The following is a 68,610-nucleotide window of genomic DNA, read 5'->3' as shown; positions in this document are numbered from 1 at the left end:
AGAAGCGGCAAGCAGGAAGGGGCCTTGGGGCAGAGCGTGGGCAGGGCCATGTGAGGCTGTTTGGGGAGGCTTAGGGCCTGCAATACCTGTCTTCAATGTTGCAAGGAAAAACTTAACTGCATTTCTTGGTTTTCAGGCATTTGATTTTTACTCAACTCAGCACTGCAAGAGGGTGACATACCACCAAGCAACCTTAACTCTGTGTTAATTTAGATTTTTTTTGTATGTACCATGTCCCACAATTTGCATACTGAACCAGCCAACACCACCTCACACACCCATCACACACCAGCTTTGCCTCACCAGCCCTGATTCTGCACTCCTCCCCAGCTGTGCCTCTGACCCAGTCACTGAGTTCCCCCTCCACCTGGCCCCCCTCTCTACTACTTTATCCAGCCTCCACCATCCCGAGCAAGCAGGGAACATATCTCCCTGAATGCTTCACTCCATGGTATACAAACATTCTATTGCTGTTACTTTCCCTTCCACCTGACCTCCCCTCCCCTCCCCATAACCTGACTGACATGCAGTACCTGGAGCAAAGGCCAATTATGTTACAGTGGAATGGTGTTCCTGGTCATGTCCTAGAATGGGTGGGAGGGTGGAGTGTGTAGCAGAAATCACAGACAGGGTTTCTGTTCCAAAATATTGAGTGTTTTATGTTTGACAGAAAGATGCTCTGCCCCTCTCCAAGAAACAATGAGGCGTCAGAGTTTATAATGTTTCTACGGCATACAGTACACATTTTCTGGTCAGCCATGAACCTCCAGTTTCCCAATGAATGTTCTTCCAACACATATTAATAACTTTTATATTGTTGCCGTAGTAATTATTCAGATGCTCAGCCAAATAAGAGAAAACTAAAACAGCTCCTGGAGACAAATCTCTGATGCTGTTCAACTCTAACCTCATGCATCAGGAATTAGGCCCAGATCACTTCTGCCTGAGTGAATCACCACAGCGTCTGACAGATCACAAACCTCTTAAGTCACCAGTTAGAGGCTGCAGAGTGGGCAAAACATGATGCCAATGCAGGCCACCTGTCTTCATTCAAATCAACCTGTAATCAGCAGCCACCATATCATGGTGTACTCCTTGCTCTCCTGCAATCCTGTGATACAGGAATTGCCCAGCATCCACACCGTGGCAAGGTTGGCGGCACACAGATTTATTTTCCCTTAGCAGTCAAGGTACCTGCATTGTCATTCCAAACTTCTGCACTATGTGTGTTGGGATACACCACATTAATCTCCCACAAGATCAGGAAGTAGCCACTTGTCACCCCTGGCTCCCCGGGGACTAATAAAATACGGATTTTCTTGAACAATCAATCCAAGGCTCACCTGCCACCTGTCCTCATTTCCTGCCCCCTCCTTAGCTGCAACCTCCCTCCCTATCCCTGTCCTCCTCTGCCCCACAGTTCTCTGTCTCTGGCTTCTCCAGACCTGATACAACAAAGATTTTGTTTAGACTGGTTTTTGTTGGCTGCTGACTATTCTGCTGTGTTCATTGTAAACCTCCCCACAAAAACAAACAAAACAAAATAAACCCAAAACATGTTATATTATAATGGACACAACATGTAGCAAGCAACGTGAGTTATTAGATCTTTATTGCACTGGTGTACAAAGGTTCGGACTAGAAACATCAGTGGTGGGGTTTCACCAAAGGCAATGGTATTGACACATTCTCTCAAACTACCCATGCAAGCATGAAGTGGCTGCCTGGAAATCCTCTCATGGTTTTTTTCTTTACGGTGCATGTGCATTGTAATCCAGACTGCACATCTACACAAGGAAAGACATGAAAATATTGTTAAATACCCTTCTCAGTTTGGGACCCCAAAGCTTTAATGGACTATATGCACTCCCTTGAGTATAACTTGACAGATTGAGCCCATTTTGATCCACATCACTTCAATAGTTTTATCTCTAGCTCTGTACAAAAACCAAAAACAAACAAAAAAACCACCTGGAAATTTTTTGAAAGATGACAATTTTTTCAGAGTTCATATCTCCACACCCCTGGCTCATTTGACCCCAAATTTAGGTCACTGACCCTACCCTGCACCTCCCTGAGGCACACCAAATTTCAAAGAAATCTGATTCAGCATGTCAATTTTAAAGGACTTAACAAGGATTGTATTATACCTTTCTTTGCTCGATTGAAGAGCCTGTGGGAAAACAAACAAAAATTAGAGCAGCCCTGTGGCCACTTTAATGTATATCAGGGGTCAAGCAGGTTCCTGGACAGCCTCATAATATAGGGGTACAGGTGATGTAAAGCCACTTTCTCTCTTCCCCCCTCCATTACCCCTATTCTTGCATAAAGCTTAGCTCAGATAGAACATATCAGGTTTTTAGAGGTTTACATGCACTTTCCTCAGCTTTAAATGACTACCCAAGGTGCAGGGCAGCATAGAATCAGGACATGGCGTTTACACATGGAGGTCAGCTGCTCTGGAAACTTTTGCAATTGCTGAGTGTCCAGCCATAGATGCTTCTCTACAGCATATGCATATGTCAAGGCCATCTTCTGTGTGGTTACTGCTAACTTACTGAAACAGTTCATTTACTCTAATTGTGTGTAGTTGTACAGTTGCAGGAGTACAGACTCTTGATTCCAGCTTCAAAGGGAGGCAAAGATTGGGTGCTGGCATTATCAACATGGGAGAAACCTTGAGAAGATAAAACAAGACAAAAATATGCTTTTGTGAAGCACTTTATGGGAAAAAATGCTCCATCCACACTGGCATTTATGAGGACATATATTTTAAGGTGTAGCTATTGAAAACTTCTGTTGCAAAAGTGAGACTTAGTGGGTTTTCACATTTTAAATGCTTGTCAATCTGTGGACTCAATGAGAATTCTTTGAGTCCCTTTTACTGACTTGCTAAACTTGGATGGTTCCTTGGATGTAACAATACACTTATTTCTTCTATGAAGAAATTTTTACTTTTGAGTCTCTTTTTACACAGAGATAATGCCACAATTTCATAGTCATAGGATGGGACCACCTTTTTTCTCTTAAAAATGTTTCCTACGGTACATTTCTTGACTCAGGGCTGGCCCACAACATTTTGGCACCTGAGGTTGGGAGCTCAAATGATTCCCCCATGCCCCCTCGCTTGGGCCAAAACTTTGAAAGGTCTCAATTCTGCCTTCTTCCTGTTCTATTCTTCTCATGGTACTGCTCTGCTACCTACCCCAATAAAGGAGAACTAACAACTTAAAATGCCTTGTTCAAAAATTTTAAGTAACACTTAACTTTCAAACACCTGAACAGCAAATGTAACTTTTCTTGTCTGCATAGTCAACACTGGCATTTTTATCTGTTTGAATAATCAAAATGGTGTTTTCCATGCCTTCTTGGTTGCAAAGATTTGAACTGCTTCCTGCTGAAGTTCCACAGTCTGGGCCAGCTCATGCTCTGTTGATATGGTTGCAAGGCCGACCAGCCTCTCTGGTGTCATTGTGGAGTGTAGATGTGTTTTCACTAACTTCAGCTTGGAGAAGCTGCGTTCTCCACTGGCAACTGTTACAGGAAGTGTTAGAAGTATGTGCAGAGCAATAAAAGCATTTGGAAAGAAGGTGGTCATCTTATTTGTGCACATATATTCCAGAACAGCCTTTGGAGTTGATCCTGCTGAAATGTATCTTGAAAGGGCTTTCAGTTCATCACCTAAATCACTCGCATCAATATCGCACGTGTCATCATGTGTCAACACTGTTTCTACTGCCCTGCATTGCTGGTGTAGGTCTTCTTCAGGTATACTGAGGAGTTCTGGAATATCATAAAACATCCCAAATATATTGCTGTGTTCCTTGAGCTGCATGACGTTCTCTTCAACTTCTGCAATTGCACACACAAGCACTGATTTGTGTTGTTTGGGGTCTCTTATGGGATTATCCCGTGCCTTGTAATCTTCAGCAACTCTTATATTCTTGAATGGGTGGGAAAATAGCTTCAGTGTGAAGTTCCTTTGCCAACTTCTGTGCATTCTTTGAAATCCCTCATCTGATCGGTAAGACTGTAAGTATGACTTTTGCTTGTCATTGTGTTCCAGCTCTAGATATATCAAGGTCAACACCTCTTGCTCTCTTTTTTACACAAAACAGTATATTATTATATATACACACACACGACACTAAGGCACAAAGAAATTGTTTGTTCAATTTCCCTCTGCCATCGATGAGTTGATGCAGAGAAAAATACATAGATGCTTTGAATTATATTAAAAAGTTCAGCAGCCTCACTAGAAGCTGACGCTGCATCACTGACCACCAAGTTCAACAAATAAGAACTGCATGGGACAAAAAAAGCTTGAGGGTTTAACTCTTGGATCCATGTCTGCACTCCTCTGTTCTTTCCTCTCATGTTGGCGCCATTATCACAATTCCCATATCTTCCAGCTTTTTAAGAAGCACATTTGTCATACCAGCTCCTGTAGTATCATCAATGTCAATAAATTCTAGAAAATGCTCTCTGACAGTCACCATTGCAGGGACATTTTCACTAGGTTCTGTTGTTGTTACAAAACGCACCATTAAAGTCATTTGTTTCATATGGCTGATGTCAGGTGTGCAGTCCAGAATAACAGAGTAATATCTTGCTGTCTTCAGATCTGCCACAATCTTCTATTTTGACTTTTATTGCCAGTAACTGTATGATCTCATTCTGAATTGTTTTTCCAAGGTAATGGTGTGTGTACATTTCTTGAGTGGTGACTCTTCTTAGATTCTACTGGAGTACAGCATCAAACTTAGCCATCAGCTCCTCAATTTTTAGGAAGTTTCCATTGTTTGGCACATACAGCTGATCTGAAGTGCTATGCAGTGCTAGGTTTTAGGTAGCAAGCATTCTCACAATGGCAATGAGCCTTCTCAGAACATTTTGCCAGTAAAGAGACCCTGATGCAATCTTCTCTTGATGCTGCTCATCTATGGTGGCCTTTAACCTTAGTCTCATCTCAAACTCTTTCCACCTATGGAATGCTCTCTGGTGATTTGCTGCCTTCTCATGGCATGCCAGATTTCTAGCCCAATTTTTCCTTTGTTCCTGGAAGAGCTTGCAACAAAAACAGTATGCAGCATTCTGGGTTTTTGAGTACATAAGCCATGGCCTCTCCACTTCATCACCATTGGAGATTTCACGCCAGTAATGTGTTGTATGGAGACATCTATTTTCATTGTCTTTGGGGAACATGAAGTTTTTCACTTGCTGTGGCCCATGCAGTACAAGGAGGTCCCTCAGGCTACTGCTCAAGTGGGTCCACCGTCTTGGATCATCTAGACTTAAGGAACTAAACTCAGCAGCAGCTGTTCCTTGCGCCTCCACCACACTCTTCTCTGATCTACACTTTTCTTCAGGAATGTGCATGGTTACATCCATTTGAGATGGAGATATGGATGCTGCAGTAGCTGCCAGGTCACCTGCACTCTGACTAACTGGAAGATCAGGCATCTCCTCACCACTCACATCCTCACTGGGGCCGGAAGGCTCACCATGAACATTTGTGTCTATGTATCTCAGGAGAGCTCTTTCCTGCTCAGATAGAAATGCCTCCTTGACTTGATTTCTTTTTCTGAATGCTGCCCCAGAGGGGCATTTTCTTCTTTCACTCATGACTGCTGTTCTGTGCCAGCTATAGTGGCTCTCAACACTCAATTGAAGGAGACGAATAAGCAGGCTCATAGAAGCCTGAGTGAGGAAAGATAGCAGTGTTTTAAGGGCCTAATTGGCTCCTACTACTTCAGTTGACTGCCTGTTCTCCTCAAGTGGGTCCAGGGAAGCAGCAGGAAACAGGAAGCTCCCTGAGAAGCTGGTGTTAATCAGTCCAGGGTCCTGGGGGTGCTAGAGAGGTACATAAAAGGCTCCTCCTCCTCTCTCCCTGCAGCTCCTGCTGCTTTCTGTTATTCCCTCTTGTGCCCTCCTTCCTCCAGCACAGCACTCCACCATCTCTGTGCATCTAGAGCAGAGAGAATACATATGCACCAGCAGCAGACACAATTTTCTACAATCTGGGTCCTAGTGGTGCCCTCCCACAGTGTGGCACCTGAGGTGGCCGCCTCAGTTCACCTCATGGTAAGGCCAGCCCTGTCTAGACTTCTTTACACAGGTACCTTTACTTCTTTTTCAACCTTTGACTCCCATTTTGATTTCAACTTTTAAATTAATTTAGTAGTGGGGAAAGGTACTGGTTTTCACAGCTTAGGAGAAAGAAGGCTTGTCTTTACATACAAAACAGGTACAGCTTGGCCAGTGGCTGCACAACTTCCCCAGGCCAACATGCCAATGTGCCTCAGCCCTGAGCTGGCTGGAGAACAAGAATTCTGTTTCATGAAAAAAATTGAGGTTTTGACATTTGTTTCCAGTCAGATGAGGAATTAAACCAAGACCTTTTGAATTTTTTTTAATAAAAAACAAAAATAAACAAACCAAAACAGATGAAGGGAGAGTGATATGGAAAGCCACATTCAACTCCCTGATCTGCCTGATTTGGCACAGGGACTATGAACCTTCACGTCCCAAGTGAGTGCACTAACCACCAGGCTATTTGGGATGGGGCGAAGTGGAATGCGAAAAATGCACATGCGTACACACGCACATACATACCACTCCCCATAGTTAAGGTTGCCCCACATTTCCCATAAAAAGACCCTGGTTTCAGTGGCTTACTACTTTGTCAAACTTTAAGTGTTTGGGCTGAAATTTTGGATGCAGGTTGTCTACCTCAAAAACAGTTTGGCTGTTAGCAACAGGGGTTAAGGGAAAATATATAGTTTAAAAAAAAATCTTACAACCATTTCACTGAGAAGCCAGAGCACCTCCATGCTTTGGAGCAAGGACTTGAAATCTGGGTGGCCTTTGTGCAAGGGATCTTTTGTCAGTCCTGTCAAAATTTGTCCAAATCTGGCCAAGTTTAAAAAAGCCTCTTGGGGAAAAAATAATCTCTTTTCACATGCTCAGTATGGATGTAGGGTTTGGCAGCTAAATTCTGTGGTGATTCTGTCTGTCCTGAACACGCTCCATCCCCTTGTGGTTCCTGTGTGCCAACCAGACCGCTTGCGCCAGCCCCCACCCCCCAAATGACTGAGCTTGCACCAGCCCCAGGCTGCAGGGGCTGAGCAAGCCTCTCCCTGCAATTGCTCCTCACAGGAGCACTGGATACTAGAACTAAGAGCAAAGAGGTTGTTTCAGAGTTCCTAGGTGATTGTTGGCAAATTACATAAACCAAAATTTACACAGATGCCCACTATGTTCCTCATATTCTGGATACCCAACTTGAGACACCTGGACTTTGATTGCAGAAGTATTGAGCACTCATACCTACAACAGAGATCAAGGGGAGCTCTGCTCTGAACATATAAAGTATGCTAAGTACTCTGAAATATCAGGCCTTAGGCACCTCAAATTGGGCACCCAAAATTAGTGGACACTTCTGACAATTTTGGCTTTAATTCTTGTGCTTCAGTTCCCAATCTGTAAAATTGGGATAATAATATTGTCACAGTTTCAGGGTAACTGCACCTGTATTTCCCCTTTGTGGTCCCTCAAAGGCATCCACAAAAAGTTTCAGGCTCCTAGCCATCATGCCTCTTGGGCAGAGACCTGCATCTCTCCCCCTCCTGACCAGGGGTTTTCAGGCTGCACAGCCCCGCTTACCCTGCCCTGTGATATCCTCAGCAAGCCAATCTGCCTAAAGGCCAATGCTTACGTGTTGCTTTCTCCCAAGGGCTATGATCAGCATATGTCAGCAGTTACAAGTTGCCACACAGCTCTTTCTAAACAGAGTGCAATTATTCAGGGTTAAAAAGCAAGCAGAGAAAACATTAAAAAAAACAACAAAAAAACAATTGCAGGTCCTACCCACTTACTAATAACTATACCAGAAATCACCCATCTGACTTATAGCCCTTTTGACCAAAGTCATTCCATGCCCTTAGCAGAATTGTGGTCTCCACTTCTTGGACAAAATGTCTTGTCTGTTTGTTCACTCCAAATGAGGGCCCTGAATCTGTTTAAAGTCAATGTTTTTTCATATCCCACGTTCTTTCTTTGTCTCTTAGTCTCTGGAAAACCCAGTCTGAACCAGGATATGCAAACCATGGTACCTCGAGTTGTTTACAGTCTTAGTGTCACCACAATTACTCTCCCTTGTTTTTAGTTCCTGGAGGATCTGTGATAATCTTCTCCCATGGAGCAAATCACAATCATGCATAAACCATACATAAATTTTAACATATTAGTCCCTAAAGATACTGCATGAGATTGCAATGTTTGCCAGAAATACCACCTCACCTCACAGGATGGTTGTGAAGATAAATTCTTTAATATTTGTGAAGAACTTAGATAGTGTGACTGACAGCATAGCAAAAGGAAAATGAATAATTTTGTATTCAGTGCAGAGTTTGGATGATGAGGAGTAAATAATGCATGGGGCCACACTTTGAATGATAAGGATAAAAGACAGATAATGAATAGTTTCCCATTCAGTGATCACCGTCTTTCCTGTGACTGAATGAGGCAAGGGTCCCACGGAAAAAACAGTATTTGAGCATGTAATTAAAGCCTGCATCATAAGTATATACCCAAAGGGGCTGGATTAAGGTTGCATGAACAACCTTAATTCTGGCATTTTGAGTATTTGATTTTGCAACCTTAATGTTCTTAAAATATGCAATAATTATATAAATATATATATGCTTTTGTTAACATTCTGACTTCAGTAGAAGCAGGATTGGCTTCATAATGTAAGAGGGCATACTGGCTAGGCACCAGGGCTATTCCATATTTTAAGTTTTTAAAAGTGCTAATGAGGTCTTTAACATCCACCTAGACCTCTACCATAGATAAGTAGAAAGGACTTCCACACTGTTTCATCCAAACTGTCATTTTTTTATACTTTGCAATTATATTTGATAAACACAGTTATTTTTAGTATTCAACAACATGAAGAGCCAGAACTGGATTTTGTGTCCAGCAGGTTTTGATTTGAAAATTTTAGTTTTTGATTTAAATCACATACTGTGTACTATTTCCCTGTGATTGCACATAATAACAGGTTACAGTCATTCTTCTTAACAGAGAAATCACTGGGGGGAATATCATGCCTTCAGTTTTACTCCCCACTGAAAGCAATCTCGAGTCCTGCATAAAAATTGTTGGCATTAAATGGCCCCTACTGATTTACTTTCTTAATGTGATATTACGACATTGCACAATTCACTGAGCCAGCAGTGTTACTTACACATTAGAAATTTCTGAGCTGTTTGCTTACTCTTTAACATAACTCACATCTTCCTGCTTTTCTTATAGGTACAGTCCCCTGACTCCTATCCCTGATTCTGATGAGATAAATATCAGGTGACAGTTTTGTGTAGAAAGAAAGGTATTTGTTTTTGTGGAGACATGTTGGACTTCCGTGAGAAAGACAGATATGACAATGATCTTTCATAGGATCGTCTTTGATAGCTAGCACATCTAAATAATAGTCCAGTGACTGAAAGCAGAGTTCACATTAATACCTAAAATAATTATTTTTTATTAAATCATTGCAATAAATAGCACATTAATTGATGATTATACCATTAAAGTGTCCCCTTATTAATTTGGGGTAGCAAGAGTTACATTTGCTGAACAAGAAAGTGAGAGGCCAAGATCATTGAACCTTATTCATATTTCACACTGTTTTTACAGTGGTGTAACTCTAGCTCAGTGGTTCCCAAACTTTAACAGCCTGTGAACCCCTTTCACTAGCACGTCAAGTCTCGCAATCCCCCTCTTAAAAATAAATATTTCCAGGGATTTTCTCCTGTACCTGAGTATAAATTATAAAAGCAGTGATCTTGGAAATATAAAATTTGTTTTTATGACATGCTTATTACACACTATTTATTATTAATTATTTATCATTATAGTATTTTTATTACATTATGAAAACAGCAACACTCTTCCAAGATCTCACTTTTCCAAGATTTCACTCAAAAGAGTTCCTCCTACACAAACATTCAGGTCTTGAGCAGTCCAGGCAAACAGCACGTTACAAAAAAGCTTAAACTTGTTCTTCATAATAATTTTAAAAGCAATACTAGCTGCCTATTTAATTTTAAAAACAGCAAAAAATATTCACCTCCCTTTCCATTTCTTATAAGGAGTCTTGAAGGTTAAATCTCCTCAGTGTGATAGATCTGCTTGCTTTGATCTGCTTAGCTCTTGGAAGTCTAGGGGCTCCAAGCTGCTGGCCCCATGCTGCCCGGGATCCCTAGGGACAGCTCTGTCCGCCATTAGGGAATTTTTTCCCAAGAACCCCCTGTAACATTTTGCAAACCCCCAGGGGTTCACGAACCCCAGTTGGGGAACCACTGCTCTAGCTTAATTGGAGTTACTTAGTTCTGATTAACACCAGTAACACTGCATCCCTGAGCAGAAACCATTGTTAAATTATATGTTCCAGATTGGGATGATATTTTGAGGTTGACAAATACCCACATGAAATCATAAACATCCTTGTCAATGGTGACCTATGTCAGTATTTGAACTAACTCACCAGAAGTGAAAGGGTAACAATTTGTTGCAGGGTATCACCTGCTAAAAATTCTTGAAGTACATGCCATTATAAAGAGAGGTTTTACTATTTTACCAGGGTTCTTTGATCTTTTTAGGAAAAGTAAGGAATAAGAATCTGCACCAAAATATGGCAGAATGATTGCCTTAAAACATCTTTGCAAATTCTACTCACCCCGGGAGAGCTTTCGATGGACAAATAAGATGCTATTAGTTTGATCAATCACTATTGCAAAGTCAGGCAAGACTTTCTGCATGAGCTGGTATATATTTATGCCAGTTTTACAAGGCTGTTTTAGAAATAGGCTTATTTCATCTGCTGACCCTGGTCTTAGTAGGTGCTGGAAATGCCCTAAAGGTAGTGTGCTTGGCTCAACTCAGCACCTCAAGTGGGGATGATATAAAGTAGGAAGATCCTCAGGTCTCCAGTAGCAATTATGGAAGGCCAGTATGTGTTCAGTGTAAAACTAGTTGCATCAAATGGACATTCCCAGTTATAAGCGGTCACAACCCAGTAACCACATTGCCAAATCAACCTGATGTCATTTTCTGTCTGGAAAAAAAAATAGGCCTATCAGTATATATGTGAATAGGGAAAGGTAGTTCACCCCAACCCCTTCAGATGGTCAGATTATCCCTGAAGCATGAGATTTAATACCTTTTAGCTATAATTTATCTTACTTAGTGTCAGAAATTGTTAATGGTCAAAATATCAATAGCTTTTAAAAACTGTTTCGACAGCTTCCGGATGGCAGTGAATTCCACAGGCTATGTATGGCAGAAAGAAATTTTTCCTTTTATTGGTTTAGGTTTGCAGCCCTTTAGTTTTACCAAGAATTGCTTAATCTCCCTGCCTGATCTTCAAGAGGATTCCTGGATAACTTACATACATCAAAAGATGTCCTTTTATTCCCTCTTTGTGGACTTATACATACATGTCCACAGGACAATATAATCAGCTGCCTTATTCTTCCCTTGATCTAATCTACACATGGCATTTCTACCATCACTACTGGAAACTCTGAACATGGAAGTAAACAGGATGTGACCATAAATTTCAGTGGTTCATAGGACAATGACATCGTACTTGAAGATTGGATAATGTTCTATAAACTTTAATTACATTATATTCTATAAACCTTTTATATTGGTGTAGGTGTGCATTGTGCTCACTGTATGATAAAAATAAACAGTTTATCTTCCCCGGAGGATTAACAGACTAAGGGCACATGCTGAAATGTTCCAGAATAAACATTACAGTATACAGACATATACACTCCAGCACCTTGGTGAGACTCTTCAGCATTAATTGCACTGTTAACATTTTGAAAGAATTATCACATCCTCTGCCTTCTCCCCAAAATTAAAAGAGAAATTGAATAAGTGGTGAACTCTTAACATTGTGGAACACACCTGTGCTAAGAAGCTAAAGTAACATAGATATCTCAGGACATAAAAGGCAATAATTTCTGTCTTTTTCTTTCATCTTAATTAAGGTTGAGTGTTTCCAGTCTAACAGATCTGTCTCATTTGCATATAATTTCCAAAAACTTTCACTTTGGGGCTGAAATTGTCCTGCCTGGTCTCTTTTTCAGGATGCTTTTTTAAAAAAACAATAATTTAGAGCAAAAATGGGCTAGCTATTTTTCAAAGTGAAGGGTAAATATTAGGGTGACCAGATGTCCCGATTTTATAGGGACAGTCCTGATTTTTGGGTCTTTTTCCTATATAGGCTCCCATTACCCACCACCCCCATTCCAATTTTTCACATTTGCTATCTGGTCACCCTAGTAAATATATATACACTTTTCTCATGACAAGAATTGTTTGTAGACATTTTTATAAAGCTCTAGTGTGCTTCATTGCTTTGTGGTACAAACAAGAAAAATTGGCAGGAAGATAGTTCTCAGATAAGAGACACATGCCTGGTGGGGACCTGATGAAAACCCATTGTGATTTGGTCAAATTGTAATGGTTTAAAATATATTTATATTTGCAATGTTTGTTTTTTATATATAAAATAAACAATTGTTTGCCAACTGTCTCCCAACATGCCATTGGCACTGTAATGTGGCACACGTAAATATATAGGGCAATTTTCTAGTCAGTGAGTGAGCTCTCAGTGACCTGCTGACCCTTGGCATAAGGACATAAGAGAGTTTAATGGAATTTCTCAGTCAGCGTGTGGAATATGAATAAAATGAATGAAAAATTAATGAAATTCTTCACAAAATGTTTAAACCCTTCTAGTTGACACAGCTGTTTGGCAGCTTCAGGAGAGAAGCCAAGTACTGAATCGTCCATTGAGACTGAGACTTCTAGACCTTACTTCCATTGAAGTAAAGAGAAATTTTGCTACAGAATTCAGTGAGAGCAGGATTGGGCCCACAGTCCCTCCAAAAACAGAGTTGAGCCATACCAGCTGGAGCAGGGTGAGGAAATTTGCATTGTCACTGCTTGAGTGCTACTTTTTCTGTAGACTTGTCTCTGTGGCTGTTAATGGATCACCGCTCACAAACATTATCATTTTATAGTTTATAAAGCCTTTTGTGGGTAATGCTGAGACAAGAGCAAAACAAAGACCCTGTTACAGATGAGGATGAGCTTTCTGCTGTAGACAAGAAAAAATTACAGGAGGAAAATTAAGGAATAAGCCATTGACCTGATCATTCCCTCTCAAGATCCACATGCAGAGGGAAATCCCAGACATGGATTTTCCCCTCCTCTGTGGAAAGAAGGCAACACATACCTTGCTCGTCACAGGTAACATCAGGGATACTTTAACGATCCAGAGATCTGTGTGGAGGGAGAATGGGCCAAGGATGGATCTTGGCTCTCAGAACAGGGGGAAAGACTTACAAATTGTTCCCCCTCACTTGCACCAGCCCTACAGAGCTCAAAGCAGAAATGCAGTACTACTCAAAACATAACTCCTTATTTTGTGGATCCCAGAGCCAAAAGTTATTGAATTGTCCTCACAGCTTGTTCTGCAGGAACATGGAACAACTGGGGAGAAAACACCATAAGAGGAAGCCCAGAGTCTTCCTCTTTAGCTCCTATCCACCTGGGATGAGACAACTGGGCCTTAAATTATGAACACTTTCTTGGTCCTATACCACTGGAAATGTGGCAAAAGCTTTCAAGTGTTTCACAAATTTTCAATTCCAAAAAGAATGAGTATCAAAACTTGGAATTCTGTGGCAACCTTCTCCATATTATAGTTAACACAAACCAAAATGTAATTTAAAAAAAAATATTTCCATCAAACTTTTAAAGAACTTGTACCATCCAGCATCAGTGAACTGCATCAAAAAGTTCAGAAAGTTAATTTGGGTTGGTTTTTTTTGTGTTTTTTTTTAAAAAGCTGCTTGTTTTCATGTGAGTAATGTGAAGGAAGGAAAAAAAGGCTTCAGTATCTGTTTTGGGTGGAGTGTTTATTTTAATGTTTTAAATACAGGGTCACAGAAGATACAGAGGTTTTATAGCCCACTATAAAACAGCTCTTTATCTTTTTTCCACTAATTCCATGGTGTCACATTTAACAAAACTAGGAAACTGCAGATAATATGGATGTTTGCAGATTAGACATCAGGCAATAAATAACACTAATTTCACAGGCCTACAAATATAAAGGCCCCTTATCATTGTTTAAGCCTCTCACTCTTTGTAATGCTTGCTAACACTTTAACCCAGGCAAATTAAGGTATTGTTTTTGCTGCCTTCTCCCATAGACAAAGCACACAGTCATAATATCCTTTTATCAGATTTCATGGTATAAAAGGACTTCTGGTGCCTAAATTCATACTGTGGTGTTATGAACAGGGATGGTTTCAGAGTTCTTGTTTTGGAAGATGCATTTGTCTTATGTTTTACTCATTTTGTTTCCTCTTTACAATGGTCTAAGTACCACCTGCCCCAGAAGATGCAATTGTGATTCTACACAGTCAGTGCAATGCTACCGGGTTCTACAGGTACCTAGAGAGATTCCTGCTAACGCCAGGCGGCTTTACATCAGCCACAGCAAAATCAAACACCTCCAGGTAGGATAAATCCCAGTTTAAATAACTTCCATTTTCAATTTAAATCAAATGATCCATTATGTTTCTGCATGGCGGTGACTTCAAAGTCAAACCCAGTGAGAGATTTATTCTAGCTACTAATGGTTAGGTACAATTGTGCCAGGTCTGTATTTGTTTTTCCTATTCTTTACTATTACTAATTAATTATTATTATTATGTTGTTGTTGTTTCCATAACTATGGTATCTGACCCCCTGTTTGTACTGCTTGGCTGATTTGTTTATGTGATTAATAAACCAGTGATTAATTATGTTGATCTTACATATATACATTTTATAATCAATAAAAGAGAGCCAAATCTTGATCAGTTTTTAAACAGTCAAACTCCTATTGATTCAAGAGCTACCTTATATCTTCACTTAGAAGTGATGCCATTCTCTTAAATGCAATTAATTCCTTCTTTAGCTAAGTCAAGTAGCTTAACAAAATAAAAGAAGTTTCTGTGATGAATATAACTGCAGTACTTTCCTGTGAGTAGTACATCTACTATTAAAAACTGCATGGTGAGGGTTTGACTACTCAGGACCTGATCCTGCACTTCTGAAGTCAATCGGACTTTTGCATTTGATGTCAATAAAAGCAAAATTGGGCCCTAAATGATCTTATTAAACAAGAGCAATTTATAAATGAAGTTGCTACCTATTTATTATTGTGGTGGTCATAAGCAGTAAGAGGTTAAAAGAGTGTGACTCAGTTCATTCTGAGGTTCACTAGGCATCACTGATTTCCGCTAGTTCTGTACAAAAGTCAGTACCACATGATGCTTTATTGTGGCACATTCTGGAGTAGCTTCTCTTTAGTCCCACTGCAAAACTATTGCTATAATAAATCCAATTTACACGGATAGACAATAGGGAAATAAAACCATCTGCGTTATACATGCTGTATGTGCCAATTGTGTATGAATAATTTCCTAAGAAATTGTCTGTTTAAAAGAGAGACATTTTTACTGAGGTTTATATTTTGCGTTTATTCTCAGGATTCAATAAACGGGGCTAACAATTGCTTTGGAGCAATGTCTGGGATTCCTGTTGCTCAGGCTGTTAAATAATCTCTATTTTGAGAGTAATATGGCAATTTAGCCATATCATACAGTTCACTTCTGCTGTTTCCCAGCCGTTATTAATCCCCGAATTCCCCTGTCATAGATCCAATATCTAGAAGAGTCAAAGCTCACCTGCATACTTGTGGTGTAGTGATACAGCCCAGTTAATTAATTCCTTCTGCAGCCATGTCTGTTTGCTCTTTATTAAGAAATATAACAAAATACTGTCAAAGAAAACTAGTATTTACATTTCAAGACAAGTAAGAAAAATGGATTGCTCTTTATCAGTTTAATTGCCCATTTCTGTCAACTAGTATTCACTAATAGTAGCAAAGCAGACTTGGATTACGCCTTTTAAGAACACAGGTATTTTTTATGAGCCATTTAAATGTTTGCTGTGAACATGTAAGACACCCAACTATGTTGCAGTGTAATGAAATAAATGCCAGCAAATTATACCTGAAACCATCTGATAAGGCATTTTGTCATTTTATAAATTCCCTGAGCTGAACAATCAGAATGCCTTACATTTACTATTAAGTTTGCAATGAATATGGTATAAATATCTTTATTCTGTCAGGCTATAATTATCCGGGCTCTTTAATTAGGATTACTCTGAGCTATTGCACATATATTTCACTTTTCTTTCCATGTGATAAACTTTGTTTAAAATAAAACTTAGGCCCTGATTCTCTAAGCACTTATGCCCATGTGCTTAAATTTACATATGTAAAGTTACATATCTGAGTAATCCCATTTGGCGCATATGTAAGTGTTTACAGGATATGCATCTGAATTTTACAGGATATGGGTCTGAATTTCCACATTTAAAATAAATGCTTTTTTTTCTATGGCAGCTTTAAAAGAAAGCTAACATTTTTTGATTTCTTATCTTTCTCACTTTATTGAAACAAAGAATTTTTTAAAAATTGAATTTACATATAATCATTTATGCTGTTTGTTCACCTTCTGCATTTTGCTCAGTTTGAACAGTGACTGTAGACTGGTTGCTTTCATTTTAAGTATTAGACCATTTCTAATTAGATTAATTTATGGTTTGCATCTACTAGCATAATGTTGTTCTCAGCCATTACTGCCTGGACTTGTTTAAGAAGAATTTGCTTCCACTGACATAAAAGTAATAATGAAAATGTTTTTATTCAGCTAAAGCTTTGTAAATCCTTGTTTTCACAAGATCTGAATTTTTGACCTCAAACTTGTTGACAATATCACCTCAAATTAAAGAGTGCCTAGTTAAACAATAAGAAGCACCGTGTAGCAGAGGGAGCTGATATTATTTCAAATATGTCTTGGCTTATTAACTTTCATTTGTTTGGTGACTGCAAAAAAGGATACATGTGTAAGTGTCAGGAATAGAACAACAGAGAATGATACTACCAAAGCATACTAAATGGATGCAAAAGAAAATTATAATAATCCATATTAAGAACCATAATATCCTTCATCAGAGAATTAATGTGTGTGCACTGAAAAGAAATAAAAAGTACTTATTTATTTAACTCTTACTTAATAAGATGAAAATTAAGCTTCTTAGAGATCTAAAGGAATCAACTTAGCAAAAACAGGAAGAAGTTCACTTGGACCAGATATGTCAAATTTATGAAAGTTTGATCTCAGTATGAAGGGCTTCCATAAATCCTTATGACATACAAGTAGTCCTTACTCATCTGAGTAATGCCATTTATTTCAGAGGTACTCCTTTTGATTAAGAGAACAGGCTATTGTGTGGTGGTAACATACTCACTGAATTAAAATGGGGTTGATGGGAAAGGTTCCATATTTATACTTTTTCATTGACTCCATATGAAATTTGTAAGGTCAAGGAATGGCTTTGCAAGAGAGTCAGTTGGAAGCTCAATTCTAAGCAGTTAGAAGCTAGTTGACAATTTTGATGAGAATGCAGAGACGATATAAAATCTGGCTCACTCTCCGTAGCTGTATAAAGTGTCACTCTGTGTTGTTAATAGAAGTAAAACTTGGATTTTGGAGGTAAAGTAAACCAATATGACTCAAGGACACACAGGGATTAGATATATTGAGTAAAATGGTGCATGGTTACAGCCATTTTTCTGATAACTGCTTTACTTTAAGATGCACAATGAAGCTGTATGGCTGTATCGTATCCTGTCCTGGCAGGCTCAAAGAAGAGAGAGCACAGATGCTACCCAGTACATCCTCTGCAAACAATTCCTATTAGCCAAGGCAGGATTTGACAGGGAAGGCCCAGAGGGATGTGCTGTGGAACATGTTTTGCTGTTCCTCTGAGTAGGAGCAAAGTGTGCCTCTAGCTAGTGACAATGAGTCCTGTGGCACCTTAAAGACTAACAGATGTATTGGAGCATAAGCTTTCATGGCTGAATACCCACTTCATCAGATACATGTAAAACTACATCCTACATACAGATCCAGACTAACCGGTCTATCCCTCTAATACTCTAGCTAGTGAGTCATTTGGAAAAGTGGTGTGCATGTGTAGCATTAACTAGACATCTCTCCCTAGTGCTCTTGAGTACCATAGCGAGATCTCTGCTGTGTGCATGGGTGGAGCGAGGAGAAAGACAACTATCCTCATCCTTCCCCCTTGTACAATAGGGCAGGATGTAGTTCTTAGTCTGAAGGGTTTTTTGGTTAATCCCACTAAATTCATTCTGAAAAATCAAACACCTTACGTTGCATTTTAGTGTTACTCAAGCTTTTAAAGCTACTCAGCACCATTGCTTAAGTAAATCAGTGTTCTCTGAGAATTCCTGGATTCTTTTTTTCAATTGCTTCTCATATCTGCATGTTAAGGGGAACTGCCACAGTAATTTGTCTCATTAATTCAGCGTACAAAAAGAGCATTGTAAGTGAGAGATCTCCACTAAGGAAGAAAAATAATAAAACAATCATCATCCTACTTATGAAATTCACAGCCACATCTAAGCTTCATTTACCACTGATAAACATCTGTTTATTTCTGACTTATGAAAATTCAGTGGAAGTAGAGAGAAGCCTGAGCTGGAACGTTCATTTTCAAATCTAAACTCAAGTTCAGAGAGCTTGGATCTGGGGTTTTGGGTCCATCTCAAAATGTAAGTTTTATAAAATTGAGCAGCCAAAGCCCATGGTAGGGAGGTGTGAGATGAGACTTATGCTATCTCCTCCTCTGGCTTCCAGACAGCATCACTGCTCTAGGAAAGGATGCAGTATGCACTTCTATCTGCACCAGGGAGCTCTGCAGGCCAGCAAATGGGGGAGAGGAACATGGGTCCACCTTAATCCCATCCATTACAATGACTTGTGCTTATACAGATGCTAGTCATGAACATGCACTGGGCTACCCTATGCAGGAGTGCAAGGAATGCTATTTATCTCCCATTGCCCCAAACGTGCATCTGCAGAACCAGCCACAAACTGGATCTAAATAATAAAGTAGCATTCCAGAACTGCAAACAAACAGCAATTGAAATGTACCTGGCTGCAATAATATCTGTATTTATTGTCTGTTATTTTCTCTGCAGTTCATCATTAATCATATTGTAGGAATAAACATTAGCAATAGTCAGATCATATTGAAAAGTAAAAGGTAGTAAGGAGGTTCCATAAACTGGATAGTATATTATCACATTAATTTGTTCTGTTTTTTTCTTTTTTCTCTAAGATCTCTGACTTCAGTAGAATATCTTGCCTGGAAGAGCTTATCCTGTCTTGCAGTGGAACAGAATCGGTAGAAGATAACACCTTCAAAGCTCTGAGCACCTTGAAGATCCTGGAACTCTGGAAGAATAAATTAAGGCGCATACCCACTTCCCTCCCATCCAGACTTGAAGTATTAAAACTTGGTGACAATTCAATTAGTGTTCTGCATGAGTCGGATTTTGAAGGCTTAAAGAAATTAAGGGTGCTTGACATTCAAAACAACTTGATTTTGGCAGTCTCTTTCAGCACACTTTCCTCCCTTTGCAGTTTACAGAGTCTGACTTTGGATGGTAATAATATGGAATCTGTGTCTGGGCCACTTAAGCTTCCTGAACTGAAGTATCTGAGTATGCAGAATAACAAACTACATTCTTTCTCAGGCAGCTTCTTTGCACCACTCCAACATTTACAATTTCTCAGATTAACTGGCAATCTTCTGACCAAGGTCCCTCTTAACCTGCCTAAGTCCCTGCTTTCATTAAAACTAGAGAGAAACCAACTCAAAATTATAAGATTTCGAGACATGAAACACCTGGAAAACCTGTCTGAGCTTTTCCTCTCTGAAAATCAGCTCTCATCAGTTGATGGTGCCCAGCTTCTTCCTAACTTAACCACCCTGGAGCTGTCCAGGAACCACCTCCAATCCATGCCACTCAGACTATCAGCCAGACTACAGAAACTTGACTGTAGCAATAACTTCATTCAGAGAGTGACAGCCCAGGGCTTCCAGGATCTACGAGACCTCAAGCATTTGTTTCTTGACAACAACACTGTCAGCACGTTTGAGGCTGGAGCGCTTCATGCATGTGCACAACTATCTAACCTAGCACTGGAACAAAACCTGCTTATTTCTATTCCATTAAGGCAAGTGAATCTGAAGACAGCTGGTAAATGAAGGTCATCATCTCTCTCTCCGCATGCTGCCTAACCTGGCAGAAATGGGACTGCAATTGTCGAAGCTGGGGGAGCAGCAGCTGTGCTGCCTCCCCTCCACTCACTTCTCAGTTTTTGGTCTCCATCAGTATGTGGGGCTGCTCTATCATGCCATTGCTAAGCTACTGGGACTTCTTTGTTGGAGTTAGGGCTGACCCAGTGGGTGGTCTCTCTCATCATTCACCCCCTGTAGGACTCTCCTTAACTGCTCTGAAGTCCATGGCATTTCTCATTGATTTTGGGACATCCATATGTTCGCTTAATCTCTCCCCCTGCCTGCTCCACAGATGTGTGTGGGTGTGAGAAGGAAACCCTGCTCCCTAACAACTAAAAGATCTGCAGCAAACTTAATAAATCGACGTTAATAGTTGCTTGGGTCCTATGTAGGTATTTAGGCAGGGATCTGTGGATCCTTCATAACCTTTAGTTCAGCAGTCAGGGTACTCACCCTGGATGTGGGAGATCCTTGTTGAATTCCCCTCTCTGCCTGATGAGGAGAAGGAAGTTGAACAAGGATTTGTCACCTCTCAGGTGAGTGCCCTAGCCACTGGACTATGGGATAGTCTGCTGTAGGTCTCTCTCAATCTCTCATGTTGAAGCCATTCCACTTTTTATTAAGACAGTATTAGAATGACTCTGTAGTCTAGTTGTTAGGGCATTTACCTAAGTGGTAGGAAACACCTGTTCAAATCCCTTCTCTTTTTTTAAACGGGGGGGGGGTCCCCTGAACAAGGGGTCTCCTACATTCTAAGTGAGTAACCACTGGGCTAAATGTTATGAGGGAGGCATCTTCCTATGGTTTGCAGATGACTCTGGGGTTTAGGTGTCCCAATGCCTGCCTGAGTCAGCAGTGCATGTGCCAGAGGGTGAAACTTATGCAATTAGGGAACTCTGACTCTGAAAACATAGGCACCGAGTTAGGTGCCTACAGAGATAAGTGGCAGCTGAGCAGAGATTCTGTGGATCACAATGGTGCCTAATAAATGGATCTTAGGTGCCTAAAAAATGGGACTTAGGCACCTAAGTCCCCATGTAGATCTGGCCCTTTTTGCACCAGGGCACCTTCACACAGATTTTATTTTTATTTACAGCAAAATTCAGTCCCACTAGTACACATGAACGTGGTTAAAGAGACAGTAAAAGATGCAGTGAACTTTATGGAAACTTATTTTCCCCTGATGTCTGCAAAAAATTCCTATTGCCATCAGTAGTTGTTCTGTGCATGGAAAAGGCTAGCATTTAATTTATTTAAAATTTTAAGAGAACTGCCTGACTCATACTATTGGTTCTGGCTAGATTGCTTGGGAGCCTTTAATGTCCAGTCATTATCTTGAGTCACCTAGCAGTTAATAATGAAAGAGAACATTACCATCTGATAACCGTTGAGCGGGTCTCTGAAATGATTTTTTTCTCCTTCCTGTTCCTAGTAGAGAAATGTCTTTACCATTAGTCCACCGTCGTAATTGGCACTAACTGGCATCTTTGTTGGTAGTTGAAGCAAAGCAACAGAGCTGTTTTGAAAAAATTTGTGACCTCCATTGAATACATTTGTTTCTAATCTCTGGCTGCAACTGGAATAAGGGGGGAATGCTAAATATATACAAAAGAATGGCATAGCGAAGGTACAGCGATGCTCATCTTTACCCCCTCTTATAATGCAAAAGCAATGGAACGTTCCATGACACTGAAAGGCAGCAAGTTCAAAACTGATAAAAGGAAACATGTTTTGCAAACCAATATTTAACTTATCATTGCTAGAAGATAAAATTCCAAAAGCATAGCATGGTTCAAACAAAGGAATTGGCTATTTATATAGATAACAATATTGACAATAGAATTTCACTCACTCACACACACACATATATACACACGCTTCCTAAAGGTTTATAAACCCCCATGCTTCAAAAGTATAAGCCAACCTCTAATTGAAGAATTTAGGAAGGAACTGCCTTGTGGGCCCACTTTGGGGTTTTCACACATTGTTCTGAAGCATCTGGTACTAGCCATTGTCAGAGACAGGATATTGGCCTAGATGGACCATGGTCTGATCCAGTATGGCAATTCCTATTTTCTAAATACCTGTACAATACGATGTTATAAAACATACCAATGTAACTGTGTAATATCAGTTTCTTTAACACCACTAAACTACTACATTTCATTTTATATTTTATGGACAGGGCAAAGTAAACAATGTAATAAAACTTCACTTGCAGCAGATCTTTAGCATCAGATTTCTGGAAGGTACTTGGTAGGAATTTTATAATTAGTGATTTAGTGGCATGTTAATTTGTTTGATTTCAGTCTAGCTTAATAGGAACATTTATTGCTTTCTGGTTTTGTAATTGCATTCAATATTGTCTAATCCATTTTATTTTTACAACATATAGTAGAGACAATTTAGGGAGAAGAAAGAGCTCTCTATTAATCTTTTAACAATATAACTTTTTAAAGATATATTGGGGATTTTTATTTTTAACTCTGCTGTGGGCATAAATTCTAAGGGAACACTTTAAAACCACAGAAGGGGACGATGAGCCGAAGTATATTTTATGTGCTTAATTTTGTGCACCCTTCACTTGGTACCTGAGGGTATGTACAAAAAATGAAAATAAGACTGTGATGGTACTACAGTGATATGATGACAACAGCTGCCATCCTGGAAGTCTGAATATGCAGAGAGCTGGCCATAGTCCCAATCAATACTATAGCATGTGCTGAATGAAATTTAAGCAATTGCTTAAGGCCCAGCTTCACGCAGGTACTTAGGTGCGTAACTCCCATTTTTAGGTGCCACTACAATCCATAATAAGATAGGTGGCACTTGAGCAGGTAACTCCATAGGCACCTGAATTCACTTGGCAACAAAGATTTTATAGTAAAAGTTCAGTAGGGCCTATGTTTCTACCACTGGGCACATGTACTGCTGCCTCAGTCTAAGCATCTGTGGGCCAATCTTCCACCTAAGCCACACTGAGATCCACAAATCAGCAGAAGATAGACCATCCTCTATTTAACTCACATGCAGGGCTGATCAAGTAGGTGTGCTCAGGGGGCTAACTCCACACAAAATAGCCTAATAGAAGAAAGGGAAAGCAAACAGCTGCCTTTAGCATAGTGGGTAGGATACTTCCCTGGGATGTGACAGCACCCTGGCTCACAGCCCACAGCTGTCTGAGAAGAAAGGATTTGAACACAGATCAATCACCTCTCAGGTGAGTGTCCTAACCCCTTGACCATGGGATGGATAGTCTTATATGGGTCTCCCTCCATCTCTCATATTGAAGCTATTCAATTTTAATTAAATATTAATTGGGCCAGAGAGTGAGACTCACTCCATAGTCTAGTGGTTAAGACATTTACCCAAGAGGTAGCAGATCCTTTTCAAATTCCTTCTTATCAAGACAGACTTGAATTGGGGGTCTCCCATATCCCAGGTGAGTATCCAAACTACCGGGCTAAAGATCATAAGGGAGGTACCGTGCCTCTCTTACTTCCCCATAGCTATTTTGTGTTGAGTGAGGCAGATACCTAACTCATTCTCATCTAAGCTACCTGACTCCAGGAGATGGGTTCCCAGCTCTGAATAGCAAGCAGAGATAGGTATCTTCCTGCAGATCAGACTTAAGTGCCTATCTCTGTGAGAGAGGTGGGGCTTCAGACATACCCATCTCATCAGCATTTCCCATTTGCTCGCTTAGGTGGATCCCATTCTTAGGAGACTATGTCTCCCCATGCATTGTATAGGGAGCCTAGGTGCCTGACTCAGGCTTTTGTGGATTGCTATGTTGTTCTAGTGATTTAATAGGTATTTAAAAGCCAGGTGTTTCAATGCCTACATCCCTTTGTGGATCCACGTCCAAGTGCTTTTCTGAAATGGGTCACTTGAGAGCAGCGTTACTTTCATCGAGCCAGCCTCTGGGTTTCTGTCCCCTGCCTGACCAAGTCTCAAGAGTGGGGAGGGAAACTACCAGTTCATTGCTCTCTGTGATGGGTGAGGAGGAAACATGACTTTGCCCTGGACTACATGAGGGAGAAGGGAACACTCCCAACTCTCCCTAGACTCCCTGCAGATGGAGGGGGGGGGGGAAGTTAGTAAGAATAAAACTGCGCTAAGCAGCAATTGCACCCATAACATATACAACTACCTCCAGGGCTCTTGCTGCTGGTGATACAGCGCTGGATGAGGAGACCCCCACTCCCTCCGCTCTTAGAGGGAGGAGTGGGAATGCTAGAACTAGATAGTTATCACCTCCAGCTGCAGCATGGCTGTCACAGTCAGCCCTCTGATGCTGTGTGGAGCTTCTGATAGCAGTAGGATCAGCTAGATACTTGAACATAGTTACTCTTTTAAAATAAACACTACTTAAGACCAAACAATATGGCCACAAAACCTCAACCTGACTTCAATGTAACTATTTATATGCTTAAATCAAGCATGTGCTTAAATCTATGCTGGATCAGCACCTTACACTGTAATCTCTTTGGGACAGGGACCTTGAGTGAAATCCTGGTTCCACTGAAGTCAATGGCAAAACTCTCAATTGTTACAGTGGAACCAGGGTTTCACTCCACCTTATTATTATTGTATGTCAAAGCACCATGCGTATCAACTACCAGCATAAACCATGGTTTTTTTGCCAAATATTTTTATCATGGTCACACAAGCAAAAGGTAAGATCGAAGTCTTACCAGTATAAAGCATATGGAATAATCCATTATTCTATCATCTGGGTCTTTTAGTACCATAAGACCAAATTTTACAGCCTTATTCATGTAACATTCTCATAGATGTCAAGGGGAGATTTGCATCAGTATGACAGCAAGTTTTGGACCATGGTATAATATTTAGCCTCTCGCAAATAAATACTTCTACATCTGAATATCCCAATGGTACCTCCTCAGGTATTTTCAATGATATATCAGATCACTGCAGTACAATATACTATCACATTTGGTGTTAGTGGAGAGTCACTGCTCAATTATAAATCATTCCAGTTAAAATTCTTTATAATTCCCAAGGAAATGATATGTAACAGACTTCCTTTAAATCTCATATTGCCACTCCTCACCTCAGCAGGTTGGGCACCAGAATAGTAAATTGTCTTTTGGATTAACTTCAAATGGATTTAATTAAAATTGTTTTCTATGCCAAATTAACTTGCTTCTTTATTAAACAGCTTTCACCCACAGATTTGGATAAAAATAGAAGATAAAAAATGAATAGTACAGCGTTTGAAATATAAGAGCTTTAGTCATATCATATATGTATGATATGTATAAAAACAGAAATGAAACTGACCAGTCTAGTTTCATGTCCAAGGTGACTGAGTACGAAAGTAAATAAGCAATATATATGGTGAAAAGTAAATCATATTTCATTCATAGTTGTTTGCAGTGCTATTGGAGCCACCTTGGTCCCAGGATATGAGAGAGACAAGATAGATGAAGTAATATTGTTTATTGGACCAACTTCTGTTGGTGGAAGATACAACCTTGCAAGCTGCTCAGAGCTCTTCTTCAGGTTTGGGGAAGCAAAAGTGTTCTTCCCCAGACCTGAAAAGAGCTCTGTGTAGCTTAAAAGTGTGTACCTTCCACTAAGAGAAGTTGGTCCAATAAACAATATTACCTCACCTACCTTGTCTCCATAAGATTTCATTCAGCTACTCAAGTGTTTTTTAACAAAACAGGTAAGAGGCATTTCTATTTTTTTTTAAATAAAATATATTGTCATATACATGGGCAATTTCACTCGGGTTCTTCCTACCTGGTGTGCTCAATTTCTGAATCTGATGCTAACTCCCTTTCCCCCCACCCCAATTTTCTAATCCGTGCAATATATTGCACAAACTTTCAACCAAAATCATCCAAAGAAGGGCTAGGGGAGCATGTCCTTAGGCTTCTCTAGATATTTTATGTTTGGCATTATTATAAATTTGCCTTATGCATGTCTATGACATGGGACACCATGTATCTGCTTCTAACTTTATTGAAAACCCAGTTGGAATAAAATACTTTTTTTCCAAATAGGACTAAAATTGCTGTTTATTTCAATTAAATGCATTCAGTATACATCAGAACTGTAATACTTTGGGGAAAACAATTCAAAGGAAAAAAGATGGTGGACCCACAGTTTAAAATAAGAAATCATCCCAAAGTAAAAGTTCAGACAAATAAAGCCTAAAATTATGCATAAGAATGTTCCAGGGCCACACCTCTTCCGTAGTGGGTCACATTATTTACTTAATTTTTAAATGGTGGACAACAAAGGCTGATGGCCCATAATCTATGTGTGTTTCGACTAACCTTCAGCTTCCCTCCCTGCATAATCAACACCAGCAGAATCAGTAAGATAAATACATTCATCTTGTTTTGTTTTTTCCAGACTTCCAGATACTCTAGCCAGGTTGGATCTAAAAGGAAATGACATACAGGATGTTGGAGAACGAGAGCTAAAGGACTTGAAACAGCTCCAGGTTTTAAATCTACGGAACAATAAGATATCTGCCTTGGATCGAAAAGTCGTGGAAAATCTGCCTCGTCTCAGGTACCTGTATTTGGATGGAAACCCTTGGAATTGCACCTGCGACCTTCTGAGAACCAGAAGAGCTCTAATGGCCAAAGGGACAGATGTCAGAGGAGGACAGTGTGCAGCACCAGCAGAAAGCCAAGGCGAAAGTTGGATGTCTTCCAAAAAGATTCTGCAGCGGTGTGAAGACCACCTCTCTTCAACTGAACGAGGCAAAGAGGTCAGAAAAAAAATGAAGACTGATGACCTCTCCAGTGAAGGTGTAAACATGGATGATGATTATTATGATTATGAAATAGATTAATCATGTAACTATGATGAGCCTTAGAGCTATCTTTCTTAATTCAGCAATGATATTTGCAGACAAAGAGCCTGCTAGGCTACCATTGACATTTCATCTTTTATTTTATACTACAAGACTTAGTGACTTGGTGGAGATGTAAGGTGTTTTGAAAATTGTAAGATGCCTCTTTTTTAAAAAACTACTTTTTGTTTAATATTATATGTGTGTAGAAAATAAGAGTACCAGTACTAGCAGCTAGAAAAGTTTGGCACATTCAAACAAAATGGTGGCAATTAACTGGGTCTGCTAGCTCTGCATGGGGCTCAGACAAGCATGCAAATAGTTCCATGGAAGTCCTGTAAATAAAATCCACACCTACCTCACAAGGGCTTTATGATATAAACACCAGCTCTGATATATACACTAGTGCAGATCTTATTGAACAGTTCCCAAAGTGCTTGAAAACCAAACAGAACAGAAATACACAAACACTAAAAACCAGTGAATTACAAACAACAATCTAAGGGCTTTCCTGCCAGTTCATAAATCTCAGCTGAAAACTGAGCAGTGATAGCAGCAAATTACTTTCCAAAACAAACAGTCTCAATTATCCACTGTTTTCTGGTGCCATTCAGTTACTTAATAATCACTCACATTCATAAAGTCTGTTTTTTCAGGTGTCAGACCTCAGTTATTTGGTTATGTCACCTATGAAAGTATCAATAGTATTTGTAATTAGAGCTATATGGGTCACATGATTAAATACGGTGACATGAGGAATTTGGGGTTTTTCAACTTTTTTTTTTAAACAAGACATCAGACAAATAAATGTTTTGGTAGAGAGAGATGTTTATGGCAGCAGTATGTTTAGGCAAACAATTTTAGTGGTTACTAGGTGACTTATCTGCTTATATTGGATTGTGTATTAATTAAAAAAAGATCCCAAAGTACTTTTTTCTCCATAAGAAAATTATTTTCATGTTACACTAATTCTCACCCATTGTTTATAATGATAGATTCTTTTAACGATTTATTTTAAGTGCCCGCCTAGTATTATTTTAGGCACCCAGCCTGTCTTACTATCAGAAGATATCAGTCTCACAGCAAAGGACTAACTTGATGGAGCTTGCTCTCTCTTTTGAGAGATACAAGATATACCGGTATTACAGGCAGTCTGCAGATTTCTACAAGCACAAGTTGTAGGAATCCAGTAGACAGGGATTTCATTTGACAAACATTATTCATACAAACTGGGATATATTGCCGGAGTACTGAATTCAGTTGCACCTTTTGCCTTTAGATCAGAAAAATCAGGCTGATCTCTGATTCTGGGTGGGAGATACTCTTCACTTAGCTGTGGCTGAGTGCAGCAAAAACAAGTACAGAATCTGCTCTGGATCAACAAACGGACTTTTCAGTGGCTAGAAAATCATGAGAACTATAATGTGATCCATAAAGCTTGAGTTAGGTGCCTAAGCTCCCTGTACAATGAAGGGAGAGAGACAGATGCCTTAGAATGTGATCCACAAAAAGGCAACTTCCTGCCTAAGCTAGTCAATAGGAGATGGCAACAACTGAGGGTGGAGGTATCTAAGCCCCCTGCCACCTCTCATAGAAATAGGAGTTTATCTGTGTTAGCAATCCACCATCAAGAACTCCTCTCTTGGGGGCTTAGATGCCTAAGCTGTTTCTTGTGAGAATGAGTTAGATAGGGTTACCATATTTGAACTTTCAAAAAAAGAGGACACTCCATGGGGGGGGGGGGGGGGAGAGAACACACAGCCCCACCCCGCCAGAGCGCTGCCGGCGTGGCACGCTGAGGCTGCGGCGGTGTGGGGAGCAGAGGAGGGGCTCTGGCTGCTGGAGGCCCTGATGCAAGTGGCTCAATCCGGCCCGGCTGCTCTGTCAGCCACACCGCACTCTGCATTGGGAGGGAAATCCCAGATCTTTTTAGATTTTTACAAAGTCTTCCTGGACGGCTATTTAAAACCCCAAAATCCGTACATGTCCGGGATAATCCGGAAGTATGGTAACCCTAGAGTTAGATACCTGCCTCACTCAAAACAGCTACAGGAGGAAGAGGAGCAGCCCACCGAATAAATTTTAGCCAAGTGGTTAGCACACTAAGCTAGGCTGTGGGAGACCCAAGTTCACTTTTACTCCTGTTTGCATGATGAGGAAAAAGGATTTGAACAGGAGTCTCCCACATTTCAAGGAAGTGCTGAAACAACTGAGCTATCAGGTACTCTGATGGGGGAATCTGTCAGCCTTAGTCTCCTGTTGAAACTGTTCCACTGAAGCCCTCTCCAGAGACTGCTATTCAAATCTTTTCTGCCCCTCAGGAAGAGATGAGAATTGAATCTAGCCTTAAAGTTATAAGGTGGGTGCTGCCAGCCCCACGAACCAAATTTTGAATCAGATCTGATCTGGTACACAGTTTCTGAGCATGCCTACGGGATCAAGCCCCACATGCAAGACAGACGCTCCTCTGCCTATCTTCTTTTGGTCTGAGGATCGTTCTTACATGCTTATTTGAGAGAGAAGCATCCAGGTGGTGCCTTGAGTGATGCAGCAGTGCACATGCCTAGAGGCAGGAATTTAGGCATCAAGAGAACTTTTATCCTGAAAATATAGACAGAGTGAGTTTAGGGTTAGGCAGCAGTTGAGTGGGAGTTTTGTGGATTGCAGTGGTGTCTAAATCCGGGGTTAGGCACCTAAGTACCTTTGTGCATCAGGGCCTCACTGAACACGACCCTGAGAATGAGAAGCTTCTGAGTTCTAATAATCCCACCTCTAACACTGACTCAATCGTCTTGGGGGAAATTACTCTGCCTCAGTTTTTCCTCTGTAAAGTGAGGATACTGACCTATTTACATGGATGTTATAAGATTAATTACTAATATTGCAACACATTTTAAAGATGAAATACATATAAATATTAATGTTTTGTTGTCCAATTGTTTTACTATGTTCAATTTCCTACAATTTAAAAATACCACACTAGGAGAGGCCATAACATTACTTGTTTAAAAATCATTTTAAAAGCTCTTCCCAGCTTATTACTTTTTCCATGACTCGTTTTTTTAATACACTTCTTTCCCACTATCTGAGTTGAGACACTTTCACCGTCAATCCTGTACACAGGCTTCCTGGGACAAGATTCGAAGGGGAAAACATGCACGATGGACATAAATCAGCAGGCACAAGATTTTACTATTTTTAAAAAGGAGCCCTTTTGATGCATTTTCTTTAAAAGGTTATTATTTTTTAACCCTCAGTGAGCGTTGGGATAATTGCATAAGCACGTGTTGGCATACCTACTAAAATATTTAAATAGTAATACCTTGCTTTTACATTGTGCTTTCAAAGGAGGTCAGTATCATTATCCCCATTTTACAGATGAGGAAACTGAGGCACAATAAGAGGATGTGACTTGTCTGAGGTTACCCTGGCTCTGGTCAGCTAGAACAGAACCCAGGTCTTTTATATGCCACTCCAGTGTCCTTGCTTCTAGCCCACCCTAGCTAAGAACCTGATGGAATTGCTGAAGTACGCATGTAACCAATGAAGTACAGGACACTGCACATTATTTAAGAATTATATGAAGAAAAAACAGAAGCAGCAGAGAAGGGGTGGAAGAGGCTGCCTTTACAAATCTTACTTTCAATAAATTGGGGGGTTGGGAGGGTAACATGGCTTTTCCAAAAACTGACACACAATGTGACATTTTCATCAAAGAAACAAAATCTTTCAGCCTGGATCCACAAAGGGGTTCATGCATTGCAATGCTCAGCACTCCAACACCTAACTTTTAGGCACCTAAAAAATCACTTGGAACGTGAGCCCCAAAAGACAACATACTAGACGAGGAGCCAAGCCACGAAAGGGTGTCCTTAAGGGTTTTGCTCCTAGGGTGACCAGGCAGCAAGTGTGAAAAATCGGGATGGGGTGGGGGGTAACAGGAGCCTATATAAGAAAAAGACCCAGAAATTGGGCCTGTCCCTATAAAATCAGGACATCTGGTCACCCTATTTGCTCCTCTCATGGAGTTTGGTGCCTGACCCAAGGCTGATAGTGACCCACAACTGGGAGCCCCACTTCTGGCATCAAGCAGCTGAGACGCCTAAGAGGTTTCTCGTGACAATGAATTAAGCAGCTGCCATTGCCACACCCACCAAAAGAGCGTGGGGAGAAAAACGCTGCATCCATCCAGCTTTTCAAGCGAGTGATTAGCGCACCTGTCTGAGCGCCCCAGGCTCAGCTCCCGCCTGTGCCCGGGGCTGGGGGGGGGGCGGGTTGAAGAGGGGTCTGGCGCTTTGCAGCGAGGCGCTAGACCCGCTATGGCGTTACCGTTTGCTACCCAGTCCCCCGCGAGGGGCCGCTGTGCCCAGGCCTCTGCCTCCAGCCCCGGTGCGCGGCGGGCACCGCCGCCAGCCGGACCATCACGAGCAGATATTTCCTGTTGGCCACGTCATTCTCACCCTAACCGAGGAAGTGACGCCACCGCTACGAGTTCAGCCAATAGGAGCTCGGCGGCGTCTGGGTCAAAGGGCAGGCGAAGAACAAAGATGGCGGCGCTAGCGGCAGCGGCTGAGCAGATGAGGCGGTGTCAGTGAGGAGCAGGACAGTGGCCGGGCTGGGCAAGGTGTGGGTGGGGATGATGGTGCGTGGCGCGCGCTGTGGATGAGGATCCCTCGCGCCCTCTAGCCGCCCCGCGCACCCGCCCCTCTCAGCTGGTGCCCCGGCCTCGCGCTCCCTCCTCTCCATGAGCGGCGCGTGCGAGCTGGTGTGGCGCCTGCTGCACGCCCTGCTCTGCCTGCTGCGCGCGCTGCTCTCGTGGCTCCGCGGCCGGCTGCGGGGAGGCCCCCGCTCGTGGCTCTGGCGCTGGTGGCGCCGCGCGGCCTCCGCCGCCGCCTCCTGCGCGCTCCTGGCGCCCGCCGCCGGGGCCTTCGCCTTCCACAAGCCGGGCGCGGCGCGGCGGGTGCCGGGCGGGCGCGGGCGGGGGCGCTGGGACGGGCGGTCCCTGGAGAAGCTGCCGGTGCACATGGGGCTGGTGGTGACCGAGGAGGAGCCGAGCTACGCGGACATGGCCAGCCTGGTGGTGTGGTGCATGGCGGTGGGCATCTCCTACGTCAGCGTCTACGACCACCACGGTGAGCGCGGGGGCCTGGCGTGGAGAGAGGGGCCTTGGGCGCCACCTTCCCGTGCTCGGTAACGGGCGCGGGGCGGATACAGCGCGGTGGGGGTTGGCTCGGCCCGTGGCCGCTGTGTGCTGTCGGGGGCTCCTCTGGCTAGTCGGTGTTGGAGAAATGCCCCCCCCCCCTCGCTTTCACGGGCTGGGGAGAGGGGCCGCCCTCCGCCTGGGGGGCTCTGCCTGCCCCTCCACGCCTAGGGGGCTGTTATCAATGAGCTTCTTTCCTGAGAGAATAACTCCATGCCCACTCCTCGTCTTGGCTGTCCTGGGATCGCCAGGCTCATCTCTGCCTGCCTGGCTCTAAGAGTGGCTGTGAAACCACCAGGGACCCCTTGGCCCTGTTTTGCTGCCTGAGAAAGTGCCAGGCAGTAGCAGAGTCCCCATGCCTGCCTGCCTGCTAGCTCAGGAGGGTAGCGTGGCATTCATTCCCATGAGGGTATGATCCATGTCTAGGACTAAAGTTAGTTAAATGGGAACTTGGATTCTGTAGGGAAAGATTCAGGTTTACTGCTGGTAAATGGATTTGCATGTTCGGTTTGCTGTTTTCATTCTATAATCTTGTTGTGTCTGAGCACCTCTCAGAAGTTTAAGCACTGTAACTAGTGTCTGTTTTTCAAATGATTCTTCCTTCCTCTTCAAAAGGGGAAGGATATGTACATTTTAATTTAAACTTTACATTATTAAATTGTTACCTGGAATGCGCTATGTTCTGTATTGATGAAGACAAGATCGAGGAAGTATGCCTTCAGCTTGGAACAAAGCATTGAGATTTAGTGATCCTGCAGAAGATCTAGCCTTGGATCACCCCTTGAAAAAGTTTAGTCTCTTACATAGATGAGCTTTACCCTTGTAGTAAACAACTCTATTGTGCCAGAGGAGTGGAGCTGTTGAACGGATGATCTTTAGGTATTCTGGGCCCAAACTATTGGGTTTTTTGACTAGAAGGACCGATCTTGAATTTCTCATTTTATGGGAAGTCACTGCAGTGAGCAAAGGACAGACTTCATATGTTCATGCTGTCACATGTTGCTGAGGACTTGTACAAGACCAGCACTTGATGTGAGCTCTAAGGAGCTGAGAAGCAACAGGGCATGTCTTCATTAGCAACATTAAAGTGCTGTGTAGTTGTGGCACCAGTGCTAGGGGAGAGCTCTCCCAGCGCTATAAAAAAACCACCTCCATGAGGGGGTCTACAATGCTATGTTACAGTGCTGAAACTTGCAGCGCTCAGGTGTGTGTGTGGGGGGGAGAGTTCACACCCCTGAGCAAGAAAGTTGCAGCACTGTAAAGTGGCAGTGTAGACAAGGCCTTAGTTTCTTGACATCTGATGGCTTCGTTCCCAGCTAGACTGTATAACTTTAGTCCAGCTCGGATGTCCTATTTGGCATCTATGACTAATGCTAGCTAAGTCATCTGTGAGGATAGGACAGAGTCATCTAGCCATTTGCAGATAACAGCATCTACAAGTAAAACTTTGCTGTGTGAAAGCTAAACTGCAGATGGACTTACTGTACAATTCGCTATCTTCAGCCGAAGGAGACTGCACTGCACTGAGGGACTCTCTTCATAGTGTTTCTGATTACAGTAGTGTTCTATGATATGAAGGATAGAACTTTTTGCTATTTGCATATGATTTCTCTGATTTCACACCAGTTTTGGTGGCTGTATGTAGATCTTAAATAGGACTTCAGAGAGAATTGATCCTTGTGGGACTGTGTGGGTAAGAGATCTGGTGGTGGATATGTAATTTTCAATCACTACCTTTTTAGGTGTTCCTTCAAGAAGGATTCAGAACACTTTAGAGCATTCCCTTGGACTCTTGCCACCTTCATCAGGTGGGATAGCAATCTCTCATGATCAGCCATGTGAAGAGATCTAGAGTATGGAAATGGATGTCTCCTCCATTCATAGACAAGCATGATGTTATCCATCAGTGCCACTAATGTTGTTCCTGTTCCATGTACTGGCCTGAGTCCAAACTGCAGGATCTAGGATGTTATCTTTGGCTAGCTTCTTTGAGCTTGTTTAGAAATTGTAGGCTTGATACTGGGGGAGCTAGGTTAGATCCAGGGAGGATTTCTGCAGTATTTATTGGACTATTCTGTTGACTAAATATTCTTTCTCTGGAAGAGGCATTAGGTTGTGGTGGCTAATGCATGCTCAGCTTATTGGGGAAGTATATATTGGCTGCTATGGATAAGGGTTTATTTTGTTTTTGTTTCAAACTCCTGAAAGATTGCTTTAATTGCTCCAAAAACATTGGAAACTATTGCCTTACAAGATTACTCTAATCTTGTTAGGTCTTATGCAATGTGAAATTTATTGGAGTGTAGCACAGTTTGACAATCGTAGTGATCATTGAGCAAGAATTGAGATTATGACTAAGCACTGTCCTGATATGTTTCTTATCAGATCCATAGGTTGTCTGCAGTAAATCCTATTGCTCAGGGTTAGATGACACAAGTTTAAACATTAGTGCAGTGGTCCCCAAACTGTGGGGTGTACCCACTCTGCTCCCTGCTCCACCCTGGCTATAAGATGCATGTGGACAGATTACATTATGGGTAATAAGAGGTGTGACAGGTTCAGTCACAGAGACACCTTTGGGACTGTTCAGCACCTGATGTGCTGAAACTACCTTTGAGCCTGTCTTCTTTGTCAACTTGGGACTCCAGAACCTGCCTCGTTGAGCCAGACATGCTAGCGTGCTGCAACACAGACCCAGGGTCTGAACCATGCCCCCAAAGCTGCAAACTTAACTGAAAACAGCTCAGCAAGTACTTCTGTCTCCAGCACCCAGACACCCAGTTCCCAATGGGATCCAAACCCCCAAATAAATCCGTTTTACTCTGTATAAACTTTATATAGGGTAAACTCATAAATTGTCTGCCCTCTATATCTCTGATAGAGGGATATGCACAGTTCGTTGCTCCCCCAGGTATTAATCACGTACTCTGGGTTAATTACAGGTAATAAGCAAATGTGATTTTCATTAAGTATAAAAAGTAAGATTTAAGTGGTTTCAAGTAACAAACAGAACAAAGTAAGTTACCAAGCAAAATAAAACAAAACACACAAGTCTAAGCCTAATACATTAAGAAACTGAATACAGGTAAATCTCCTCCTCAGATGTTCCAATAAGCTTCTTTCACAGACTAGACTTCTTCCTAGTCTGGACCCAATCCTTTCCCCAGTACAGCTTTGTTTGTTCCAGCTCAGGTGGTAACTAGGGGATTTCTCATGACTGGCAGCCCCCTTTGTTCTGTTTCACCCCTTTTTCTATCTTTGATTCAGGGCGGGAATCTTTTGTCTCTCTTGGTCTCCACCCCTCCTTCTAAATGGAAAAGCACCAGATTTAAGATTGATTCCAATAGCAGGTGACATGGTCACATTTCCTGTGAGGACCACAAGCCTCCATTCTTCCCGGCCTGACTCACAGGAAGGCTTGCAAGTAAATGGCCAATTTGCAACCAATTGTCCTAGTCAATGGGAGCCATCAAGGTTCCAAGCCACCATTAATGGCCCACACTTTTTGTCATTACAATAGGACTTTAGAGTTGTACTTCATATTTCTAGTTTTAGATACAAGAATGATAAAAAATAGGATGAACACACTCAGTGGATTATAAACTTTGTAATGATACCTTACAAGAGATCTTTTGCATGCAGCATATTCAGTTACGTTATATTCACACTCATTAGCATATTTCCATGAAATGTATGGAGTGCAACATCACAAGGAGTTTGACATAAAATTTGGGGATCATTGCACTAGTGCAGGGGTTGGCAACCTTTGAGAAGTGGTATGCCGAGTCTTCATTTATTCACTCTAATTTAAGGTTTTGCGTGCCGGTAATACATTCTAACGTTTTTAGAAGGTCTCTTTCTATAAGTCTATATTATATAACTAAACTATTGTATGTAAACAAAGTTTTCAAAATGTTTAAGAAGCATCATTTAAAATTAAATTAAAATGGTGATCTTACGCTGCCAGCCTGCTCAGCTCGCTGCCAGCCTGGGGTTCTGTTCACCTAGACCGGCAGCAGGCTGAGCAGGGCCTGCAGCCGGGACCCCAGACCTAGGTGGGGGGGCTTTCAGGGGTCAGGGCAGAAGGCTGGGCAGTGTGGGGGCTGCAGGGCAGAAGGCTGGGTGTGTGTTGGTGGGGTTCAGGGCAGAGGGCTGGGGTGTGTGGGAGGTGCAGAGCAGAATGCTGAGTGTGTGGTGGGGTCAGGGCAGAGGACTGGGGTGCTCAGCTCATGGGGGTGCTTCCAGCCCCCTGCCTGAGCGGCTCAGGGCAGGGGGCTGGAAGGGATGTGCCTGTTCCACCCCCTTCCCCAAGGCTCCATCCCTACCTCTCTCTGTCCCCTCTAGGGAGCTGCGTGCATGCTGCCGCTCTTCCCCCTCCCCCTTGCAAGGGCCATCAACTGATTAGCTCAGGGACAGAAAGGGGGTGTGGCAGGAAAGTACCACTCTGGGGGAAGAAGCGGGGGAGAGGGAAGTTTGGTTGCCGCAGAACCAAGCTTCTGTCTCCTGCCCCCGCAGGGGAGAGCGGTGGGCGGGGGGGCTGAGGGCCAGGACCGCTGCAGGCAGCTCTGTACTGCTCAAAATTGGCTCGTGTGCCATGTTTGGCACAGACCCCTGCACTAGTGTAACTACACCATTGCTGTAACAACAATGGGAATTTCAATGAAAAGCTCAGTAACAGCCCTAGTGTGACTGCAAATGTTATTAAGAAGCTTTTTAGTCACCTATGGCTTTGGTTAGTAGATAGAGGAACCTTGTACTGACAACTAATAGTAAGAGATGAGAATAATTTTAAAGATGTAAATATCAATCTCTGAAGTATTATGGGTCCCTTCTGTGTAAGAACAGCGGGTAAGATCCCACTAGAACTGCTTACTTGAGCTTGATACTGTAGGGCCCTCAATACCTCACAAGTCTGGTGACACTGATGATATCTAGCTTTATACTTTACCGTCTGGCCTTCCTCTCAGTAATTCTTGAGCTCATGACCTGTATGCCTCTTAGAGAGGATAAAAATATTACAGCAAGATTTAATTGAAAATGTTGACTACAGTAAGTGTGGAACTATTAGTAAGGCATGCTACCACAAGATAACCTGTTTCACTATGCATTTTGTACAGTGCTCAATGCAATGGGGTCTGGACCTTGGTCAGGCCTTTTGGGCTCTAGTTTAGCACAAACAGTCACTTCTAAATAGATAAAACATACAAAGGGTCAGAGAAAAGTAGTAGTATCCCCTATTTATAGAGGGAAAACTGAGGCACAGAATAAGATACTTGCCCAAGGTGGCATCTGTAGCCTGTGGCAGAGCTGGGGATTAAACCCACATCTCTTGAGTACCAGTCTACAGCCTTAACAAGAAGTCCATCTTTCTTTGTATTTAGCAAGCATCCCAAGGAAGCAGTTGTCTAGTAGATCATGCAGACTTTCAACAAAATAGTTCATGATTCGTTATCTTGGTGTGCCAATTGACACAGTATTGACAATATTCTTTTCCTTGGGAATGTTTCCCAACTGAACTATTCAAGACTGATAGGGGACATAACCAAGTTTTTCAAATACATAAAAAGTGTTACAAAGAGGAGGGAGAAAAATTATTCTCCTTGTCCTCTGAGGATAGGACAAGAAGCAATGGCCTTAAATTGCAGCAAGGGCCATTTAGATTAGAAATTAGGAAAAACTTCTTAACTGTCAGGGTGGTTGAGCACCGGAATGAATTGCCCAGGGAAGTTGTAGAATCTCTGTCATTGGAGACTTTTAAGAGCAGATTAGACAAACACCTGTCAGATCAGTGGTCTCCAGCCTTTTTAAGCACATGATCACTTTTTGAATTTAAGTGCATCCCAGGATCTACCTCAAAGAAAATGTAGAAATAAGAGTAATCTCACAAACCCAAACACCCTTGCCCTGCCCCCTTTCCTGCTCCTGCCATACCCCTCCTCCGAGGCCCCACCCTGCTCACTGCATCTCTGCATCTGTCCAGTGCTTGCTCTTCTCCCCCTCGCTCTCACTGGGATTGAATGGGATTGGGGTGCAGGCTCTGGGCTGGGGCCCAGGGTTTTGGAGTGTGGGAGGGACCTGGGCTGAGCCTCGGGTAGGGGCTGGGGTGCAGGAGGGAGCTCAGGGGTGGGGCAGCAGGTTGGGGTGCAGGCTCTGGGAGGGGGCTGGGGCAGGGGGTTGGAGTGCACGAGGGGGCTCAGGCTGGGTGCAGGAGGGCATTCAGGCCTGGGGTTTTGGGGTGTAGGAGAGGTTTGGAATGTGGGCTCCAGGTGGGTGCCACTTATCTTAGGCGGCTTCCGGGCAGCAGCAGCGCAGTGGAGTTAAGGCAGGCTCCCTGACTGCCCTGGCCATGTACTGCTCCCAAAAGCAGCAGGCATGTCTGGCAGCAGCTCCTGCGGGGGAGAGGGGTGGAGGGTCTCTTTGTGCTGCCCTTGCATGCAGTCACTGCCCCTGCAGCTCCCATTGGCCGGGAACAGGGAACTGCAGCCAATGGGAGCTGCTCTCCCTGCCACTCTGTGACTGCATCTGTTTCCCAAAGGGAAAGATGTGGCAATTTACAAAAGAGCCTAATGCTGATGGTCAGTGTTTTCTCAACCAAAGTTTATCAAGTTAAATGTCTTAATCCCAACTGAAGACTTTTATAAGAACCTCTATATAAGCAGCTAGTTTTTCAGGGCTTGACAAATTTCTTAGGTCTAGTCTACACTTAAAAAGCTACAGTGGCATAGCTCTGCTGCTGCAGCTGCACCACTGTAGTGCTTCAGTGAAGACAATGCCTGCACCAATGGAAGGGGTCCTCCTGTCAGAGTAGGTAATCCATCTCCCTGAGAGCCAGTAGCAATGTCAGCGGAATAATTCCTCCATCAAATTAGTGCTGTCTACACAGGAACTTAGGTTGGCTTAACTGTCTTTCAGTGGTGTGGATTTTTTTTTTATTATTTTTTGTACCCTTGAGCAATGTAGCTATGCTTATCTAATTTTCTAGTGTAGACCAGGCCTCTCTACTAGCGAGAGATTGCCTAAATAAAAACCCACCCACCCTGGACCTTGCTTAGTGTCTTTCTATTTTGTTGGCTGGGTACGACAGCTGCTTTGCTTGCTATACACTTGAAGCTCCCTCTCTTCCTAGCTGCCTTGAAGGTAGAGGTCTCCTTCACCGCAGAGCGTTCTGGTTGCCATGTCGGGTTTGGAATAGATCTCTGCTATTCTCCCTCCCTTGTTTCCCTTATTTTGGGTTGGGGGTGGGGGGTTTGTCTTCCTCTCTGCACAACTCAAATGCCTACTGCCACTGATTCTCATAGCCTGCAGCAGTCTGAAATTGACAAAAATCATGTGTTCCACTGCTACCAGTAGGGCTATGAATAGCTGTGTCATTGACCAGTTTTGTTAATTTAACTAGACTTCATTGATCAGCAATCTTTCTGCAGACTAGGGCAGAAAAATCTGCATGACTTTAAATGCAGTTTACATTTGTAATCTTTTATTTAAAATAGAAGGCTAAGATCTTGGCTTTTTTTAAATGAATACTTGTGTGTTGTAGAAAATGGTGACTAAGATCCTCATCCATATTGGGGAATTCTCCTCTGGCAAGGGGACTTCTAACCTTGCAATTTTCCCTTCTACTAATGGCTGAGTTGGCACAAATATAGTCCGTTTAAGTATTATTGCATTGACACAAACCTGAAGTTAATTTTTTTTCCTTCTTCCTACCCTAGAATATCAAACTTCGTGCAGGGCATTGAATGGCTATGGGGATTAACTGGTACTGGGTTGGGGACTTTCACCTCTAAATTACTAGTAGCAGAAGTAGTGACTGTAGCTTGTAGTACACTACAACCTCTTCAGAGAGCTAAAATCCCTTTTGGATAATTATTCTTTCCTCTTCTGGGAGCTTGAGACCTGTTTTTTTTATTTTTTAAGGGGGAGGGGGAGCAAAAACTGCCCTGTAAAGATATTTTAAATACTTAACCATTGCAATATGGTTATGAACTATACAATAATCCATAGTGGCAGGATTTATTTATTGTAGCTTCCATTTACTCTGAGATCATGGGATATGTCTAATACTAATTGTAAATGAATTTTTGTTTATATTTCATAGAATATCAGGATTGGAAGGGACCTCAGGAGGTCATCTAATCCAACCCCCTGCTCAAAGCAGGACCAATCCCCAGACAGATTTTTGCCTCAGATCCCTAAGTGTCCCCCTCGAGGATTGAATTCACAAACCACTGAGCTATGTTCCCTCTCATTCTTGACTGAAACTTCTAAAAAGCTTCAATAAGACTATCTAGTTATCAGGTAGTTTTCATCAGATATTTAACAGGCTAACCTTCCCCTTAAGAAAAGCCCAGACAGGAATAATAAGCTAGAAGGAGAGATCACTGAGCTTGCTGCTGCCGTTTGCTTGCTATAGTAGTCTGTAGTCATTGTTATGTCTCCAAGTATAACTCTTGTTTTCAAAACACAAGTGCTTACCCTAGCAAAAATTGCACAAAATACCTTTCTGTTTAGGAAATGTGTACAGTGTGACTATTGGTTGTTTATAAACTAAGTTCATTCTGAAAAATACATGAAAGATTTTAAACTTGGTTGAGGCAGCTTACAAAGAGTCCAGAGGATTTGCCGTTGACTAAATTACTTTGACATACAACTGAAAGCATCTTTTCTCCTATAAGAAATAAGCCTAAAATACCAGCATTTTATATACTTCTAAATAGGCTGCATTGAATAGACACTATGTTATCACGAAACCTGCTGTGACTGCTACAGCAGTTTTTCTTCAGATCGTATAAATCTTTTGCCTTTTACTAAAGATTTCCTATGTTGCTAAAACTATTCTGATCTCTTGCCACTGAAAGCTAACGTGCTGACACTGAAGTCATGAGGTTTAAATGATTAATTTAAAACTCATAACACTGGAAAATGGCAAACAGGAAGCTGGAGGATATTCCATACATGGAATATGTGTTGCTTAGATATGTCTTAACGTTGTCCAAAGGGAAGTATTTTAAAAATGTATAAACATTTTCAAATTGTCTTTAGTTAAATAAAACTACCTTAACCGTGCTGGATGCAAAAGGAAAAAAGTTATAAGAATTTGCCAAAAAGTTCAGCATTGAATATTGACTGGCTTAATAAACAAAGGTAGCTACTGAACTGATTGTTTCTAGTTGAATAGCTCAAGACTTCAGAACTAGTAGATCTCATCCTCTCATACCTTTTTTTTAAACCCATACATTAGAAGGAAAAACAAACAAGTTTTCTTGCTTTACCAGTTGGTTTCTTAAGTTTGAATCAACTAGTCCTCGAACTGAACTAGTTGAATAAAATGAAGAAGAAATATTTTCTCTGCACCTGCAGAAGAAGCTATTGATGTCAAAAACTGGTTTAGCATTCCAGCAAACTCTAGTTCTGGGTGCTTAGGCATTGACTTCACCAGTGATCTGACTTTATAACTTCAGCAGCAAACAAGTATCACTTGAATATTTGTTTTTAATTAGACCATTTTAATGGATTATTGTAAATTTAGGCCTAAACATATGTTTTTGTAATTTCAAAATTTAATTCTAAATGTATGTTTGGGTGTTTTTGCTTTGTTATAAAAAAAATGTATTTAAGTCAGTTTAAAGAGAAAATATTTCTGGCTTGATTTGGGGTCAGTTTCAAGCTCCAAATTTGGAACTGGAGGGTCCCAAGATAGAGCCCCCCCTCTCTCCTCCCCAAATCACATGACACAAAAATTAGGGTTTTTTTGCATGCACCTGGGTCAAACTGTGGCTTTGAGAGCATGTCTACCCTCCAAGTGCTAGAGCTGCAGCTATGCCGCTTCAGCACCATATTTACTACAGCGATGGAAGGACTTTTTTCCATCACAATAGTAAATCCATCCCCTTGAGAGGCAGTAGCTAGGTCAAGGGAACAATTCTTCTGTTTACCTAGCTCCACTTCCAGTGGGGGCTAGGTTGACTTAATTTGATGGCTGTGTGACACTTAATGTTTAGGTGTAGACCAGGCCTGGTCCTCTTCAAACATATATCACCTACTTTGAGGTGGTATCCCACACCTGCTGCCCCTTTAAGGAAGCAATATTTTAAAGGGTGTGAAAGATTTGGGGGATATGATTGTCACCTTATTGCATTTTTACTTGGTGAACACCCTTTGATTGTAACCTCTAGTGTGACTTTAAGAATTCATTCTCTCAGGCTATGTCTACACTACAGCTTATTTCACTTGGGATGTGAATAAACTACCCCCTGAGTGACATAAGTTACACCAACATAAGTGCCAGTGTGCACAGCGCTGTGTCGACTGGAGAGCTTCTCCTGCCATAGCTTCTGACTCTCCCAGAGGTGGTTTTATTATGCTGACAGAAAGCTCTCTTGTCCGCAGTGTCTTCACCAGAGGCACTGCAGGGGTGCGGCTGCATGTGTAGACAAGCCCTAATAGTCTCTGTACTCTACATCAAGTTTCTATCTGGGAAGCTGTCACAGAGCAATCAAAGGCCATCAACGGTGAATGGCTCTCCCTTGGTGGAACAATGAGGTTGCTAGTGGCAGGGCCATTGACTCTGAATGACATTTGTGCCCTAAAGTCAACATCCCACTGAAGCACAGGTGCCAGAGGCATTTTAAGAAAAATGTCTCATAAGGGAGGGAAGCTAATTCAATAGCAGAAACGGGACCAATCTGGAGAGAGTGGAGATAGGGACTTTACCTTCCATGAGGATGCTGATCAAACCCAAGCATTCACAAAAGGCAGTGAGGTCAGACAAAGGCCTGGTCTACACTAAGGCTGTGGCTACACTTGCATTTCAAAGCCGTGTAGTCAAAGCGCCAGCGCTGGGAGAAAACTCTCCCAGCGCTGTCCGTACTTCACCTCCCTGTGGGGAATAACGGACAGCGCTGGGAGGCTTTGACTACACTGGCGCTTTGTAGCGCCGCAATTTGCAGCGCTGCAGAGGGTGTGTTTTCACACCCTGCTGCAGCGCTGCAAATTTGTAAGTGTAGCCAAGCCCTAAATACTTAGATGAACCCAGCTACATTGTACAGGGGTGTGAAAAATCTACCACCTTCCCTGCAGTGATATAATTAAGCTGACCTAACCTATGGTAGACAGTGCAAGGTCGTTGGAATTCTTTCATTGGCCTTGCCTCTTGGGAAGGTGGATTACCTACTCTGAAGGAGAGCCCCCTTCTGCCAGCGTAGATATTGTCTATGCTGAAGCGCTGCAGCTGTGCTGCCGTAGCATTTCTGTTGTGGACAGTCCCTAAGGGAAAGCGTTCAGGAGTTTGTTTTCCATAGATTTGTAACACTCTCACCTTTGAGCATTTTGTGTGTGTGTGTGAGAGAGAGGAATTCATTTGCTAAGCCTGTATTTCCTTACTTTACTTCCATAGTGTACTGTGACAGGTTGGATCACAGAAACCCCCTTGGGAGCTGCCAACTGATGTGCCAAGACTACTTCTGCTCCTGTTTTCCCTGCCAGCTCAGGACTCCAGCACCCTGTCATGCTGAGCCAGACACTCCCGTCTGCTCCAACGAAGACCCAGAGTCTGAATTACCGACCCCAAAGCTGCAGGTTTACCTGAAAACAGCTCACAGAAGTGTGCTTGTCTTTAACACCCAGATGCCCAACTCCCAATGGGGTCTAAACCCAAATAAATCCATTTTACCCTGCATAAAGCTTATGCAGGGTAAACTTATAAATTGTTTGCCCTCTATAAATTGTATAACACTGATAGAGAGAGATGAACAGTTGTTTGCTCCCCCAGGTATTCATACATACTCTGAGTTAATAAGTAAAAAGTGATTTTATTAAATACAGAAAGTGGGATTTAAGTGGTTCCAAGTAGTAACAGACAGAACAACGTAAGTCACCAAGCATAATAAAATGCGCAAATCTATGTTTAATCAAACTGCATACAGATAATCTCACCCTCAGAGATGCTTCAGTAAGTTTATTCCTCTGGCTGGACACCTTCCAGACCTGGGCACGATTCTTTCCCCTAGTACAGCTCTTAAGAACATAACATAAGAAGGTTCTTCATGATGGCTCTTCCTCCTCTTTGTTCTCTTCTGCCCCTTTATAGATCTTTTGCATAAGGCAGGAATCCTTTGTCCCTCTCTGAGTTCCCACCCCCTCCTTCTCAATGGAAAGACACCAGGTTAAAGACGGATTCCAGTTCAGGTGACGTAATCACATGTCACTGCAAGACTTCATTGCCCACTTGCCACACATGCATATACAGGAAGACTTGCAGGTAAAACACAGCCATTTGCAGACAATGGTCCTAGTTAATGGGAGTCATCAAGATTCCAAACCACCATTAATGGACCACACTTTACATAATTACAATAGGCCCTCAGAGTTATATTTCATATTTCTTGTTTCAGATACAAGAGTGGTACATTTATACAAATAGGATGATTACACTCAGTAGATTATAAGCTTTGTAAGGATACCTTACAAGAGACCTTTTGCATGAAACAGATCTCAGTTACATTATATTCACTTATAATTAAATTTTTATAAAACCACATAGACTGCACAACGTTGAACTGTTTTTGAAGGGTGCAGCTACACAACCAGAGTTCCTGCAGCCAACTGGACTCTGTGGGGACTATGTCGAAACAACTGAGAGTCTTCAGAGGGCCAGGAACTGTCTTCAGGGTCTAAGCAGTCAGACTGCATGGTCCTACTGCTTGAGAAGGTTGTCAGACCTTGGCATCAGCACCTGAGAGTGCTCTGGAGGAATCCAGAGCTAGGAGCAGAGATCAGTCATTTCCCAGAAACAGTAAGCTTAGCAGCAAGTGGGATTCAGTGGTTGGATGCCTTTGCAACAGAGGAAATTCCTGTTCAGAGGGTGGTACTGGACCATTTTGTGACAAAAGGTATTAAGAGTAAAAGTTGGATCTACAATGTGTCTCTAGCATAGCTGCTGAGCCAGAGAAAATTACTTGTACATTTGTAACAGAGACGGCCAGTGTTGCTTGCATGCCAGAGTGTTTGCAAACATCAGAATAAGTAGGTGGCTCAAGGTGACATCCTGTGACCATTGAACCCAAACAGCACCCATATACTGTGAGTTCAAGTCCTATCCATGTCAGCATCCTGAGAATGTTTTGTGCATATTACTGGCTTTCTAAAACAATCATATCAAACTCCAAATATTCCCCCTCCCATAAACTCTAATAAAAAAAAATCAAGCACTGCACAAACTACAATAAACATTTTAAAGTTCTGTTGCTTTGGTTAAAGCATCATTTTTGTAGGCTTTTTCCACCCATCTTAAAATGAAACCCCTGCTTTAAGCTTGTGATGGTGCTACTACCAGCCAGTGTGTTGATGTCACATAAAGGGCTGCGGTAGGGTTTGTGGTACAAATGTAACTTTAGCACCCTTGTAGTCCAGATAGTCTACTCTGCAGGCAGCTCTAGCCAAGAAAAGCATGTGCAGGAATGCAGCAGTGACAGTCCCTTCCACAACAGGGGCACCTGTTCTGACACCTCCAGAGTAAATGCCCATGGGAAGACTACAATGAATATAGAAAAGGGAAATATTTGTTTACAGAGGGATGAAAGGAGAAAAACAATGGGGGTGGGGAGAGGGGAGATGGCGGGGAGCAGTAAAACAGGGTTGCATTTAACACAAGGCCCCACCGAGCAATGTTCAGGGGTCCTGGGCAAAGTTCCAGTCCAAGGGTGAATCTTGAGTGCTCCTGGTTATCTTTGGTGTTAGCAGAGTTTTCCCAACAAACCTCTCCAGTATTCTCTTCTCCTGCTCTTTGCAAAGCCACACAGAGCAACAACCTCCACGCTTAACAAGCTAACATGCTCCTTCCTTATTCGCTATACAAAGTCACAAGCCCCAGGAATCATGGCCCCATACAGTTCTGGGCAGCAGTGATATTGGGTCCAGCTCCAGTTTGTCCTTCTCGGGCGATTCCTCCTTGGCACAATGCTCCCCCTGGCTCCTGTCCTGGGGTGTCCCCGATGGGCTGCCATGTCCCTCCCAGGTTTCGTGCAAGTTATCAGCTGCTTCACTTTGTGAGGGCCTACTGGCCTTCTGTCTAGAGCTCCAGACACACACACCTTGTCACTTTCCCTCCTCCTCCCCCCCCCCCCAACAATAACTTCCTCCTTCTGGAACAATCAGCACTTCTCCCCTCAGTGAAAAGATTTAAAGGGGCCACACACTCTAAACCCCAAAGGGATTACACAAATTTAGTGTAATTTGGGCAAGGGATTATCAACATACACCTGTCACATTGAGCTTCTTTTAATTTTCAACATCTCACTGTGCATATGAAAACGGATACCTACAAAAAGGGCTGGGGAAGACTTCATGATGGGGAGAAGAACACCCATTAAGTTAAATGGGTCATCTGACACCTTTCAGAACTATTGTCAGATTGTATTAATCTCTGTGGCATGTTGTGATTCATCTGAGCACATCCTACTGAGATGAACAAGCCATTTCACATGTCTCTGCAGACCTAGCTGAAAAGGGTTTTGGTGAGCTCTTTCTTTCAGAATAGAGTCTGGTGTCCATCTCCACTCCTTGGTGCCTCCAGCTGGTAGATGTGCTCCTTGCAGCCAGCCCAGAGTCTGTTTTCTCAAAGGTCTCTCAACCCCTACTGGGGGCGTGGAGGAACAAGGAAGAGGGTAAACCTGGTAGCTTAGTGGCAGCAAGGTGTTTCCAGAAAGACTTTGTGCCCCCTTACTACTAGCACCACTTTCACTTTTAAATTCACGGTTTAAAAAAAATTTGGTTAATTCACAGTTAAAAGTGACCAGCCATGTCTTGGACCCTTCCAAAACATGAAGCATATGTATGGTTAAACCTTAAAATACTACCAGACCCAGGCTGGAACTGAAACCCTGCCCTCTGAGTGAAGCCCCTTTCCACGCTGACAGACAACATAGCACGCTGTCTTTCCAGATGATGTGTCAAAATATATGGGTATGGTAGGAAAACCTCTGTCCTCACTAAGGCAAACTCTGCATTTAGAACAGGCTTAGTGAACAAAACTGGCTTTCCCTGGCCTGAACTTAATCTGTTCTGCAAAAACAACATCAGCATTCCAACTGTTACTGTTCCTTGACATTTATCTTAGTTTCTTGAGAACATTGCCTGCACTTACTTCCCCCTTGAAGTGTACTGTACTATGGTTTCAGAGTTCTACAAAACCCCACAGCAAGAATTGGCTGTTGTGCTTTTCTTCTTGTGCAACCTACATAACTCAGCACAGAAATGAAGGGTTCGTGATCTCTTTGGATGTAGATGTACTTCTCCTCATACTGCAGTGTGAACTATGATAAACTACTGCAAGTAATCCTTCTACCAGTCAATGCAGCAGTCCCTAACACAATGAAGATCAGCTGGAGTGCATGCAGATGAAGGAAAGAATACAGTTCTGTAGGGCATACCACATTACATAAAATGGTATACTTACTTCATCATTCCTTAGGTATGTGTGCTTATTGTAGAGTAGCCCTGGCTGAAACATACTTTCAGTATATTCCCTGTGGCTCTTGCCAGCACCTAGGAGCAGAGTGAAAGTGGGCTGAGGTTGGTGTGTTCTTAAACCTCTGAAAACCAAAAAATAAAGTGTATGAGGCACTGGTGGTCAACTTTAAATACTAATGAAGCTTTGAGCGTGAATTTTTGTAATAAAATTATTCTGCTAAGTGTCAAATAGTGAGTTGATCCCAATATGCTGTAATAAATATAGGCCTGTACTGTCAGTATTGGCTATGAAATCTGACTGTAAAAGTTATATTTGTTTGCGTTGTCTCTAACATTCATCTGCCCTAGCCTCACTTCTCATAATTTAGTCTACAGTGTATTTTACAAACATTGATCCTTGTAAAGCTGTTAAGAACATGTAAGAGGTTATGCTGTGCACCATAGCTTTACAGCTGAGCTTGCCGTGCACTATTTGTCCTGATGCAAAGTTTCATTTGTCTTAGGCCACAGAGGGAGCTGGTGCAAGGCTAGCATTAGAACATGGGAATTCCTTGCTTCTGCTTGTTTGTACATTTTCTCTGTCTCTAACTTGCATCTGACGTGGAAATGGTAAATTGGTCATAGAATTAGAGCATTCTAGCAGTGAAGTGACAGTTCTGCTTTTTAAAGAACTATCAAATGTCACTGCGTAGTGGTTCAGCTATGCCAAGAACAGTAGCAGCATACACCAGATCTAAAGTTGTATGTAGTTAACTTTCTCTTCCAAGGTCACCATGAAGCCAGATTTATGTAGTATCATCTGCTTCAGTTATTTATTAATCTTGTCGAGTCTGGTTTAAAACTAGTGTTTACTGCCTGTTTCTTTTCTCTGTTTTCACAACATTCTTTCTGAAAAAAGTGGAAACTGAAGTGACTTATGTTTTGTTATGGGTTTTTTAAGGAATCTTCAAGAGGAATAACGCAAGGCTGATGGACGAAATTTTAAAACAGCAGCAGGAACTCTTGGGTCTAGATTGCTCCAAATATACAGTGGAATTTGCAAATCAAGACAAAACAGACCAAGGTAGGATTGTGGTGATGAGCGCCCTGAGAAAACTAAGTGGTTTGTTCATTGAGGGTTATGTATCATCCTACATGTACATTTCACCCTCTCACTGCTACCTACCTCCTCTTTCTTTCTCCTCTTTCTTCCTTAGCCCCTCATTAAAGTGGGTGACAAAGAATGTTTATAACCTTCCTGGGCTAGTGTTGGTTTTGTGGTAGTTGCTCAAAGGATCCTGTTATCTACGGCAGTGGCTCTTAACCTTTCCAGACTACTGTACCCCTTTCAGTAGTCTTTGTCTTGGGTACCCCCAAGTTTCACCTCACTTAAAAACAACTTGCTTATAAAATCAGACATAAAAAGACAAAAGTGTCACAGCACACTTACTGAAAAATTGCATACTTGCTCATTTTTACCATATAATTATAAAATAAATTAGAATATAAATATTATACTTACATTTCAGTGTATAATATATAGAACAGTATAAACAAGTCATTGTGTGAAATTTTAGTTTGTGCAGACTTTGCTAGTGCTTTTTATATACCTGTTGTAAAACTAGGCAAATGTCTACATGAGTTGATGTACCCCCTAGAAGATCTCTGCGTACCCCCAGGGGTACATGTATCCCTGGTTGAGAACCACTGGTCTAAGGGACATATTGTCCTCATAATCTGTGTGAGAATTATTAGTGGAAGAAAATATTCTTAAATTTTATATGTCCATTGTTATGCTAACACTTCACAGTTAGCTGTAGAAATGAGGGGGACGCTTCCCAATAGAAGATGCAGAATAAGCTCATTTCATAGGGGAGAGGTCACCTGCATATTCAGTCTTGCTTGGTTGTTTTTTTTTTGCATGCTGGCCAGCCTCCTCTCTTTATGTGAAATTAACTATCTCTGGGTAGGAGAGGGATGTCGGAGCAAACATTGCCATGATAGTAGCAGTGTGCACAGTACCCATAGGAGGGGAGAAGGGAAGAGTGAACAGAAGCTCTTCCACTGCTGCGTGCAACAGTAGCTTCCTCATGAAGCATGAGGGGACCAGGGCAGGAATGTCTACAATAAGGTTACTTTCGCAATTTAGCATACACAAACAAATCTAGTGAATGTTTCCTGTTCCACAATTAAGAGGAAGACGCTAGGAATCAGTTCTTCTGACTCAGCTAACTAGCTTCAGAGTAGTAGCTGTGTTAGTCTGTATCAGCAAAAACAAGAGGAGTCCTTGTGGCACCTTAGAAACTAACACATTTATTTGGGCATAAGCTTTCATGGGCTAGAACCCACTTCATCAGATGCATGGAGTGGAAAATACAGTAGCAGGTATATATACATAGTACGCTAAAAGATGGTAGTTGCCTTATCAAGTGGGAGGTCAGTCTAACGAGACAATTAATTTAACAGTAGAATACCAAGGGAGGAAAAAATCACTTTTGTAGTGGTAATGAGGGTGGCCAGCAATGCCCCTCTGTCATATACATTGGCCAAACTGGACAGTCTCTACGCAAAAAAATAAATGGACACACATCTGACATCAGGAATTATAACATTCAAAAACCAGTAGGAGAACACTTCAATCTCCCTGGTCACTCAGTAACATAGCTTACAAGTGGCAATTCTTCAACAAAAAAACTTCAAAAACAGACTCCAACGTGAAACTGCAGAACTGGAATTAATTTGCAAACTGGACACCATCAAATTAGGCCTGAATAAAGACTGGGAGTTGACGGGTCATTAAAAAAACTACATTTCCCCCTACTGTTACTCACATCTTCTTGTCAACTGTTTGAAACGGGCCACCCTCATTACCACTACAAAAGTGATTTTTCCTCCCTTGGTATTCTATTGTTAATGTAATTATCTCATTAGATGACCCCTCACTTGGTAAGGCAACTCCCATCTTTTCATGTACTATGTATATATACCTGCTACTGTATTTTCCACTCCATGCATCTGATGAAGTGGGTTCTAGCCCATGAAAGCTTATGCCCAAATAAATTTGTTAGTCTCTAAGGTGCCACAAGGACTCCTCATTGTTTTAGCTAACTAGCTGACATGCCTAAACATATTTGCTTTCTTGATAAGATAGAGACATCCATGTGCAAGAGGGACAGCCTGTAACTGAGGGCCTCGGTATATAAACTTCTCTGCAAGTGTTTTTAAGGAACTGGGTAAGCTGCTGCAAAGTGCAACTGTCTGATTGGGTATATAACATTGGTATTGTAACAATATAGTGCCAGACTAACAATACTATTGTGCTACTCAAGGAATGCATTTGTAAAGACAAATACTGTACTTGTAAGAAATGCTACTTGCCAAACAGATTGTTACTGAAAAAGTACAGTCATCAAGTTGTATCCTATTATTATGAATGTGAGAGACCCAATAATTTTAAAATTAGTCTTTTACTGCTTGAGTCGTTCAGTTCTTTACACTCACAGGGTTCTCTCACCAGATTTGCAGTACTGCTTTAGAAGATTTCCTGAGAGAAGGGATACATTCCTTTTAATGTGCCAGCCAGCATCTGCGTCAGAAGTTTCTATTTATTGGTAGTTCTTCTGAAAAAGACATTTTAAAGTTTTTCATTTCCTCAACTGCAAGAATTCTGGGGTGAATTTCAATGTCTTGTGTTCCATATAACATTAATAAAGTACACATTCAACAGGGGTTCCTTGGATTTTCAGGGTGCAAGACTGTCTTGTTGCCCATCTTCTCTTCCAGTAGTAAAGACACGCTAACAATGAGTATCATGTTCCTCTTGTCCCCATGCATCTAGATGCTTCTGCTTCTCCACCTGCTCCCTTATCTATTCTTCTCTTGGTAGATAGCATGGCAAAGTCTTGCTGGTGATTTTGGTTTTAGACTGCAGCATCAGTTTCCTCTCTTTTCAATGCAATATTTGTGTTAAGTAACATTCAGCGACCTCGCTGTACTGGGCAACATATAGACATGTTATCTAAGCCCTGGGCTACACTACAGTTAAATCGACATAAGGCAACTTAAATCAACCTAACTCTAAATATCTACACTAAAATTCAGCTCTCACTGATGTAGCTCTCTCACTCTGCTGACTTAATAATTTCAGCTCTGCGAGAGGTTGATTTAGTTAGGTCGACACAGTGTCAGTATAGAAATTGTGTTGCTTACATCAACTGTTGCTGCCTTTCAGAAGCCGTCCCACAATGCCCCACGCTGGCAGTTAAATTGGTGCAAGCACTCCTGGTGAGGATGGGCACCGCTGACACAAGGAGCAAAAGCAGTTTAATTACTGCAATGGCTATAAGTCAACGTAAATTAGGTAGACTTAATTTTGTAGTGTAGACTTGCCGTAATCATTGGCTGAATTCTTACTCTTGTCTCGGCTTCCTCATGTAGGGCAGGCTCTTAGCTGTGAGATTTTGGCTCTTTGAGGCCAAGGTAGGTCAGCCTCATTTAGGCCAGCTGCCGGTCCCTTTGTCCTCTCAAACAATACTAATTGTGACATCAGGGGGAGCTGCTGAATGTTCAGCACTTCAGAAAATGAGGCCACTTACTTGTGTCTAAACATACGCTTATTTAAGAGCTTAACTTTACGTATCCATTTTAAAAAATATCTTGGTCTAAGTCAGTATAGTATCTTTAGAGATCAGATAATTCTTTGAGTAGATGCAGACATCTATTCCACTTTGGCATGCAGGGTATGCACACACCTGAGCTGGAGACTTTTCTCTACCATTACCCATAGAGGGGCCACGCTTGTCGCTGTGACCCTTCCCCTAGCTAAAAGAGGTAGCAGAGCTTGCTTTTGTTTCAGTGAGGCCCCACCTTAAAAGAGCACCATTTTGATCTGTAAATCATTTTTAAAAAGGAGACTCAGGTGACGTTATATCTTAGGTGCTGCCTGAGGCAGTTTTTGAACAGGCCATGCAGTGTGATCCCGTACCGAGGCCTTTTTCAGGCTGAACCTCCCCCTTGGGCTTGGAGAGCACTGTCACCACCGCATCCTCTTCCTATGGTGGGGATGGAGCCTGTACCAGAATTGGGGCATGGGACTTCAGCACTGAGGACCTCTTCGGCCCCACCGCATTTGACGCTGCAAATGCTCCCATGATGGCTCTTACCACCCTTGACATTGACGCATTCAGGCGCTCTGCTACTGATGTTTGCACCAGGACTGACACTGCCCATGGCACCGGCATGCTCAGTAGAGATGGTACTATCTTCATCACAGATTCCCTCCTCGTTCTAGGTGATGGATGAATCGGACTGCCTGTTGGCTCTCTTGTGCGTTGCTCTACCCATGTTGCTGAGATTCTAGGGCTTTGATTTCAAGTTGGAGTTATCATCTTTCCACTCCACATCACCTGAGGAACTCAAGGAACAGCCATGGGACCAGTTTGGCTCCCAGGATTGGCGTGTGCCCGGTGGCAGGGACCGTGGTCCTTGGCCCGGCCCCTACTGGTCACCAGTGCCCTACCCATATCAGTGGCCTTGGACTCAGTGGGATGTTTCTTGTTCACAGAGACCCTGCTTTTCATCCTGGTTGAAGTCAAAGTCATGCCAAGTCGACAAGGGTGGCTTCAGATCAGCTGCAGGCCCAGGCATTGGCGGTCTTCCTCCCTGCGGAGTTGCTGGAGTCCTCCCTTCTGGGTATATCTTCTCAGGAGCAAAAGCTTATTTTGGCTCAGCCAGGACCTTGCTGGACAACGCTGTGCTGCTTGGTTTGTCCTCCCCTTCTATCCTGGAGAACTTGAAGATGGACCAGGACCTTTTACTCCGCATAGCCACGTTCCTCGGCATCCAGGCAGAGTTCCTCCAAGAGAACATGCATAAACTGGCCATTTTACACCCTGCTGTCCCTGGGAGAATGGCCCTCCCGGTCAATGTTGCACTCCTCAAGCCAGTGACAGCCCTGTGGAGAACAGCGGCCTTGGTACTGCTGATGGTGAAATGCATGGAAGAGCACTACTTTGTTCCCATGCAGGTATTTGAAGGGTTCTATTCCCACCCAGTCATAATGGCGGTAAATGACAGGCCCTGGCAGGGTACGTTCAAGTCTACCACGCAAGGACAGACTCCAAGCAGTTGGATCTGCTGGAAGATCTATAAGCCATTGTCTGTACAGATGAGGATCGCTAATTAACAATCTTTGCTGGCCAAGTATGATTTCTTCAATTGTCAGCCATGGCTAAATTTGAGGACCAATTGCCCGAGGTGTCATGTGAGGAGTTCCAGGCATTTGTTGCAGTAGGCTGGTGGCCAGAACTTCCCTGCAGTCCACTTTTGATTTTACCTTGGCCAAGGTCATGGCCTCTGTGGTAACTATGAGGAGAGATTCCTGGTTGCAAAACTCTGGGATTGCTTTGGACATCCAGCAAGCCATTGAGAACTTGCCCTTTGACGGGTGAGTCTTATTCTCCAACAAGATGGATGTGCACTCCTTCAAGGATTCCAGAGCTACCTTGGGAGTGTACACATCTCATCCTACTAAACATTCTCTGGGTGTCTTGCCCTTAATTATGGGGACCTCTTTCTTCTTATGAAGAAATTGAAGTCAGATGTTGGAGACAAGGGGTACTGGGGCACTGGTGAAGGTCTCAGTCTGAGACCCAATCTCTATATGTTTCAAGAGATGTGGTTTTGAGAGCTAGGGGAATTGAAATCTGCCTTGTGCTAAAGAGTACTAGTCCAGCCAAGTGATAGTTGTAATCCTGTTTCTCTTAAGGTTCAAATGTGTATATTCTGCAGCAGCCCGTATTGGGATAGCTGTGCTGGTCCCAACTTATTCCTGGGTGCTTCTGCAAACCTCCAGGCTATTCTTTGCACTGAAGAACCTGGGCATCCTTGAAAGCAGCTGAAAACAAGGAGGGCCAGCACTATCTGACCACATAACTTTTCATGGACTACCAGCAAGTGCTCTGTAGTCCGTGACTGAGTCTGAGAACCTAAATAATAAACCTGGTGTGTTACACAGAGTACAAAGCATATTTAATGATTCCGAGCTGTTTTCCTGGTTCTTTGGGTAAATGCATTGGATGCAAGTAGTCAGTTGAAGCCCACTACAAAGTTTGCCCCTCATGGATGAACTTGTGACTGAATATCTTTCTTTACCCCTCAGACAAGAAATGTGGAATGTATATCTTTTCAAAAATGGGCCATAAGTACATCAGCTAGCAAGAAGCTTGTGTATTTTAGCATGGGTACCCTACCTTCATCCCTTCCATTCACTTAGTCTAGTGATATAGACTAGAAACTAGTGGCTGTCTTCCCTAGTAGCCTCATAACCCTTGTTTGTCTGTCTGTCTTAATTTATCTGTTTATAGCCTTTTCAAAGACTCCTGTAAAGCAGTTACTTGCAGCCAAATACTTTAAAATTATAAATGTATTATGAGTTTCTTAAAGATCCAGTCTGCCTTTCCCCCATGTCCCATTATTCTGTGTCTGGAATTGTCACATCCTGCCTCCCGTTTTGTTCTTTGTGCTGCTCCCTTGTTTTTGTCTATTCTTTCTTTCATTTATCTCATCCTTCTGTTTTTTATGGGTATGCTTTCCATTTTTCATTCTATTGCAACTCCATTTGGAGCCCAGGTGATCCCTCCATTCTGTCCCCTACCCCACTCCCCAATGCCATAGCCTTCTGGCACAGTGCTTCCAGCAGTCATATGCAGCAAGAGCCAATGCAGCCTTCTGGAGTGGCCTTGTCCTCCTGTCCCACAGGTTGGAAACTGGCCTGAGACTAATGACACTGTTAAATTATAAGTGGTAGGCACTTACAAGATCCCTGGAAGATGTCCGAAGGTCAAACTATAGGAAATACAAAGTTAAGGTAACAAACCTGGAGACTATCAACACCAGAAACTTTTAAAAAGATGTAGTTGCAATATACATGTTTGTACACTGTGTAGAAATGCTTAGTGCATTGCTTCTTAAAATGTGAGATTTCAAGATGTGCACACTTTGTTATTGATACAAGAACTTGCATCCCTGTCCCCGTTCTCTGAATAGTTCATCAACCTCCTAGAACTGTAAACAAATAACCTTTCTTGCAAAAGTTCACTTGCTTTTAAAACAACTTTGTGCTTTGTACTTGCAGTTTTAAATTGCCAATCTACATTGAAGGTGCTGTCCCCAGAAGATGGAAAGGCAGACATAGTGAGAGCTGCTCAGAACTTTTGCCAGTTGGTAGCACAACAGCAAAGAAAATATACAGACATGGATGTGAATGTCTTAAACAACTTACTAAGTAGTAAGTACTATATTGTGCCTGGGGCAGGGAGGGAATACTATGTGCTAACAAGTCAATTTGTAACAGGCATATTTGGATCAGAATGGCATTGGATTTACATCTGGATTTGATCTCCTGTTCAGCATTGACGACCATTTTAGAACTTTTGCCCATATCTTGATAATATAGTAACTCCTCACTTAAAGTCATCCTGGTTAATGTTGTTTCATTGTTACACTGCTGATCAATTAGGGAACATGCTCGTTTAAAGTTGTGCAATGTTCCCTTCTAATGTCGTTTGGCAGCTGCCTGCTTTGTCCACTGCTTGCAGGAAGAGCAGCCCGCTGCAGCTAGCTGGTGGGGGCTTGGAACCAGGGTGGACCGGCAGCCTCCCTATCAGCTCCCTGCTCCCCTAAGTTCCCTGTGTGGCAGCCGCCCAGCAGGCTATCAATTGCTGGCAGTTCAGCTGTCCCTCCCCCCACTGCCATGTGCTGCTCCTGCCCTCTGCCTTGAAGCTGCTTTCAGAGACTCCTGCTTGCTGGGGGGGGGGGCGGGGGGGAGGGTGCTAATGTCAGGGTGTCCCCCTCCCCACTGCGCCTGTACCCCGCTTACCCCTTCTTCATATAGAGCAGGGTGGGGACACAGATGGAGAGAGACAGAGAGCTTGGGGCAGCAGCTGCTGTCTCAACTTCCTGATCCACTTCAAAAGACAATGCACTTAAGAGTGGGTCAGCTTACTTAAAGGGGCAGTGTGAATCTCTCTCTCCCACACACAAGGTGTGTGTCTGTCTCTGCTATGCTGTCTCCCCTCCCTTGTGTTCGTGCTGCCTTGTGTGAGAGGCTACATTAATGCGTTAACCCTTGAGGGCTCAGCCGAGTGCTAGTTCATCATTTAGCAGCAAGGCATTCCCTGGGAAATATCCCACCCTCTTCCACCCTCTAACTTCGCCACCTCAACTAAGCTTCACAATCATCATAGCTGTGAACAGTATTAAATTGTTTATTTAAAACATATACCGTGTGTATATCTATATAATATATAGGTTTTTTGTCTGGTGAAAAAAATTTCCCTGGAACCTAACCCTGCTCCCCTAAGTTCCCTGTGTGGCAGCCGCCCAGCAGGCTATTAATTCTTATGGGGAAATTGGATTCGCTTAACATTGTTTTGCTTAAAGTTGCATTTTTCAGGAACATAACTACAATGTTAAGTGAGGAGTTACTGTATATAGCTTAAATCATAACATTTGTCATGTCCCTGTCACAGAACTGAGCGCACAATTTTTTATTTATTTATTTCAGTGTTTGGGAGTGTAAAATTGTAGATTTTCTTTTTTTCCCTCGACTAAACAAAAAGCTTGAAAACCTTTCAAATCTCAATTCAATGTGACATTTTGAAAAAAATGTGGACACTTAAAAAAATTTAGTGTTTTTCGGCCTAAACTATTTCCCAAATTTGAGAATAATTTGAGCCTCTCCTTCCCCCCCCTCCCCCAAAGGTGTGTTTTTTGGCAAAATTTCTATTAGTCAAAAAAATTTCACCCAATTCTGCCCCATTTGAAGATGCTGCTGCTAAACTCTTTTGCACTCTGAAAACATATCCCATTGGCTTCCCTCACCTTCTGCGTCAGTTTCTTCTATGCCTTCAAAGCTCGATTTAACTCCTCCCCTCCAAATCTTCCTCCTGTCTGTATCCTGTATAGCCTCTCCAACACCAATCTTCATATCTTAGTGTGTTTTATGGGATTCTCAAACAATTTTTCTTCTGAAGGAAGGAGAGAAGTGCGACTGAGTCAACTGAATGTATTAAAGCCTGTGTTCACATTCAGATTAACTTGAATTATCTACATTCAGGCTAATGCCAACCTACCTCAAGTGAGAGCAGCCAAACTACAGAATAACATGATGCAGAGGTGTGAATTTTTGTTAACTTTTAACTGACTAGAACTCGGAAACTAAACTTTTTTTTGAAACTAAGAAAATTCAAGCTTTACTCTTGAATTGTGCTGAAAATTTGGTGTAGATGCACAGTTGCTTTTATGGACAAGACAGGTTTGACTTTTAGAGCTGAATAGAATACTCTTACTGATGACCTCCTAATACCTCTGACATAACTCTAATTTAACTCAGTTGTTGTCTAGGAATTAAGTTTGTTTACATATCTGAAATAAAAAAAAATTACAGGTAGGGCTTAATTATCTCTTAACACAGGCACTGCAAAAACCAGGAATTTCTAAGATTAGGTTAAATTTAAGAAATCTAAACATGTTAAGGTAGCAAAATTTACAGTTAAGGCACTTAAACAACTCTCCCTTGTAATGACACCAAGAAGGAATGTGGAAAGAGCAAACTAAAATGAAAAATCAGTTGAATCTATGACTCTAAGCACAGAGGTTGCAATCAGAATTGTTTGGTTACTGCATGGCATTATTACAGGGCAGAGTTAAAACTAAGGATGCCTTTAGGATCATGTCCATTGAGAACTTTCTCCCCATTCTTGATCTCTACTGCTGTGTCCTATACTGACTTGCATGTCCTTCCTAGCCAACTTCCTAGAGTACATGGAGGAACTGAGCTCAGTGACTGCTCTTCTCTTCATCCTAAACTATTTTTAGTGGGCCACATCAATGGTGGAAGCTGTGTGTTGGAAGCTACAATTCCGTTGCTACCCCAAATCTGTCCAACTAATCAGGCCACCACACTCTCTCCAGCCTCTGGAATGCAGTAGGAGCACAAGATAGTTACCGGATACCTCAGACTTGTCCCTCCCTCTATGGAAGACTTTCTTGTGTATGACACCACATAGTCTCAATGGCTTTAAATCTGAAATGTCCCCTTCTTTTCCTTCAGAGATTAACTCTTCCAGAGGCTAGGACACTTGCTTCAGTCAACCACTTCCATACCTAAAGTTCTGTGTCACAATCCTAAAAACCAGAATAATCCCAACCGATTCCCAGGGGAATGTAGTAGGCGAACAACCCATACTCCAGTGATAATTCTACCCTTATCAGAAAGTTTTGAAATAATTTTTAGTATGGCTTGGTGTTGTGCCTTTGTTTTGGACTTTCCCATCAATGTCAGATGCAGGGCTCCAGCTCTGCAAGAAGAACTGAGCTACTTGGTCGTCTGTTTCCTCCCTTAACACAATACTAGAGCATCATAATAGGAAATTTAAGGTGTCAGACTTTCCATATAGAGGTCCTTACATGTCTAATTTGAAAGAGGCATATCCGATTCTTGCTGCACTTGGAATTACTCCCAGAAATTAAGGAAATTTGATTCCAATCTTAGATTTAATACCAAAAAAACCCAAGCCTGGGTATTTTCTTACTATGGGGCCATTCAGTTAGTTAAACTACTGACATAACTACAGTATGTTCTGCAGATGGTTGAGGAGCACAAGACTACTCACTACAATGTGGTTGGCTCTATGTGGGAGTAGTCCAAGATGGATGTAGGCAGAGCACTACAGTTTAGTCTGAAGTGTGTAGTGTGGGTAGGAGTTTAAATGTTACTACACAACCCTGCTAAGCCTGCTTCTAATAGTCCTGCATTTTTTAAACTACCACAATGACAACTTTATCAAACCATATTAAAATGGAATTAGTCTAGTTTACAAATTTAATCCACAGATCTGAAATGCAGTGTGGCCTAGATAGAACACTGGACTGAGACTCTAGAGACCTGGATTCTATTCCTGGTTCTGCCAGTGGCTTGCAGAATGGACTCTGGCAAGTCACTTCATCTTTCTGTGCCGCCATTTTCCCACAGTATTCTTACCAGCAAGTTAAAGTAGATTGGATGAATGGGCTAGTAGGTGGCAGCCGGTATCAAGCAGAGTGCCCCGGGGTCAGTCCTGGGGATGGTTTTGTTCAACATCTGTATTAATGATCTGGATGATAGGATTAATTGCACCCTCAGCAAGTTCACAGATGACACTAAACTGGGAGGAGAGGTAGGTACGCTGGAGGGTAGGGATAGGGTTCAGAGGGACCTAGACAAATTGGAGGATTGGGCCAAAAGAAATCTGATGAGGTTCAACAAGGACAAGTGCAGAGTCCTGCACTTAGGAAGGAAGAATCCCATGCACTGCTACAGGCTGGGTACTGACTAGCAAAGTAGTAGTTCTGCACAAAAAGACCTGGGACGAGGTGGACGAGAAGCTGGATATGAGTCAGCGGTGTGCCCTCATTACCAAGAAGGCCAACGGCATATTGGGCTGTATTAGTAGGAGCATTGCCAGCAGATCGAGGGAAGTGATTATTCCCCTCTATTTGGCACTGGTGAGGCCTCATCTGGAGTACTGTGTCCAGTTTTGGTCCCACCACTACAGAAGGGATGTGGACAAATTGGAGAGAGTCCAGCGGAGGGCAAAAAAGATGATTAAGGGGCTGGGGCACATGATTTACGAGGAGAGGCTGAGGGAACTAGGGTTATTTAGTCTGGAGAAGAGTGAGGGGCTGTGGTGATTTAGTTGGTGCTGGGCCTGCTTTGAGCAGGGGGTTGGACTAGATGACCTCCTGAGGTCTCTTCCAACCCTAATATTCTATGATTCTATGATACTTACCTCCTTCTAACATCTACTGATCTCAGAGGAGGTAAGTATTGTCTATAAGAGACATTATGGGGTCAGAGGTATCCTTTGTGGATCATTCATCATTCATTCATGCCCACACCCCCCCCGGGGGGGGCCAACCACAGATCTCCCTCAGTCTTCTCTATCCCTGGGCCATTCGCAGCTGGGTTCCAGGTATATATTGCATTTTTTGCCTAGTAGGGTCAGGTTGTGTCTCTCTCTCTCTGCCTGCGCTGCGCTTCCTCTTTCCTGACTACATGGTGGTCCTCACGCCCATGTGGTGGAGTTATCCTTTGTGGATGCATTGGGGTATCTCCATGTCCAGGAGCACTGTGGATGAAGACATAAATTCATCTGACCTTAGGACTCATAGAGACACTATATTAGAGCTACATATAATTACTTGTCTAAAGTCGTTAAGAACAATGGCAAAGTACAAGAAATTAAGCAGTTCATGCCTGTTTTTGTGTTTAAAGCACAGGGATCAGTATGTAGTAAAAATCTGTCAGAACCTGTATGTTAAGAGCAGACTGCCCTTTTTTTTTCTTTTTTTTTTTAAGTTCTCCATGTAATAAATCATTAAGTTTTCTCAGCTGTGTCCCAGTGATTGGGGTGTTTTGTGGAGAGTTCTATGATGTGTGTTATGTGACATCATGGTCAATATGTCAGCTAATTTGATTTTTCACAGTAGGATTCTAACGTCTTCACTATATATATTTATATTTTTAACCAAGTCCCCAGACTATCGTGCAAGACATAGCAGCCCACTCTTACCAATGCTGGCCTCAACCTCTTACTCCACTTGTTAGAAAAAAGGTGCAGAGCTGATCTCTTCTCTCTAACACTTTTTACTGTCACTTATGTGACTGATTTTTTTTTAAATGAACAAATGCATATTTCATGTGAAATAAGTCTCTTAAAATTCTAATAAGTCTAAATCTCTAATCCCATAAACTTTAATTATTTCCCTCTCTCTTTTTATTTATTTATTTTTGTAGGTAATAAAGGTTTCCCTGACCCTGATTTAATTTTGAAGTTTGGTCCTGTGGACAGCACATTAGGATTCCTTCCCTGGCACATCAGACTGACAGAGATCATGTGAGTTGGTTATAAATCATTATGTTAACTGGTTGGAATATATTCATTCTTTAACTTAACAGTTGTAAACGTTTTTTTTAATTTTAAAATACTGCAGAAAGAAAGAGATGAAATCCCTCCAGCAGACAAAAAGCAAGGCCTAAGTTCTGCCTGGAGATAGTAATTGTACAGAAGGTATCTGTTCTGTGCATCAGTTTTTACCGTCTCCTGTTACAGAGAGATAATATTGATTGGTTCCCTGCTTTTGGGCTTTGCTTGTCTCCTACAAGAAGCATTTACTCCATTAGTTCTAGAGGTTTTTTTCCCTTGAAGCCCAGAGAGGAGTTGTGTGCGCAGATGTTTCTAGTGTCTCTGTTAATTGATTGTTGCCCTTCAGTTCCTTTTCTGACCATGGTGCGCAAAAAAATAACTTCTAAAAAGTGTTGTCATTACCAGTTCAGTTAGGAGGATCCTGAATCCTTTTGTTATATGCCCTGGTTGATAGGTTCTTCAGAAAAGATTCAGTAGCATCTTAAATAAAGACCATTGGCTTCATAGTTGAGAAGGTATCAAGCCATCAGTTTTGTGTGACAGTGTTTTGCCTCAGCTTATATCAAGTTGTCTTTGAATTGTATGTGTTTGACCTTTTCTCATAACAGGAGCATGTCTTGCTGTTGATACTTACTTTTCATTGAGAGTTAAGTTATGTAAAGCTCCGTTGCCCTCTGTCTACACATGGAGGTTGTTAAATATACTTGTCTTCTAGATTTAACTGAGGAGATGTTATGGGGTCAGAGGCATTCTTTGTGGATGTGTTGGGGTTTTTCCAAGTACAGGAGTAATCTGAATGAAAGCAAAAGTGTGTCTGATCTTAGGACTCCTACTGACACTTCATTAATTAAGTCGAACCTGTAACTATCTTTGAGTGCTTTAATATAAAAAGAGCTCAGTCATACTTTCATCCAGAAGATTTAAACTTTCTTCTGTGGTTTGAAAATATTTTGAAAATTTCTCAGTGTCGTGGGAAGCAGCAGCTCTTTGTGCTATTTGTGGGCTACTTCAGAAGTCAGTAGAAGAATTCTTAAATAAAGGGCATGACAATAGAATGGCAATGGTACTACATAAGTTGCTTAAAAGTAGTGTCTTAAGGCTTTTCTACACACAAATTACCAAATTTACACTGCAATAGCTAGCCTGTCCGTAATTAACACGGTTTTTATTTTGGCACAAGTCTGTCTCTCACTTATTTCACAGTGCTCTGTAAGTGTCCACGGGCAAACTTGCGCCAAAATAAAAAACGTGTTAATTACAGCCAAATTAGTTTTTTTCAGTGCAGTTTGTGTATAGATAAGCCCTTCATTATGAGAGTAATTTGAGGGGTACCAGAACTCTGCAGCTCAGTTAACTGTTGTTGTTGTGATTGTTATAATTAACCAGAAATTACATTTGCTTTTCTAGGTAAACTCCTTTATATAAAATAGTTGCCTTAATGACTCCTTCCTAATTTGTTTCCTCAGTTCTTTGCCTTCACACCTGAACATCAGCTATGAAGATTTTTTTTCTGCCCTCCATCACTATGCAGCCTGTGAGCAGCGCTGGGGAAAATGACTTCTTGTTGAACACTCTGTCAGGCTTTCCATGGAAAGGATCCAGTATCTCTGTTTACAAGCACCCTGTGATCTGAACAAGTCTGGTTCATAGTAATTTTCTTAATTTATCAACAAACTCAATAAAGTGTCTTACCTTTCTAGAGAGTCTGTGCGTGTGAGTGTGTGAGAATCCTTCTACGGAAAGGGGGATATGCACAGGTTTGTTAATTTGTGCAAATTACCTTGTATAAATTTTAAGCAGAGCTGATCAAATGCTCTATGCCCCCACCTCTGTTTTTTTTTTCCCTTCCAGTGACCAAAATGTTATGTAAGAATAATGTTGCTCTTTTCTAAGGGGAAACATTCATAGTATCCTTGTGAAAACTACAGGGCAATATAAGATGTTGCCACATGCATTGAAAGAGTGGAAAAGTGGAAGACTTGGCTGCAATTATATGCCTGTCCATTCCTTATCCTCCTGGTGTTCCTCGTTTATGAACACTTGAGAGCTATTGGCCTGGTTATCTTCAAATATGTTAGGTGTGTGTTGTGTATTGCATATATCAGTAACTGTTCTGGTGACCATAAAAATGGAATGAAAAGATTCCAACTTACCAGCTGACAAGACAAAGCGTCTAATAGGATAAAAAGCACAGGTAATAAGTTTCTGGAATCTGAAGAGGCCACAGATTCTTTCATTACCTTATTTTGGGGTAAGTGCATTAAGCAGCAGTCTGTTATGAAATATCCAGGGTGAATTGTGGGGTTTTTTTGAGGGGGGGAACAAAGATGTTTAAAAGCAAAAGCCTTCCGAAAATGCATGTATAGCCCTAGATATATTCCCTTCTTCCCTAGGACCCAGCGAAGCCAAATTCCTGTTGAGTTCAGTGGTCACTGAATTGAGCACCCATACTGATGAGATGACATAAATTGAGATTTCCAAAACATAATTATCACTGTCAATGACTTTTTATATTCCACTGATCTGGTACTATTCTTAAATTAAAACTTTAAGTGAATTAAGTCTCTAGCTGGATAAACCAGTCTCAGATTGAGTTAGATTTAGATTTTGGGTTGCTGATTCTATTTTTCAATCTCTGTTTAAGGAACAATACATATTGCCACTGTGTTTTCCTTATTACTGTTTAGCCATAAGGCAATGTTTAATTGTGTACATTTCAGGGAAGTCTCCATCAGATGTAAGTATACATTCTGAGCTAGATATGTTCAGGACTGAGTTTAGGAAGTCTGCAAATAGCAGTGAAGAGAAGGAATGGATTTAGTGAACATACAGTGCTCTTATTATGTTTTTTTCATGTTTGAGATCATGAATGATGAAGCAGTGTAACCAGAAGTGCAGCATTAGGTTAATATCTGCATAAAGAACTTTTGACAGTTATAGGAAAAAACCTCCACGACAGAATGTCCTCATTTAATTATTTAAATATAGAAAATACACTTGAAATAAAGGCTCATAAATTGAAATTGTCATGTAATGTCTAAATGCTTTTAAGTATTAAAGAATAAGCAGTACCTAAAAAGAGAGCTGTACTGTTTATTGCTGAATGTTTGTCTTTTTGAAACTCTATCCTTTTTTTTTGTCCTTGAGTTTATAGAATTGTTAGCCGGTTCTTTAACAAGTGTTTCAGATCTGTCTCCCTCCTCAGAGATTTAGTCCTCCTTTGCTTTCTCTTTAAGAAGGTGGGAAGCTTGGCAAAGCACTGCACGGGAAATCTTTATTTCAGTTTAAAAAGGGAACTGTCAATTTTTAAAAGAATGTGGTTTTTTTGTTTGTTTGTTTTTTGTAAAATAACACTATGCTTTGTCATGAGTAGATATAATGTTACAGTACAGGTTGGAAAGCGATTGTTAGCATCAGTAATTTTTACTTTTTATTTTCCTCTCCCTCCTTTAATATCACATTGCAGGTCCCAAAAGAGCCTATAATAATGTGAACTGCCTCGTTTCATGTTTTGTGTGAGACAAAGGGACCTTGATCAAGTGGCTCACTGCTTTGAGCTGATCCTTTCAGGGATGTCAGTATGATATTCCCTAGGGGTTGTAATGCCAGTACAGTGTATTTAATCTCATTTGTGGGGTTGGCTTTTGATGTTCACCCTGTTTCTACTCTGATAAAACATGATGGACAATTTAGCATGCAATGCCTTCTTGGGGTCCCTGTAATTCCCCACTAAACATACATTTTGCTTTTGGGGATGGGATGAATGACTTGCTCTTGAAGAGAGATCTTGGGTATTGTGAATTAATTTTTTCGCGAGGCAAAGACCCCCTTCGTGTAAACACAAAAAAGGTTGTCAAGCAGTTCTGGTATTGGCAGTAAATAGAAATAAAACAGGAAAATGAGACTTAATTCTGTGTTTCTTTTGATCTTTTCACCAATCTGCAGACTGCTAAAAAAGTCTTGCATTACCTGAACTGTTTTTGGCCCTTAACAAATTCCTGAATATCTTTACTAAAGCAAGTATTTCCTGTTTCAGAGCCAGACCTTAAGATTTAGTGAGCTGTGCCAAATACACTGTGTATATCCACAACTTGATCTTCGAATGTGTCATTGCAGTTAGCTCCCCCACCCCAGCTTGTCCTGTGTGCAGGTACATTGTATAGCTGTGACCTTGTCTGGCTGTAGTCTCTGGCTACATGTAAATAATGTGTAAAGCAAGTTTTTTATGATTAAGGAATCAATTTATTTAACTTTATTATTGAAAGTTAAACCTGAATCTGTAAAACAAGAAAACAATAAAAGAATATAATCTTTCTACAGGCTATGGTGTTATATGAACACTTTCTCTAGATTTTTGAATTGGGAAATAATTTATATGGCTCACGGCGGAATGGTATCACTTTTCTCTCTTCTGGAGTGTCCTGCTCCAAGCAGGCCTCACCTCTTGGGTGAACCTCCAAAACATTTTTTGTGGACTGTCCCCCATTTTTTCTGTGAACAATTCATGTCCATTCTGTTCACATTATCATGGAGAGCATCTGCACTGAAGAGTTGGTGAGATTGTGTGGGGATGGGGGGGGCCAAAGGCGGGGGAAAATCTGAAACTTAACTGTCCTTTTATATAAAGGGATCTAAACTTTCTGCTGTAGAAGGGGAACCCAGATGCTTGTTCTGGGGCTTGTTGTTTACTCAAGATCAGGGATTGGCAGCCTTTGGCATGCGTCCCACCAGGGAAAATCTCTGGCAGGCCAGACCAGTTTTTTTACCGTCCGCATCCGCAGGTTCGGCTGCTCGCAGCTCCCACTGGCTGCGGTTCGCTGCTCCAGGTCAATGGGGGCTGTGGGAAGCGGCGGCCAGCACATCCCTCGACCCGCGCCGCTACCCACAGCCCCCATTGGCCTGGAGCCGCGAACTGCGGCCAGTAGGAGCTGCGATCGGCCGAACTTGCGGACGCGGCAGGTAAACAAACCAGCCCAACCCACCAGGAGGCTTACCCAGGTGGGTCGTGTGCCAAAGGTTGCCAATCTCTGCTCAAGATAGTTAAATTCAAAGCAGATTGTGAAATGTTACAAAGGGATCTCATAAAACTGAGTGACTGGACAACACAGTGATGAAATTCAGTGTTGATAAATACAAAATAATGCACACTGGAAAACATAATCCTAACTACACATACAAAATGATGGGGTCTAAATTAGCAGTTACCACTCAAGAAGGATCTTGGAGTCATTGTACATAGTTCTCTGAAAACATCTCAATGTGCAGTGGCAGTCTAAAAAGCTAACGTTAGGAGCCATTAGGAAAGGGATAGATAATAAGACAGAAGATATAATGCCCCTATATAAATCCATGGTACACCCACACATTGAATACTGTGTGCAGTTCTGGTCTCCCCATCTCAAATAGAAAAGTTAGAGAAGGGCATAAAAAACAAGGATATGAAACAGCCTCCATACAAGGAGAGAATAAAAAGACTGGGACTGTTCATCTTGGAAAAGAGATAACTAAGGAGGTTGGGGGACATGATAGAAGTCCACAAAATCATGAATCCTGTGGAAAAAGTGAGTAAGGAGGTCTTATTTACCCTTTCACATAACAAGAACCAGGGCTCACCCAGTGAAATTAATAGGCAGTGGATTTAAAACAAAAGGAAGTACTACTTCACACAATGTGTAATCAACCTGTAGAACTTGGTGCCAGGGGATGTTGTGAAACCCAAAACAACCTGCGTTCAAAAAAGAATTAGATAAATTAATGGAGGATAGGTCCATCAGTGGCTATTAGAATAAGATGGTTAGGTATGCAACCTAATGCTTTGAGTCTCTCTAAGCCTCTGACTGTCAGATACTGGGTGACAGGATATATCACTTGATGATTACCCTTTTCTGTTCATTCCCTCTGATGCATCTGACTGTGGTCAATGCCAGAAGACAGGATATTGAACTAGACAGACCATTGGTCTGACCTAGTATGGCCATTATGTATTTTGCATCAGTTAATCAAGCCCCTTAAACTCTGACCCACAGTGAAGTGTCTTGCATTTGGAAGTGAGTGCCCTATTCTAGATTTCCCCTGCACACACTACTCCCTGTTTCAGACATCCTGTATAACACCTGCCTGTGATAATGGGAAGTCCATTACTCATGTAATACCCAACACTTGCTGCAAGTTAACTACACCATAGCCCTGAACATCAGTACATTTTTCTTGAACTGAACTCTTATACCTATCTCAGTTTAGCTTCCTAAACTACTTGCTGCAGTGAAAATCATTGAGCTGCAAAGTCACCTGAGACCATTGTGAGCTCTCTGCTCTGGAGAGAGGTAAATTTGGGAAAAACTATACTCTGCGCATCTTGGTGTGAACTTGTGATTTGGGGTTTTTTTGTTTTTGGGGTGGAGGTAACAAAGTGTTGGCATTCAACACAGTGGCTCATGCATCGGGGAGCTAATGCTTAATTGGGTTCTCTGGTTTGGGGGGCTGAAGCCTGATGCAGTTACTTGTGGGGATACTGTACTTCTCGGGCTGCAGGCATTGTATCCCCTTGTTGACCAGCTCAGGGTACAAAAATTTTAATGAGAACTGACTTGAGTTATAAATACTTAACATGTGCCTAAGTTTAAACAGCCAGAGAACTGAGAGAGTAACTTGGTTTCAGAGGAGACTTAAAGTGATGGACATGGACACAAGCTACTTGGAAATGAGGGCTCTTCCCCACAAGATTTTGGTTATATTGTATTTTCTCTTTTTTTTTTACCAGATATACTTAGGATTTACAGGGAAAGAGTTGGTAGATTTACTCAAAGTTGGCTTTTCTGAATACCACTATTACTTGAGGAGCA

The 68,610-nt window shown here is 42.0% G+C and overlaps 2 protein-coding genes and 1 long non-coding RNA gene across 6 annotated transcripts; 2 read left to right on the top strand and 1 right to left on the bottom strand.

Annotated features, from left to right (window-relative positions):
* Positions 1 to 14,413: 14,413 nt before the first annotated feature.
* LOC120401107 (nephrocan-like) lies at positions 14,414 to 27,937 on the top strand. Of its 4 annotated transcripts, XM_039530764.1 has the most exons (3): positions 14,414 to 14,606; positions 19,351 to 20,252; positions 26,707 to 27,937. In XM_039530764.1, the coding sequence occupies exons 1-3, from the start codon at positions 14,418 to 14,420 to the stop codon at positions 27,152 to 27,154; spliced, it is 1,539 nt and encodes a 512-aa protein (XP_039386698.1). In that variant the 5' UTR covers positions 14,414 to 14,417; the 3' UTR covers positions 27,155 to 27,937. The 4 variants fall into 4 exon arrangements, 1 of the variants encoding a protein (XP_039386698.1); XR_005596296.1 differs by lacking the exons at positions 14,414 to 14,606; positions 19,351 to 20,252 and adding an exon at positions 23,625 to 23,758 and having other exon boundaries at positions 26,707 to 26,828; XR_005596297.1 differs by lacking the exons at positions 14,414 to 14,606; positions 19,351 to 20,252 and adding an exon at positions 24,139 to 24,315 and having other exon boundaries at positions 26,707 to 26,815.
* Positions 27,938 to 31,667: 3,730 nt separating this feature from the next.
* Positions 31,668 to 63,474, top strand: NUS1 (NUS1 dehydrodolichyl diphosphate synthase subunit). Its single transcript, XM_039530762.1, has 5 exons — positions 31,668 to 32,286; positions 48,763 to 48,885; positions 55,936 to 56,088; positions 61,639 to 61,738; positions 63,235 to 63,474. The coding sequence occupies exons 1-5, from the start codon at positions 31,899 to 31,901 to the stop codon at positions 63,323 to 63,325; spliced, it is 855 nt and encodes a 284-aa protein (XP_039386696.1). The 5' UTR covers positions 31,668 to 31,898; the 3' UTR covers positions 63,326 to 63,474.
* Positions 46,616 to 52,318, bottom strand: LOC120401108. The gene is made up of 4 exons (XR_005596299.1): positions 52,011 to 52,318; positions 51,316 to 51,421; positions 47,809 to 47,944; positions 46,616 to 46,989 (listed from the first exon to the last, which is right to left on the bottom strand). It is a non-coding gene; the product is annotated as an uncharacterized LOC120401108 (long non-coding RNA).
* Positions 63,475 to 68,610: the final 5,136 nt, after the last annotated feature.

Source organism: Mauremys reevesii, linkage group 3, assembly GCF_016161935.1.
Source record: "Mauremys reevesii isolate NIE-2019 linkage group 3, ASM1616193v1, whole genome shotgun sequence".
NCBI classification, from domain to species: Eukaryota; Metazoa; Chordata; order Testudines; family Geoemydidae; genus Mauremys; species Mauremys reevesii.
This window is presented reverse-complemented; position numbering and strand designations above follow the sequence as displayed.

Coding starts and splice junctions, on each gene's coding strand:
- LOC120401107 (XM_039530764.1), top strand. CDS start 14,418: ATGCATTTGTCTTATGTTTTACTCATTTTGTTTCCTCTTTACAATGGT. Junction 14,607..19,350: donor GCAAAATCAAACACCTCCAG/GTAGGATAAATC, acceptor TTTTTCTCTAAG/ATCTCTGACTTCAGTAGAAT. Junction 20,253..26,706: donor CTTATTTCTATTCCATTAAG/GCAAGTGAATCT, acceptor TGTTTTTTCCAG/ACTTCCAGATACTCTAGCCA.
- NUS1 (XM_039530762.1), top strand. CDS start 31,899: ATGAGCGGCGCGTGCGAGCTGGTGTGGCGCCTGCTGCACGCCCTGCTC. Junction 32,287..48,762: donor CAGCGTCTACGACCACCACG/GTGAGCGCGGGG, acceptor GGGTTTTTTAAG/GAATCTTCAAGAGGAATAAC. Junction 61,739..63,234: donor ATCAGACTGACAGAGATCAT/GTGAGTTGGTTA, acceptor TTGTTTCCTCAG/TTCTTTGCCTTCACACCTGA.